The sequence below is a fragment of the Euphorbia lathyris genome, chromosome 1, assembly GCF_963576675.1.
Source record: "Euphorbia lathyris chromosome 1, ddEupLath1.1, whole genome shotgun sequence".
NCBI classification, from domain to species: Eukaryota; Viridiplantae; Streptophyta; class Magnoliopsida; order Malpighiales; family Euphorbiaceae; genus Euphorbia; species Euphorbia lathyris.
Window position 1 is genome coordinate 137,193,839 of NC_088910.1, and position 72,089 is coordinate 137,265,927.

At 35.7% G+C, this 72,089-nt stretch overlaps 2 protein-coding genes across 2 annotated transcripts; one reads left to right on the top strand and one right to left on the bottom strand.

Annotated features, from left to right (window-relative positions):
- Positions 1–16,087: 16,087 nt before the first annotated feature.
- Positions 16,088–31,592, top strand: LOC136211088 (proteasome subunit alpha type-2-A-like). The gene is made up of 12 exons (XM_066002612.1): positions 16,088–16,325; positions 17,469–17,515; positions 17,626–17,702; positions 18,060–18,124; positions 18,223–18,269; positions 18,616–18,691; positions 27,481–27,548; positions 27,795–27,864; positions 28,324–28,409; positions 29,043–29,105; positions 29,806–29,871; positions 31,295–31,592. Exons 2-12 carry the CDS (start codon positions 17,475–17,477, stop codon positions 31,341–31,343), a joined length of 708 nt encoding a protein of 235 aa, XP_065858684.1. The 5' UTR covers positions 16,088–16,325; positions 17,469–17,474; the 3' UTR covers positions 31,344–31,592.
- Positions 31,593–46,579: 14,987 nt separating this feature from the next.
- LOC136211089 (putative glucose-6-phosphate 1-epimerase) lies at positions 46,580–57,730 on the bottom strand. The gene is made up of 8 exons (XM_066002613.1): positions 57,381–57,730; positions 54,988–55,062; positions 53,830–53,886; positions 51,939–52,108; positions 50,792–50,926; positions 49,478–49,580; positions 48,412–48,511; positions 46,580–47,157 (listed from the first exon to the last, which is right to left on the bottom strand). The coding sequence occupies exons 1-8, from the start codon at positions 57,489–57,491 to the stop codon at positions 46,988–46,990; spliced, it is 921 nt and encodes a 306-aa protein (XP_065858685.1). The 5' UTR covers positions 57,492–57,730; the 3' UTR covers positions 46,580–46,987.
- Positions 57,731–72,089: the final 14,359 nt, after the last annotated feature.

Sequence of the window (72,089 nt, forward strand, 5' to 3'; positions counted from 1 at the left end):
CACGTCACCTGGAAAAAAGTAATACTCAATAAAAAAATAATAATATAATATAAATAATACTTAAATAAATTCTAAAATTTTATAAAATACCTCTTCCGTCGTCATACGATCCAGCTGCCCGCGAAAGGTATCTAGTCGGGCGGTCATCTTACCTGGTACCCCGACCTCCCATCTCAGTGCACGGGCATGGTCAGCTGGGATCAAATGAGCTCCTCTATGCGGCCGGAACACCGGAAAATACTCGTATATCCATGCCTGCAGTAGAGTCAAACATCCGCATATACCTGAACAGTCTCCCCTGCTCGCTATCCCCAGCTGCCGGTACAACATGGCTAGTGTAGCAGACCCCCATGATAGTCCAGATGCCCCGCTGACACCGCTGTAAACCTCAGCAAGATGGGCCGGCCTAATCCTATCTCCACTCTTGTCAACAAACAGAGTGGATCCAAGCATAAGCCACATCCACGCTGTGGCCCGAGTAGCGTCATCCCTACCCTCGGAGAGAAGCCCCTATACAGCCCCAACAAATACACCTCCACCTCCCCATAAATGACTAGTCGGCAATAGAAGCTCAGCCTGACTCACCCCAAACATCATCATGCACATGGCATGAAGCGAGTCAGTAGGGGGAAACTCGGACACCATCGGACCGTCGATCAGGATCCGAAGAATCTGCCACACATCATGCAGCTGGATAGTCATCTCCCCGAACGGCATGTGGAATGAGTTCGTATCAGGCTGCCACCGCTCCACGAACGCAGTCAACAGCGGAGTGTCGAGGTTCTTGAACATGGTATGTGGAAGGTGAGACAAACCAGTCCTCTCGATCATCTCCCTCAGCTGTAAAATGACACATATACAATTTATACAATTACTGAATGTTTTTTTATGTTTATAGTTAAAAATACAAATTACAATAAATGTTGACACACTATATTATGCTTACCTCGGGTGACGCATCAGAAAACCACTGACACAAATCTTTGCATGCTGATGATCTATTATAGCATGTCAGAAACGACTGAATCTCCCCTCCCAACATCCGTGAGGCAACATGTCCTAGAAAACTAAGAATCACGGAACCATCAACGAGACCACCATCAACCGGTGCAGTAACTACCCAGCTCTCGTCCTCACTAGCTTTGGGACGTTTGCTTATCCCTGAAAATTATAAAAATTATATTAATATTATACTAAAATTATACTAAAATTATAAATATACTAAAATTATACTAAAGTTATAAATATACTAAAGTTATACTAAAATTATAAATATACTAAAGTTATACTAAAATATACTAAAGTTATAAATATACTAAAGTTATATAAAGTTATACTAAAATATACTAAAATTATAAATATACTAAAGTTATACTAAAATTATAAATATACTAAAGTTATACTAAAATTATAAATATACTAAAATTATACTAAAGTTATACTAAAGTTATAAATATACTAAAGTTATACTAAAATATACTAAAATTATAAATATACTAAAATTATACTAAATTATACTAAAATTGTACTCAATGTATACTAAATTATACTAAAGTTATACTCAATTTATATAAAATTATAAATATACTAAAATTTTACTAAAGTTTTACTAAAATTATAAAATATACTAAAATTATAAATATACTAAAATTACTAAAGTTATAAATATAACTAAAATTATAAAAAATACCTGTACTCGCAAAACGACCTCCTACGCGCTGGGTCGGATGTCTCCCCGGGGTTGGCTGCTCATCGCTCTCCTCAACCTCGCGATCATGTGCAACTGCAGACTGTCACACTGCCCGGGCTGCCACATCCAGGTAGTCCTCAAAATCAGTCGCCCCCTCTGATCCATGAATATCGGGCTGATCCGCAATCGGCCCCCTCCTCACCTGCTCCGTCGCAGCCCCTCTCCGCCTACGACCAGATATATCTATACCACGCAATCTCGTATGCCGTGGTGTATCATCCTCGTCGTCCATATCTAGACGACGAGCAGATGACGGGATGAATTTCCCACCCCTAGTAGGCCGCTCCGTCTACAAAAAAAATTACACTAAATTAATAAAATTGTAAACAATGTAAATTATACTAAAATACTACTAAATTAATACAAATGATAATAATAAATTACACTAAATTAATAAAATTATAATAAATTATACTAAAATTGTACTCAATTTATGCTAAATTATACTAAAGTTATACTCAATTTATATAAAATTATACTAAAATAATACTAAATTAATACTAAATTAATACTAATTATAATAATAAATTACACTAAATTAATAAAATTATAATACATTATACTAAAATAAATAAATTACACTAAATTAATAAAATTATAATACATTGTACTAAAATAAATACTACTAAATTAATACTAAAATTTTAAATAATATTTTTTTATACAAAAACATCGTGGGGCGTAAGGGAATCACGTCCGAACCACTGGGCGGGCGTAAGGGAATCACGCCCGAACCACTAGGCGGGCGTATGAGCATCACGCCCTATCAGTGGTTCGGGCATATGAGTATCACGCCCTACCACTGGTTCAGGCATGTGGCTATCACGCCCGCACCACTGGTCGGGCGTGATACTCATACGCCCGAACCGCAGATCGGGCGTGATGTTCATACGCCCGACTGCGATTCCGGCGATTTTTTTCAATAAACCAACAGATTCAATTCGAGCTACAAATCAACGAAATAAAGCGGTAAATCTTACCATTTTATCTTTTCCTTTACGAATTCTGTCACCATCCATGATTCGGTTCAGTAATTTGTCCGGATTTGAGCAAAAATCGTATAGGGTTCTTGAGAGGTTTTAGGTTTTTTGAAATTTAGTGCAAAGGGTAGTATGTATATTCCAGGGGCTAGAAGTATAAATTTAGGGCTGGGTTTAGTAACCCACTAAATTAAAGGTATTTAGATGTCTTCAAAAGTGTAAATAAAAGTTCTATTCTTGTTGTTTTAAAATGGGTTTTCTAAAATGTCACGTTTTAAAACCTTAATCCGTTCCAACGACGGATTAAGCGAACCTTGTAATTAAAATCGTTTTCCTTATAAATAATAGAGTTTTGAATCGTTTTCCCAACTAAACGGTTTTGTACAAAAATAAATGGACTTGTATGCTTAATCACGTTTTTGGTTAAAACTTTTTGTTCAACGTTTTCACACGCTCGAGTCGTTCCAACGGCGATTCGAGTGAACATCATGAAAATTAACGGGGTTTTGAAACGTACTTAAATCGTTCCAACGACGATTAAGGTACGAACCATGTAAATAAACTCGTTTTTGGGGAGTGAGATTAGTGTAGATTTAATGTATAATACAAAGCATAAATCACGTTGTAAATAAATTAATTCTTCCTTCTATCTCCCTCTTTCTTCCATATACTCTAAATTCATGTAAATGGGTGATTCTTTACTAATATGGATTTCAATAATATATGCTCAAAACGGTTTTCAAAACGAGAAAGAAAAGGTTTCAAATGAATTTTAAACTTAAAGAAATATACGATTAGTCCGTTAGTGCCTAACATGCTAAGTAGGAGGCCGGTGGTTCATAACCGGGCGATGTCGGGGTGCCTAGTAGCCTTTCTCCGGAAAGGAGCTAGCCTTCTCGGCTCGTACCTAAGTTTCTCGAACCCTCACCGGTCTCCCGCAAGGGATCGGTGTTCATTTCCCATTCGTGGGTGGCGACTCTTCCATACTCCGAGCTCCGGCCCTACCGAGCAGCTTGATTTCGCGATTGGTTGCTTTCGGCGCCAATTACAACATCTGTCGTCAATGGTGTCCACCCCCCGGTCCGCCCGGGCGAGGCCGCGGCACCTACAATTGCTTTCTAGCTAATTTGGCAAGAAGGTCCATGCTTACATGACCAAGTCTCATATGCCATAGCCAGGAGTTATCCTCTTTAGATACTAAGCATATATTTTTTGAAAATTGTTTTTCTAAACTCAACATATATACGTTGTCAACACGAGGGGCAGTTAAAATCAAATTGTTTGTTTTTCCCTCGAGTATCCGACACTTAGTAGCATCAAATATAACCTGTCTACCGCTATCACAAAGCTGAGCTACGCTCAATAGGTTATATTTGAGACCCTTAACTAAGGAGACTGACTCAATGGTGGGGTTACCTCCGATAGTACCTGATCCTACTATCTTACCCTTCTTATTGTCTTCAAAGCTTACGTTTCCACCTCGTTTAAGCTCAAGTGTGATGAACTGAGTTTCATCACCAGTCATGTGCCTCGAGCATGCGCTGTCAATATACCAGAGTTTTGACTTCTCCACGCACCTCAGGCTCACCTGCATTTTGAATCATTCATCTTTAGGTACCCAATTCTTTTTGGGTCCTCGTTTGTTAGTATAGACAAGTGTAAAGTCATGTTTTAATTTGTGACGGCATACTTTTATGATGTGGCCTTGTTTACCACAGAAGTCACAATGAGTTACCCTTTTTGGGTGACTTTATTTTTGGTCAGCACCATTGTGCTGAGCATGCCAACATACCTTAGTGGTATGTCCTTTCTTTCCGCAGAAGTCACATTGGACAATCCGCTTATTATACCAACACACATCTGTTGTGTGTCCCCTTTTCCCACAACAGACACTTTGAGTGAACTGTCTATGCTGACTAGTACCTGAGTACTCAGCATGGGGCTTATTTTTGTTTGAGCCTTTTATTTGACTCTGTAGGGATGTGACATCCTTTCTCAGTTTCTTTGAATATGACTGGGCTTCCGAGACAACCTTATGCATGATTTCCATGTTACTATGCAGAGTTGAGTTGTCTTGGAGAAGATATCGAAGGTCACTGAGTTTGACCTCTTCAATCTCGTCAAACCGCCTGCTGAGTGCTTTTATTTTCTTATTACACTTTTTAGTCAGTGTATATAAGTCACTCAGGGCGTTAACCATTTCATTTTTAAGCATGTGTAAGGATGTTACCTCATTAGAGTATTCTTCTTGTTCAGATTCTTCAGAGAGGTCAGCATGCTCAAAATGAGTTTGGTCAGCAGCATCATCCGCTATGAAGCATATGTTTGCTGTTTCATTTGTATCAGCTTCAGATGAGGTTGACTCATCACTGTCACTCCATGTGGCCACCATTGCCTTTTTGCTTCCCTTCTTTTCTTTTCTCATATTAGGGCAGCTTGACTTAATGTGCCCAGTTTGATGGCACTTAAAGCATGTGACAGGCTTGGAGCTGTCCTTTTTGTATTTGTCAATGGACTCAGCTTTGTACCTATCACTTCTTCTGAATGGCCTCTTGCTGTTCTTTTCATTCTTTCTAAACTGCTTCTTCATCTTTCTTGTGAACATGGCCATTTCTGATGAGTCAGCTTCGGTTGAGTTAGCCTTCATGACAAGTGATTTATGTTTCTTGTCCTCTGACTTTTCTTTTGCTTCGAAATTCTTCATAGATATTTCGTGAGTCAGCAGAGATCCAATCAGCTCATCGTATTTGTACGTGGTCAGGTCCTGTGCCTCCTCCACAGCTGTTTTCTTAGCTTGCCAGCTTTTGGGCAGGCTTCTCAAGATTTTCTTCACCTGTTCTTCTTCAGTGAAGTTCTTGCCGAGTCTTTTTAGTTCATTTATAATGTTGGTGAATCTTGAGTTCATCTCCGAGATGTCTTCGTTTTCATTCATCTCGAATAGCTCGTACAGTCTCATGTGTTGGTTTACTTTGGACTCTTTGACTTTGCTTGTGCCTTCATAGGTCACCTCGAGCTTTTTCCAAATCTCCTGTGCTGACTCGCAACCTGATATTTTATTATACTCTGCAGCATCTAGAGCATAGTGAAGCATATTGATAGCCGAAGCGTTATTTTGTAATTTCTTAAGGTCATCTTCTGACCACTCAGTTTCACTTTTGACAACTTTCTCATTGTCAACAGTTTTATAAGGCACATATGGGCCTTGTACTATTGCAAGCCATGCACTCATGTTTGTGGCTTGAATAAAGTTTTTCATCCTATTCTTCCAAAATGTATAGTTTGATCCAAAGAATAGGGGAGGCCGACTAATTGATAATCCCTCGAGGAGTATCTGTGTTGTTTGGTTCCCGGGAAGGAAATGAGTGCTATTCTCAACCATTTATCGGGATCAGCTCAAGATTGTTAAATCTTTGAGAAGTGATCTATATAGCTCTGATACCACTTGTTGGTCCCGTGTGATTAGTTCCAAGTGGGGGGGGGGGGGGTTAGGAACTAATATAACTTTTTCTTTTTAATTGAGCTGACTTAATATAATTTCTTGAGTTTGTTAACTCAGCTTTAGTCAGCACAACCGATTGTAGCGTAAGACAGCTTCAGTCAGAAGTTGACTAGAGCTATTTTACATATGAGTTGGGAATTGACACTTTTGTGGTCAGCTTCCAACTCAGCACTCTTATTTACTCAGTGTCAGTTTAAACAATTTATATGCCGAGTAAATATGACAAGCAACACATACAGATATATATATATATATATATATTGAGAGAGAGTTAGAGATTACTCAGTACGACTTATCCTGGTTCGGCCTCTCCGCCTACGTCTAGTCCCCAGAATCCCTCCGGGCTTTTTAAATCCAATACTGAGCTCTTTAAAGGTAGAGCACAAACCGTTTACAAGGCAGTTGAATATGCAAGAGTACCGTCCTCTATTCGTCTACTCAACTCCTGCTAAGTGCTATAACCGAACACCTAGATTTCTCTACCACTAAGCACTCAACACCGAGTACTCAGCACAACACTCTCAATTTTACAATTGATACAAATTGTTCTTTTCGAATGAAGAACACTTTAGATGATTACAGAAAATCAATCTAACTTTTACACAAGAATAGAAATTTGGTGTAAGATCTCTTTTGATTTTTGTGTGCTTTGTATGTATGCTCTTTCTTTCTTGTTGTATTCGGCTTGTGATCCAAGAATGATTATGTCCTTTTATAGTTGAGGTCTGAAGCATAAATGATTTGAATCTTGGATTTTTCCGTTGATCCAAACGGCTCCTTTTTGAGACAAGGCTCTGGTTAGCTTCAGACTTGCAGGCCAATCCTGTCGTCTGTATTCCGCAGTCGTCAGGTTTGTCCTCTTCTCACAGATTTCGTCTTCTTGTGCCAGTTTGTCTTTTAGCAACAGAACAGTTGACCCATACATCTCGAAATTGGCTTTTGCGTAATTCCAAGGTTTCTATTATTGGTGCAGACAGTTGTCGGATCTTGTCTTTTAGCAAACGGAACATCCGCGCTGTCCTGGAGATCACTCAGCTTGTCTTTGATAGTCGTTATCTTCGATTGTTTGTTAATGCAAATACCGAGTTCTCTTTTTACTCAGCTTCCATGGTCAGCTTTTTCTGCAAGACATAGTTCTCAAGAAGACTTCTCTACTTTTGATACTTAGTTGCGTTCCACTCAGTTCATTGATTTGTTTGATCTTTAAGCTTCTGTTCTGAAGATCATCTATCACGCCGAGTTACACTCCACTCAGCTTGTGTTGTATCCTCATGCTGACTTCCTCCTGTCTTACTTTTTATTTCCATTTGTATTTATATTTATACTCAACATTGAACAAACACATTAGTACAATTAAATCAAAGCACTTAAATTTAATTGTCTCTTAATCATGGATTAACTTTAAATAATTTTGTCAAATCAAAATCATGTGGAAAGGTGTTTCAACATACTCTACTTGCGGGTATCGGGAACTACCGACCCTAATAAGATTGCACGTACTCTAAATAAAAGGGTAAGAAACAGGTATGAACTCAAATAATTTACCTGTGATAGGTATGAGATGGGTATGTACGGAAATACTCCTTCCAGTACCCGGTGCCCGTTATATTTGACTTTCATCCATTGACTTTAACCACTAAGTCAATTTATTTTTATTTATTAAGGTTGATTTAGAATTTTTTAATTTAAAATATTTGTTAAATTTGTAGATTGTTATAGAATAAGTCAATGTAATAAATGTAAGCATGGCTAAGTCAACTAAAGCATGCCTAAGTCAACTAAAGCATTATTAGAGGCTGCTGTGGGCTTACTATGTCTCCTTAATTGAAGGAGAACCTTGTATATATATGTGTATTGTTCTTAAGTAAAATATATCAATGTAGCATCTTACTCTACATGGTATCCCATGGATATCTCTCTATTTCCATGGTCTGTTACATGGTATTAGAGCCTAAGGTCTAAGGTTTCTGAATTCTGTTTTCTGGGTAGTATTTCCAGAGTTGTGTTTCTACAAGGGTTCAATATTTTCTGGGTAGTATTTCCCAGGGTTCAATATTTTCTGGGTAGTATTTCCCAGGGTTCCATTTCTGTCAAGAGCTTGGGTCTCTTGAATACTCACTGTTGGGACGTCATTCTATCTCACCACCTATGTGGTTTATCCTCTCTGCTTCCGATCAGCGTTTCCTCACATTCCGGCCACCCTGTGTCGTCGTCGCTGTAAACAAAGTCCTCCTTACATGATCAGAGCCTTGTTTCGGCTTCTCTCTTGGGTTTTTGGATTAAGATTCCAAAATTTGTTTCTGCCTTGTGAGCAGAATTCGTGGGTTTGTAATTTTGGGCTGTTTCTTTCAGCATTTCTGTCTGCCTTGTGAGCAGAGTCTGATTTCAACTCAACGGATTGTCGCTGTTCCTCTTCTGCTGTCGTCGCTTCTCTGTTTCCGACAAGGATTGTTGTTCTGTTGTCGTCTTGTCATCTACCTTTAGCCTATCCGTTTTGTTCTTCTAAGTTGCATCTTCCGGATTATGTTTTATATCCTGAAGTATCTTCAGTTTCTTATGTTTTATTTTGTTTTGAGTGGTATTGTGTTAAAGACTATGTTATCTCTATCTGTAGCAAGCTGAGCATGATTAAAATCCATGCTTCAGCCTGAGGGGGAGTGTTATAGAATAAGTCAATGTAATAAATGTAAGCATGGCTAAGTCAACTAAAGCATGCCTAAGTCAACTAAAGCATTATTAGAGGCTGCTGTGGGCTTACTATGTCTCCTTAATTGAAGGAGAACCTTGTATATATATGTGTATTGTTCTTAAGTAAAATATATCAATGTAGCATCTTACTCTACATGGTATCCCATGGATATCTCTCTATTTCCATGGTCTGTTACATAGATAAATTACTTATTGATGGTTTATTAAATTTATCTTTTATTAGATTTGTAATTTTTATTGATTCTTAACGGGTAAGGATAACCACAATTTAAATAAGACGGGTATGAGATTAATGAAGTATACACGTTAGGATAATAAAATTTATACATGTAATGAAAAAATAAATGGGTAAGCGTTTGAGATTGATACTACCTGCGGGTACCCTTTCTGTTACCATCCCTAACTACATTGTCCAGTCAACTTAAGTTGAGGTATTGTTTTTTCAAAAATGAAATATGGGATAAGGTATAAAAATACCCCTAATGTTTACAGTCAGGAGCAATTTTACCCTAACGTCTAACATGGTGCAATTTTACCCATATAACCTTGGCAGCCAAAAGCAATTTTACCCCTAACGTTGTCAAGTTGGGTTAATTTCAGACATTATTGTAAAACACAGATATTTTGGTCTTTATTCTGCACTAATTGCATATCAGTTCGTTTAAAAAAAGATTTCATATTTTCTGTGATTTAATAATAGAATTGAAGGTTTTTTTTTAATATAACGGAAGATTTATTGATCAGCAATGAGAGAGTTACAGATGCACATTGGGGGTTCAGATAGCCAAACCCGATTATTATCTGCAGATGCAACTGCATGAGCCAAAGAATGAGCAACACAATTAGCTGTTCTATGAATAAAACAAATAGACGAGTTAGGGATTTCCTTCAAAAGGGATTTGCAATCTTCAATAATGTAGTCAAGGGCCGAATTGCAGCTAGTTTCTCGCTGGATGGCATACACTAGCAATTGAGAATCCGATTCTACCTTTATATTTTGTTGACCCGTATCTTTCAGCCAACTCAAAGCTTCACGGCACGACATGGCTTCAACTAGAAAGGGGTCGAGACGACAACTTATTGGCCCGTTACCGGCAGCCTGGAAAGCACCCGTACTGTCCCTAAGAATAAAACCGAAGCCTGCACTGTTCCGCTCTGGGAATACTGCACCATCAACATTCAGTTTTAACCAGCCGACCTGCGGTTTACACCAAGTCTGTCTCCCAGGCGTGTTTGCTGCAACTGAAGAATTAATACAGATCTGTGCCGCTTTCCAACGAGTAAGATGTTGTGAAGCTGTAGCAAAAATACTCGAAGGAGAAGAATGTAGCCCCTTCCAGACCAGGCTATTCCGGTTCAGCCATATAAACCAACAGCAACATGCTATCAGCTCAATCAGATGGGGAAAATTTTAGAAAACTTTCTTCCAGAAATTACAAAAATCGGAACAGGTATCTATCAGATGATGCACAGGTGAAAGGTTCCATACCTCTCTAGCATGTCGACATGAGACTAAGGCGTGGAAGGCATCTTCCTCTCCTTGTAGGCACATTGGACAAAGAGTACTAACCTGCACCCTACGAGTTGCCAGCGCTGTCAAAGTCGGGAAACTAGAAGACATGACCCTCCAGATCAGATTTTTAATTTTTGGCGGGGTTTTGATGGACCAGATTGCCTTCCAATCATTACTTTCCATAGGTGAAGAGCTGTTACCCTGTAGTTATGAGACGCGGAGCCGGCCATATGCATTTTTGACAGTAAACGTACCTCGCACACCCCAATACCATTCCTAAGAATCCGGAACAGCGCGGATACTGAGAGGGATACTTAATATGAGATTCACGTCTCGCTCAACAAAAATACCACAGATCAGATTTGTATCCCAGCCTCCTGTCTCATCCCGAAGACTATCCACCATACTGCTTTCCAAATTCGGAATAACACAGCTCTCTACAAAAGGATTATCTGAATCAGGAAGCCACGGTTCATCCCATATGTGAATCTGATCCTCTGTTCCACCAACCCATCCAGCTCCTGAAGACAGTAAATTTTGTGCCGCATGAATACTTTTCCAAATGAAGCTGGGTCTGGCTCCTAGTTCAGCCTCAAGGAATGAGCAATTGGGAAAATACTTAGCTATATATACTTGGGATACCAATGAGTCTGGCTTTGTCAATAGCCGCCATCCCTGTTTTGCCAACAATGCTAAGTTAAAGAGATGTAGTTTGCAAAAGCCCAGCCCTCCTTCACTCTTCGAAACACATAATTTATCCCACGACTTCCAGTGAAGCCCTTTCTCCATCGGCCCTGACGAACCCCACCAGAAAGAATTCATCATTCGCTCTAAGTCTGCACAAAGCAATGGAGGTAATTGAAATAAGCCCATTGCATATGAGGGAAGAGCTTAGATTATTGATTTCAACAAAACTTCCTTACCGGCACACGACAATAGTTTTGACTTCCAGCTTGTTATTCTTGCTCTAACCTTGTCAGCAATATATTGAAAGACTTGAGTTTTGCTTCTTCCCACAAGTGAAGGAAGACCCAAGTATTTGTTTGTAGTTGATACCCCAGAAATCCCAAAAGTTGAGCATATAGCTGTCTGTAAATCAGCATTACCGTTTCTACTGAAGGAGATAGAAGACTTCAAGTAGTTGATCTTTTGTCCTGAGGCTGCCTCGTACTGAAGTAAAATTTGTTGTATCTGAAAGCTCTCATCCATAGTAGCTCTGAAGAAGAGATAGCTGTTATCAGAAAAAAAGAGATGAGAGATAGGTGGGGCTGACCTTGCTATTTTGCAACCATGTACTAGGTTCTGTGCTTCTGCTGCTGTTAATGATGTTGAGAGACCCTCGGCGCATATCAGAAAGAGATATGGAGAGATGGGATCCCCCTGTCTAAGTCCTTGTTGAGGGAAAATCGGGCCCAATATGTGATTGTCATGAATAATGTTGTATTTGGCTTTAGTCACACACTGCATAACAAGGGAAATCCACTTTTCTTCAAAACCCAATTTTTGCATCATCAATTTTAGAAACCCCCATTCGACGCGATCGTAAGCCTTTGCCATGTCAAGTTTTAGAGATGCATAACCTTGGCGCCCTCTGACTTTGTGGTGTAAATGGTGGTTCACTTCATATGCTAGCATCACGTTATCAGTTATCAACCTTCCCGGGATAAAAGCACTTTGAGCCGGAGAGATAATCAAGTCTAGTACCCCTTTAAGCCTATTAGCCACAACCTTTGCTAACACTTTGTATATCACATTACACAGTGCAATAGGCCTGAGATCGGATACTCTTTCAGGGACTGTTTTCTTCGGTATCAGTACAATATTTGTATTGTGAATGCTATCCGGAAAAATCCCCTCATTCAACCATAGGATGCATGATTTTACCACATCAGGCCCTACTAAACCCCAATAGTGTTGGTAGAAGCACGGGTTAAACCCATCCGGCCCCGGACTTTTGTCTGGGTGCATAGAGAAGACCGCTTTTTTAACCTCCTCCTCAGTGTAAGGTTGAAGCAGAGTAGCATTGATTTTAGGAGTAATTTTTTGATGAACATTATTCAGAATAGACTCCGAGACACAGCCAGAAGATGAAAAAATGTTAGAGAAATAATCAGTAATTACTGTTGACAAACCTGACTGCCAGTCAACCCAAGCACCTGAATCATCCTTTAACCTCGTGATTTTATTCTTTTTTCTTCTGGTGCTAGCAGTGGAGTGAAAGTATTTGGAGTTCAAATCCCCTGCCTGTAACCATAAAGCTTTGCTCCTTTGTTTCCAGTACTCTTCTTGTTGTAACAATAACTGATCCAGTCTTTCTCTAGCAGCCTGAAATGCTTTACACGAGAGCTCACCTGTTCTGTTCTTTAAACGGTTTACATCCCTTCGGCATTGTCGAACCTGAAAACTGAACTGATTTCTAATTTTAGTACCCCATTCGAACAAGATGTCACTGTAATTTTTCTGTTTATGTAACAGCTCACAACCACTAAACTGCTGCCAGGCCTTGCGCACTTGACTGTCACAATCCGCTTCTCTGATCCATGAATTCTCAAACCGGAACAGACGTGTAGAAGTTGTAGCCGATATCGAAGGTACCAAGATAAGAGCCGAGTGATCGCTGGTATGGGCATCCTCATTGCTTACAGATGCTGAATTAAATATTGAAAACCAGCCAACATTCGCCAGAACGCGATCTAATTTTTCTTCGATGCAGTTGGCTCCCCCACGACCTCTCTCCCATGTGTAAGGATATCCAGACATTTGAACTTCTGACAGACCACATTCTGCAATTGCTTCGCCAAAGCCCCTTAACAGAGCTGGTGGATGTCTATTCCCTCCACGCTTCTCAGCCTGAGACAGAAGATCATTGAAGTCACCAATGACAACCCAAGGAAGCACATTATTTGAACCAAGGTCCTTCAACATTTGCCAAGATTCAAGACGACAAGCCCTTTCCGGATAGCCATAGAAACCGGTTAATCGATACTCCGGTAAACCTAGTAATGTCACCTTAAAATCAATAAAGTTGGAAGAGTAGCGAAGCAGCTGAACTGAGTTAGCGGTTTTCCATAACAAAGCTAGTCCTCCACCATGGTTTATAGGCTCCACAAAGAACAAACATGTATATGCAAGTTTCTTTTTTAAACTCTCAATCTTCTGACGGCTACACTTTACCTCCATTAGAAAAATAAATTCGGGATGTGAGTTAGAAACAAGTTCTAAAAGCTGGCGAACTGTCTGGGCATTCCCGATTTCCCGATAATTCCAAGAGAGGGTGCTCATGTGTTTTTGCAGGCCGGATCACCACGGCCCGCTTCTGGTTCTGTTATGGTAGAATCCCCCTTTTCTTTCATAAGTTGTGAATCACATTCCATCTCCTGACTGCTTACATCCTTTGCCATTCTCTTTCTCTTAGGATCAATGAGGACAAATACATCATCTTCCGAGCCCTTTCCAGTATTACCCATCTGTGCTTCCTCATTCCCCTAAATGTTCTCCTTACCACCTGACTCCAAAATACTCTTTCCACCAGCGCTAAAACCCGGAGGGGGGGTCGTTGAGACAATCTTCGGAATACACCCAATTGGCTTTTCCAATTTTGATCCTTGGCTAGGGCCGGATTTATCAACATTAATCGCCTGTGGCAGCAGCTGTAGGGGTATGTGTAGTAGAAACTTTGATTGGGGTTGGCTTAAGGAGCGTCTGGTAGGAGCCCGTAGCTAAGAGCCATAAGCTCTCTCCACTTTTCCTGGGTCTGTCACTTGTAATAAAGCCTCACAAAATTTGTCAGCATGCCCAATGTGGCCACACACGAAACAAAAGGTTGGTAACCTCTCGTATTTGAAGCTTACCCAGAAGGTTGAACCACTAGGCATACTTATTTGCATCTTTCTTTTTAGGGGCTTAGTCACGTTGATTGAAACACGAATACGTAGATAGGACCTGGCAACACCAGTGAAATTGTTTGGGTCAGCTTCCACATACAATCCCACAAAATTCCCGATACTAGCAGCTACTTTTTCCGACATAAACCCGACCGGTAGATCATACACTTGCAACCAGAAATCAACATGAGATAAGCAGACATCCATAGGATTCTGTCCTTCCTCCAGGCTCTTTAGAATTAATAGCTGCTGTTCAAAGGTCCATGGCCCTCCCTGCACCACTCTATCCCTTTCCCAGGGGTGGTAAAATTCGAACCGGAACAAATTTGGACCCAAATCCTCAACAAAAAGTCCTTTTGACGGACTCCAAACATCAGCAAGCGTGGATTTCATATAGGAGCTTTTAATAGGGCGGGTTGAGAGAAAGGAACCTACCAGACACCACGAGTTAGGTCGCCGCTGCGATTCGACTACATCCGGTTGAATGATCAGACCTGAGTTTGCTTCCTCTTCTAGAGTAATTGCGGCGCTTCTGTCTGTTAATTCTTCCATGAGCAAAATTGTATCAAGATGGAAGATGGGGTATAGGTTTAAAGAAAAGAATGGGGGAATCGGTGGAAGTAGAGCAAGAATTGTGTTGGTTGTTTATGGCGGCGGCGGCGAAGGATTTTGGGAAGGGTTTCTCGTCAAAAGCGAGGTATTCTAATATTCTTAGATATTAGAATTGAAAGTTAATATTTATTAATTCGACGAAATATTTTGATTTTTTTTGTCCAACCCGTAAAATAGACAATATCTTTCTTATTTTTTTTAACTTATAATCATATGTTTATGATCTATCACTAATGAACGATAAAATGACTCATATTGAAGTGTAAATGACAAGATTCATGACCGAAAAGACAGTATGATAAATTATTTCTAAAATTGACCCAACTTGACAACGTTAGGGATAAAATTGCTCTTGGCTGCCAACGTTAAAGGTAAAATTTCACTATTTTAGATATTAGGGGTAAAATTGCTCCTGATTATAGACGTTAGGGGTATTTTTGCACTTTATCACATGAAATTTAGTAGACCTGGCAATTATCGTGTTCGAGTCGTGTTCGTGTCGTGTCATTTCGGGTTTGTGTCATAAAAGAGTAAACCCAAACCCAACCCAAAAACTTTCGTGTCAAAGTCGTGTTAACCTGTTCGGGTTAGTGTCGATTTCGTGTCGTGTTTTCGGGTTACATGTAATTTTGTTATGCATATATATTAATAATAACTCTTAAAAATATAAAAAGATATGGTACTGTTTTTAAACGTTTTATATCATTTTTAGATTAGTATGTTAACAATAATTATCGAAAAGTTCGATAATATCGTGTTAGAGGGTCATGTAATGTGTTTATAACAATTTAGGAAATTCAAATCAATATTTGCAATTAATAATTATAATTTTATTATCTTTATTAATAAAGTGACATAAAAACACGAGAGAATATAACAATAATTTTCAATATCCGTGTCAATTTCGTGTTTTCGGGTTGACACGAAAATGACACGAAAATTAACGTGTCATTTCGTGTCGTGTCAACTTTCGTGTCGTTTCATAAAACCCTAAACACTAATACTAAAAAAACATGTCGTGTTCGTGTCGTGTCATCGGGTCGTGTGTCGCTTTGCCGGGTCTAAAATTTAGGTATCAGAGTATAAAAGTGATAAAGTCCAGGTACTATGTATGTAATGTACCCTGTACATATAACATATCGTATATACTGTCTCCCTCTGCAAGAAACCTTGTTAAAACCTTCCATTTGATTTTCGATTTGATCTTATAGATTGTTGATTTCTCTGTGCTACTTCACATTTCCAACCCTAACTTCTGTATCTTTGTGCTCTTTCTTTCCTCTCGCTCTCGACGATCGACCACGCTCAACTCCGGCGCAAAATCGTCTTGCTCCTCCGGCGAAAATCGTCTTGCCGCTGACTACTGAGACTGACTGAGGTATATGATGAATCTATACTTATTTGCCTTTATTTCTCTGCTAATTCTTTATTTCTCTGCTAATTTTTTGGTATGAAGCAGAAAATTAATTTGGTCTGTAATTGCTGGAGTAACTGATTGAAATTAGTAATTTTATCTGTGTGTATGCTCTCTGAATAGATGTGTAAGATTAATTAGCTGTATATAAGATTAATTAATCTCTATAGATGTGTAAGATTAATTAGCTGCTATGTTGCACGGAAACTTATACGGAAACGGAATGTACGCCGGGAAAAGTTATTTCTAAAACAATATAGCTAGGAAATGGTAATGAAACGGAACCGGAGAAGCTAGGGACAAAGAGTTTCTGTGCAACATAGATCATCTGTATAGATGTGTAAGTATGCTCTGTGTGTAAGTAGGGGTGAGCAATTTTGATGTAGCTAAAACAAGATTAGTGGTAAGAGTTGAGAATGAGAAACAATATGTGTAAGTATGCGTTCTTGTCACTAATTAGCTTTAATCATTTTTGTCTATTAGTATTTGGCTACATTATCTTTTGTCAATTCAATGTTTAGTTCCTGTAAACCAGACATTTAGTTCCTGTTGTAGGGAGTAGTTGATAATCTGAAGAGAGTAGAGCCTTTCTTTGTATGATCAATTTGAAGTATGTGTAATAAAATGTTGTTGAAGAAGGATCCATCGGGACTCCTGCATTCTTGTCATTCTTGTTTGTAGGACAATGACCCCCTAAACGTCCTGCTAATGTGGGGTTCATTGTTGGATCTATGTCTTGAGTTGCACTGAAATTTCTAATTCTATTTTCAAATAGAATTACTACCTTTTTGAGCAGGAGCTACTTGTTTTCTTGAGGTAAATTATTGAATAATGTCAAAGGAAAGGATGTCAAAGTAAATTATTGAATAATGTCAAAGTAAATTATTGAGGTAAATACAATACAATACAACAATCACTTGGTTGTTTTCTAATTAATTATTGTGACATTAAAAAAGAATTTAGATTTTGTATTCCAAAGTGTTTAATTATTTTGACATTAAAAAGAATTTAGATTTTGTATTGCAAAGAGTTTAATATATTGTTGATTTCTCAGTAGATAGATTGATTGTTTTGCTTTTAATTTTTGGGATTTTTTGACTTCTTTAGCGCATAATGGGAGATAGTCAATACTCGTTTTCCCTTACCACTTTCAGGTGCAACCTCGAATCACATTCTTTACATTATGCGCATTTTTATTACTTAATTCGATTTTGCCTTGTTTTTTATTTTATGTTTTCCATTTCCTCTTTTACACGAACTGCAGTCCATCTGGGAAGCTTGTTCAGATTGAACATGCCCTAACAGCTGTTGGATCGGGCCAAACATCTTTAGGGATTAAAGGTGATTTTACGCTTTCTGTTTCCCTTTTCTATTTGACTTCAAATCTCTTAAAAATGAAGTTGGAAGTTGCTTTGATGTGAAAGATGATAAGATAAGTTGTATGGACTGCTGTCTTGTTGAACTTTGGTCTTAATATTCAAGCAATTTCATTGACTGATAATGCAGTTGGATTTTTTTTTAGTTAGACTTAGTTGTCATCTTTAATGTGACTTGATAATATGATCTAATAAATTATGAATGGGAGCTGTAATTATTGCATATTCACGGCAACTTGAGAAGAATCCAAATTTGTTCCTATTGTTGTAGTATGGGTCTCTTCTGTATTGTCTATGACTGATATATAGTCAATTGTTGCAGCTGCTAATGGTGTTGTCATTGCGACAGAGAAGAAACTGCCATCTATTTTAGTGGATGAAGCATCTGTAAGTGACTTTCTTCTTATTTTTCTCAGTGTTATGTGGTTTAATTTTTCACCATTGTGTTGCCGTCTTATCATCTTGGGGCATATTTTTGACGGCAGGTTCAAAAGATTCAGTCATTGACTCCAAACATTGGAGTTGTTTATAGGTATGTTTTGAGGGAGGGTGAGAAACTTGAAAAGGGTTTGCAGTGTTTACGTTTTGATTAGTTCAAGTACCCCCGATAAAATGAAAAATACCTTGATGCTTCTTGTTGAGTGGAATTTATGGAATTAAGCATAAAATTAATAGCTTATGTTTAGCAATCTTTTATAGGACCTTATTGGATATTTTGAGTGTGATGTGAACAAAATAGGACAAATTTGGGTTTGGTCATATGTTAGTCCCTATCTCAGCGTTGTTCTCTGCATGCCAGTGACTGATTTTCACTCCTGTTCACCTTGCTCTATGAGTTAGTTTTAATTTAGCCCTCCACTATTTTTTGTTTTGGGCAGTGGCATGGGTCCTGATTTCAGAGTGCTGGTTCGAAAAAGCAGGAAGCAAGCAGAGCAATATCACGGGTTGTACAAAGTACTCTTTCAACTTCCATCATTTATATTCAATCAATCAATTTTTATGTCTGCGTTTGATTATTTGTGATTTTGTGTATAATGTATTTATAACTTATTCTTTGTTTTCTTTTATTTCTAATATCTTAATGCCTACAATATATGTTATTGGCATCTATAGTTACAAAACTATTGCAAATTATATAAAGAGAATGGCTGGTTCTTTGGAGATTGTAATTAATCCAAGTATGTAGTATGTGGTCCAGAATCAGGGAACAAATGAAGGATCCTTCAGTTCTTACCCGTCTGTTGTTATATTGTGCTTAGCCAACTTGAAAGTTCAATGAGCCGCTTGCCCATAACCTCATATTTTTACCTATTTTACAATCTTAACTATCATTATAACTGCATGCAATCTCCATTCTTGTTCTCTTTTCTTTTCTATTTCTTTTTTGTTTTTCTTTCAAATGTTTCTTTTCTTTTCTATTTCTTTTTTGTTTTCTTTCAAATGTTTATGACACTGATCCAGACATACAGTTAATTTTGGAGTTCCTGAGTTAAACATTATGCTGTTCTTTTTCTCTCTCTTTTTTTGGTGTCCAAATCTTATTTTGTTAAGTGCCCATGTTTTTGTAGTCTATGTTTGTAAAAAATGAGAACTTTTTTTTTTTCCAGTTGGATGAGATGACCAAAAAAGATATTTGGACTTGTAATATGGATTTAGATATAGATTCGATATGGACTAAGATGGAGCATAGTATAAGAGAAGTACCGAAGGAAGTTCTAGGGGAATCTAAAGGTAGCATGCCACCGGGTAAGAACACATCTTGGTGGACAGAAGAAGTTCGACAAGCAGTAAAGAGTAAGCGAGAATCCTATAAAATATTGGGGAAATGTAGGAGTGACGAGAACTACGAAAAATACAAAGAGGCTAAAAGGGAAGTAAAGAAGGTCATACGAGATGCTAGAGCAAAGGTGAATCGGGATCTGTATACAAGATTGGATACGAAAGAAGGGGAAAGAGACATATATAGAATTGCTCGGATGAGAGATAGGAAGACGCGAGATCTCGGAAAAGTTAAATGTGTGAAGGATGTGGACCAGAAAGTCCTAGTTGGAGATAAGGATATCAAGGAACGATGGAGGTCCTATTTTGATGACTTATTTAATGGAGATCGCAGACAAGATGTTGGAGATATAAGTATCCATCATGATATGATAAATCATGAATGCCTGCGGAGAATTCAAAAGGGTGAAGTCAAAATGACATTAAGTAAGATGAAATTGAAGAAAGCAGTAGGACCTGATGGCATCCTGATAGAGAGAGAGGTGCTAACGTTTTAGATGGGAATGGGGGTGATGACAGACCCAAAATATGGCACGTGTACAGCAGGAGAGGCAAAGGCACAAGAGGACAAAAGTCTAATTAGTTAGACAATTCTGTTAGTACCTTTTGGGGTTTGGTGAGCTGGCAAGTAAAAAGGGAAAATAGGGTATTTAGCATACGTGTTTGGGGAAGAGTGGGTATTGAGAATTTTGGGTATCTTTTCTGTTAGGCTGCTTATAGCAGAGGCTCTGCCATTGTGGTAGAGAAGGGGGATTGAGCCTGGGCTCAGTTCATTTATCTTTCTATCTTTGTTCATGTTCTTTAATTCTCTGTTCAAGTATTTTATCAATTAGAAATCTCTACTTCTTCTCTTTGTGTGTATTAATTGGTCTCTGTGAATTAGTGCTAACCTGTTTGGCAAGCTTTCTTATATCCAATCTCTATCAAATTGGTCCGACCTGCCGGATCCGGTAATGGGGAAGCCTACTGATGGAGCTCTTCAGGCAAGGATAGAGAATCAAGAGGAGATGATGGAATCATTTGAAACCCAGCTGCACAATCTAAGTAACTCTATTTCTTCCATTCAGCAATCAGTATCAGCTGAACATCAACAGAATGTGGAGAGGGACGCCAGAATCCAGTCTGATTTAGGTGAAATGAGGGAGATTCTCACTGGGATAGTCAAGCAGCTTGGGAAACGCCCTCAGGGAGACATGGAAGCAGAGTCTAAAGATACAGGCATCAGTAAACCCACGATGACTCAGTTCCAGACCGGCGAGACCCCGAGCCGCAATAACAACCAACATAACAAACAGGGTCCTCATCAATTTTACAACCCAGGAGAGATGGGTTTCACATTCCGGCCTAACCATTTCAAGGATTCTAATTTTGCCCTGCAGAAAGTGAAGTTGCCGATATTTTCCGGTCACGACCCTCGTGGCTGGATTACTAAGGCGGAGTTGTATTTCAGTGTTAACGATACCCCGTCCCACCGACGATTGGCCCATGCGCAGATGTGTATGGAAGGACCAGCCATCCATTGGTTTTCCATCTTGCTGGATTCACAACCTAGCATTCACTGGGAGCAATTCAAATTGGAGTTAATGGGTCAATTTAGTAGTGTTGTCCTCTATAATGCTCAGGAGGAGTTAGCAGCGCTGCGGCAAACAGGTTCTATCTCTGAATATATTGATGCTTTTGAACTAATTGCTTCCCAGAGAGGATTTTCTAGGTCTGTTCATCAATGGGTTGCGGAAGGAGATAAAAGGATGGGTTTGAATCATGAGACCGACAACCAGGGTAGACGCGATGAGATTGGCTAGAGATGTGGAGTTTTCCAATCTCGTCCCGACGGTAGAGCCGCCGCAGAAGAGTGCGATACAGTTTCATCGGGATGTATATCGGGGAAATTCTGGTCATGCGCATTCTAGTACATGGTATTCTCAACCATGTGCTGTGAACTATTTGGATAAAAGAAATGGGTCTGACCCGAAAACCCACGGGGGATCCAACCCTAACCCTAAAAACCCAGATCGCCAAATTACACAGGGGCCACAAAGGACTTTCGATCGATCCCACACAGATCGATATATCGGCTCGCGCGAAATGGAGGAACGCCGCCGGCGCGGACTGTGTTTTAAATGTGGCCTTAAATACAGCCCTCAACATCGCTGTACGGAAGGTAGCCTGCGATTAATTGTCATGGAGGAGGAAGAAATTGATGGAGAAGAGTCTGAACTTTTTGTGGATGCGCAGGAACCGACAGTTGAGGAAGGGGAATGTCGTATGTTGGAATTTAATGGGTTAACAGGAGCTTCCACTTCTGCGCTCCAGACTATCAAATTCAAAGGAGAATTACAGGGCATTCCGATTTTGTTGATGGTTGATTCCGGGGCAACGCACAATTTTGTCTCTACCCGTCTGGTTCAAGCTTTGGGTTTGTCTTGCGTTCCTATGGCTCCGATCAACATCCAATTGGGTGACGGCCACAAGTTACTTGTCAATCGTAAGTGTAGCATAATGCATTTAACTGTGGCTGATATGCAGTTTTCAATCGAAGCACTCGTATTTGATTTGGGGAGTCTTGATATGGTACTGGGGATGGCTTGGTTAAGTTCATTGGGTGTAGTAGTTCATGATTGGACCTCTAAATGGATGCAGTTTAATTACGAAGGCAAAGCAGTGAAGTTGCAAGGTTTGAATGATCAACAACAAATTTTTGGGTCGCTACACATGTGGTTAGCAGGTTCCATGGCTCCGTCTTTCAAGGCTGAAACAGCTCTTTCACTGGGCATGACTAGCAGTCAGGAACAGGAGATGTCAACCTTGTTACAACAGTTTGAGGAAGTCTTCCGGACCCCTCAGGGCTTACCTCCACATCGTCTCCATGACCATGCCATCAATTTGACGCCAAGTGCAGTACCCGTGAGTGTTCGACCATACCGGTATCCCCATGTTCAGAAAACAGAAATCCAGACACAGGTGACTGAGATGTTGCAACAGGGCATCATTCGCCTTAGTCAAAGCGCCTACTCTAGCCCCGTGCTCCTAGTTAAGAAGAAAGATGCTTCGTGGCGCTTGTGTATCGATTACTGCGAGTTGAACAAAGTGACGGTTCCGGATAAATATCCTATCCCAATTGTAGAGGAGTTGTTGGATGAATTATGTGGTACTCGGTTTTTCACTAAGATCGATCTTAAATCCGGTTTTCACCAGATACGAATGAGGGAGGGGGACGAGGAGAAGACTGCGTTTCGGACCCACAACGGTCACTACGAGTTTCTGGTAATGCCGTTCGGACTGACTAATGCCCCGTCTACATTTCAAAGTGCAATGAACGAAATCTTCCGCCCTTGGCTGCGACAGTTCGTCTTAGTTTTTTTTGACGATATTCTGGTTTATTCCCCCACATGGGAGTTACATCTGCAACATGTTTCTCTGGTGTTACAAACTTTGGCACACCACGAATTTAAGGCTAATCGGAAGAAATGCTCTTTTGGTCAGCAAGAGATGTACTTAGGCCATGTGGTTTCCGAACGGGGTGTGGCTATGGATCCGAATAAGGTCAGTGCCGTTCAACAATGGCCGACTCCACAGAATGTGAAGGGAATTCGGGGTTTTTTGGGGCTGACGGGCTATTATCGAAAATTCATTAAAGACTACGGCATCATCGCCCGACCCCTTACTGATCTTACCAAAAAGGATAACTTCGGTTGGAACGAACATGCTCAATTGGCCTTCGACACTCTCAAATCCAAGCTTAGTACTGCCCCGGTCTTGGCTCTCCCTGATTTTTCTAAACAGTTCACTATCGATTGCGATGCATCGGGCATTGGAATTGGGGCCGTGTTAATGCAGTCTAAGCAGCCTATAGCCTATTTTAGCAAAGCTTTGTCGGAGCGCACACTGGCTAAGTCAACTTATGAGAAAGAGCTTATGGCCTTAGTGTTAGCTATCCAACATTGGCGACCCTACTTGCTAGGGCAGCGTTTCCTCGTACAGACTGATCATAAAAGTCTCCGCCACTTGCTCGAACAACGAATCACTACAGCTGATCAGCAAAATTGGCTAGCCAAATTGATGGGCTACCAATTCGATATACACTACAAACCGGGGCACACCAATGGGGCTGCTGACGCGCTATCTCGTCAGTTTGAGGGGGCTGACTGTATGACTTTAATTTCAAGTCCAATTTGGCCTGATGGGAAGCAATTATTAGAAGAAAGTCAGAGAGATGTTCGTCTACAATCTATTATTTCTGCTCTTCAGTCGGATCCTAACAGTAAACCGGGTTACCATGTAAAAAACGGAGTGTTATATCACAAGGGCAGATTGGTCATCTCCGCTTCATCTCACTGGATCCCGGTCCTCCTCAATGAATTTCACAGCACCCCAACAAGGGGACACTCCGGGTATTACCGTACTTACCGCCGCATCGCGGCTAGTCTCTATTGGGAGGGTATGGTCAAAACGATACAGCAGTTTGTCCAACAGTGTGACGCCTGCCAGCGGTATAAGACTTCCACGTTGGCTCCGGGTGGGTTGCTGCAGCCTTTACCCATTCCAGATGTTGTGTGGGCTGAGGTTTCCATGGATTTCGTTACCGGGTTGCCTAAATCGCGTGGTTTTGAGGCTGTGTTCGTAGTGGCGGACAGGCTGTCCAAATATAGTCATTTTGTCGCTCTCAAGCACCCCTATACGGCACGCACGATTGCTGAAATTTTTGTACGAGAGATTGTTCGTCTCCACGGGGTTCCTCATTCTATTGTAAGTGATCGCGATCCCCTCTTCATTAGTAAATTTTGGCAGGAGCTTTTTAAATTACAGGGCACAAGGCTACATTTTAGCTCTGCCTACCACCCTGAAACTGATGGCCAAACGGAGGTGATAAATAGATGCCTCGAGTCTTATTTACGCTGTTTCGCGGCGGAGCAACCCAAGTCGTGGTCCCATTGGTTAGCATGGGCAGAATATTGGTACAATACTACATACCATGTTTCCACGGGCACTACCCCTTTTGAGGTTGTTTATGGGCGCAACCTCCTACTGTTACTCAGTTTATCCCGGGCGAAATTAAAGTGGAAGCAGTGGCTCGGGAACTGCAGGATCGGGACGAAGCCTTACGCCAACTCAAACGCCATTTGTGGCATTCTCAACAACAGATGAAACTCTCGGCGGATAAGAAACGACGTTCAGTGGAGTTTACAGTGGGTGACTGGGTTTTCCTCAAGCTTCGCCCTCATTGCCAACAGTCTGTGGTTCGGCGTATCTGTCCTAAGCTCGCTCCTCGTTTTTACGGTCCGTATCAAATTGTGGCACGTGTCGGCAGCGTGGCATATCAGCTACAACTGCCTCCCTCTAGTAAAATTCACCCTGTTTTCCATGTCTCATTACTGAAACGTGCTGTGGGTCAACATCCTGTGGTTTCTTCGCTTCCCCCGGAATTGGAATTGGCCAGTCCTACCAGCCTGCTTCCTCATTCTATCTTGGCTAAACGTGTGGTACAGAAACATGGCGATACTATTACACAATGGCTTATCCAGTGGCAGAATCAGTCAGTTGACAGTGCTACTTGGGAGGATGCTTTTACCATCCAATCTGAATTTCCCACCATTAGTCTTGAGGACAAGACTGTTCTTCAAGACGGGGGTATTGATAGAGAGAGAGCTGCTAACGTTTTAGATGGGAATGGGGGTGATGACAGACCCAAAATATGGCACGTGTACAGCAGGAGAGGCAAAGGCACAAGAGGACAAAAGTCTAATTAGTTAGACAATTCTGTTAGTACCTTTTGGGGTTTGGTGAGCTGGCAAGTAAAAAGGGAAAATAGGGTATTTAGCATACGTGTTTGGGGAAGAGTGGGTATTGAGAATTTTGGGTATCTTTTCTGTTAGGCTGCTTATAGCAGAGGCTCTGCCATTGTGGTAGAGAAGGGGGATTGAGCCTGGGCTCAGTTCATTTATCTTTCTATCTTTGTTCATGTTCTTTAATTCTCTGTTCAAGTATTTTATCAATTAGAAATCTCTACTTCTTCTCTTTGTGTGTATTAATTGGTCTCTGTGAATTAGTGCTAACCTGTTTGGCAAGCTTTCTTATATCCAATCTCTATCAAATTGGTCCGACCTGCCGGATCCGGTAATGGGGAAGCCTACTGATGGAGCTCTTCAGGACAATGGTTGGGAGAAAGAGGAATCGAATGGTTGACGACGTTCTTCAACAAAATTTGGAGAAACAATAAGATGCTATTAGAATGGAGGAAAAGTATCTTAATCCCTTTGTATAAGAACAAAGGCGATGTCCAAGATTGTGCTAACTATCGGGGAATCAAATTAATGAGTCACACTATGAAAGTTTGGGAGCGAGTGATCGAACAAAGGCTAAGGAGGACGGTGAAGATCTCAGAAAACCAGTTTGGCTTTATGCCGGGAAGATCAACTATGGAAGCCATCCATCTAATGAGACAATTAATGGAGCACTATCGAAATAAGAAGAAAGATTTGCATATGGTTTTCATTGACTTGGAGAAAGCATATGATAAGGTACCAAGGGAAGTACTTTGGTGGGCCTTGATAAGGAAAGGCATTTCGCGGAAATATATTGACATCATAAAGGACATGTATGAGGGAGCATGCACGAGTGTACGTACTAGTGTTGGGAAGACTGAAGAGTTTCCTATTACGATTGGAGTGCATCAAGGTTCCGCACTAAGCCCATTTCTTTTTGCCATCGTTATGGATGAACTAACAAGTTCACTTCAAGATGGTATACCATGGTGCATGCTGTTTGCAGATGATATTGTGTTGGTTGATGAGACGAAAGAAGGAGTGGAGAGGAAGTTGGAACTATGGAGACAAACTCTAGAATCTAGAGGCTTTAAGTTGAGCCGAAGTAAGACAGAATATTTGGAGTGTAAGTTTAGCGACCATAGGAGTAGGGAGGCAGGGACAATCACCCTAGATGGGAGAGTTGTTCAGGCCTCGGATTGCTTCCGGTATTTAGGATCTATTATCCAAACGGATGGAGAAGTAGATGGAGATGTTGCTCATAGGATTAAAGCTGGTTGGTCGAAGTGGAAGAGTGCTACGGGTTTCCTTTGTGACCCCGGCATGCCTAATAGATTGAAGGGAAAATTCTACCGGACGGCAATTAGACCAGCATTGTTATATGGTACGGAGTGTTGGGCAGTGAAACACTGCCACATCCATAAGATGTCGGTGGCGGAGATGCGTATGTTGAGATGGATGTGTGGTCATACGAGAAAGGATCGGGTGAGTAATGAAATAATTAGGACAAAAGTAGGGGTCACATCTATTGAGAATAAAATGAGAGAAAACCGACTAAGGTGGTTTGGCCATGTGAGACGTAGAGCGCTTGATGCGCCGGTTAGGAGAACCGAAGAGTGGTGAGGGGTAGGGGAAGACCTAAGCAAAAACTTGAAGGAGGGTGATCGAGAGTGATATGAGTTTACTGGGAATTGAGGAAAATATGGTAGTGGATAGGACGGAGTGGAGGGAGCGAATTTGTGTCGCTGACACGACTTGATTTCACGGTTTTATATGATGGTTCATGTTAGCCGACCCCGAATCATTTCGGGACTAAGGCTCTGTTGTTGTTGTGGATAAATTCAATTCATTAATTTTTTTTTAATCAGCTTATGCTATTAGGCTGGCTTTCATAATAACACTATCATTTTTTAACTCTGATTTTGAGGATAATGAGCCCTTGAATTTTTGTCCCTTTTCATTTGCTCGCCTTAGTTTCTTTTTTACCTTATTTATCTCAATATTTACAGTTTACTGCTTTCCGTTTTTATTGACATTTTTTTTTCTTTCTCCTTTAAACATAATATCACCATCATATATTGCGTGTTTCAGTAGTGTTTGTTGCTTGCGATTCAGTATCTCATTATTTTTTTCTTCAGTTTTCTATTTTGGAAACCCTGCCATGCAATGTGATGCCATGATTTCATGTTTGTTGTTCTGCAGGAACCGATCCCTGTTACGCAACTTGTAAGGGAAACTGCTGCTGTCATGCAGGAGTTCACTCAATCTGGGTAATAATCACTTCTTTTATTACATGATTTTCCAATTCTTGGTAACAAAAAATTTACTGCTGTTAACTTTAATTTGATCTAATCCTGCTTTGAAGACAAATCTTAGAATCTTTTTCAGATACCTGGTTATGTTTGTGAAAAGCAAAAAGAGATTTATGGCAGACTGCCAACTTTTGTGTATTCTGCAAGTTAAAAGTTCTTTTATTTTTTTCGAAAAAAATATTGATGCTTCTTTTATTTTCTCAGTGGTGTTAGGCCTTTTGGTGTATCCCTGTTGGTTGCAGGGTATGATGACAAAGGTCCACAATTATATCAGGTATTTGCTCTCAGCATATTTGAGTTGTTCAAATTTTGGTTGTCATGTCATTTAACTTCAAGCTGGTATAGAGACTTGTTATGTGCACATGGTGGAATTCCCAGCATACATGATGCTTTGAAAATCATTCTGAGCCTATCTGTCAGAATTTGTTGGACTTGGAGGCTGTAATTAAGTCCCTATGATGTTTAATTGCCATTTACATAAAGAAACAACATAATACTTGGAGCAGGTTGTAATTGACTCTGGTTTAGACTTAATGAACCCGAGTAGGATGCTTTATTTGGAGAAGAATAAACGATTGGACCACTCTGCTTTAGAACTAGAAACGCCTGATTAAGGTCAAGCTATGGAAACTTCAAATTCTGTCATTTATTCTCTCTTATTGGACTTTGTGTACCTCAAACAACTGGAATTCTGATTTTTATCACTTCCGATATATATTATATTTTGCTGTAGGTGGATCCATCAGGTTCATATTTCTCCTGGAAAGCTTCAGCTATGGGGAAAAATGTTTCTAATGCAAAGACATTTCTTGAGAAGAGGTGAGATGATATACTTTAGCATATTTCTTGGGCCAACATTGCAATAGATGATGTTGATCCACTTTCCAAACAACTTTTGAATGTCATTTGTGATTTCAATGGAGCAAATATCTATTGTGATGGCATAGAGTTATTTGGACATTGTGCAAAAATACCCTTAACGTGTATCATCAGGAGCAATTTTACCCCTAATTTATAAAATGGTGCAATTTTACCCCTAACGTTGATAGCCAAGAACAATTTTACCCCTAACGTTGACAAGTTGGGTCAATTTTAGAAATAATTCATCAAATTGTGTTTTCGGTCATGAATCTTGTCACCTACACTTCATATGTGCCGTCTTTTGTATGAGTTGGACAAATACGATTCAAATATTTGGCTGAATTTATTAAATATTAGTCTCCAATTTTCTATTATTAAATCACAAAAAATATGACAGAATAAGGAACAAAATATCCGTGTTTTATAATAATGTTAAAATTGCATCATTTTAGACCTTAGGGGTAAAATTGTTCCTAGGGGTATTTTGCACCTTATCCCTAGAGTTATTAGTTTTCTATATTTTCACTTAGTTATGTGCACAGCTATAAAGTTTGAAGGAGTCCATGTTCATGTATTATTTATTAACCACAGGTATACAGATGATATGGAGCTCGATGATGCTGTTCATACTGCAATATTAACATTGAAAGAAGGGTAAGCATCTAATCTTTCTGATAATCCACCAGAGTCAGATCTTTTATTGTCTATTTCATAGAAACTTTGCATGAAGGTGCTATGGTTGACTGTTAGTATAGTAATCCTTTTTCTTCTTTCAATGGATGTCAGTTCATAGAATAGAATGGAGAAAAAAAATCCAGGAAGTCTGCTCGGTTTTGGACCTCCTTATTGGATAAATTACATCAATGGCCCCTGAACTATAGTGCTACTAACATTATGGCCCCTAAACTTCATTTCTTGACATAAATCTTTGAACTTTACTTTCTGTCACATTAAAGTCCAAATAAACAATAAATAATTCATTAAAAGATTAACGAAATGATGAGGAAAAGTAGGTATTTAAATTTGATCATAACTTTTTGGTGACATGGATAAAAAAGAGTCAATGATGTAATCAAAATTGTCCAAGTCATCATTTCGTTTATTTTTTTACGGCTTTTTGTTGATTTGGACTTTAATGTTACCGAATGTAAAGTTCAAGGATTTTTTATGTCAAGAACTGAAGTTTATAGCCAGAAGCTGAACAAGTAGTTCTATTTGCTTCATGTTTGTTAAGCATGTTAACAGCCTATGCTAAGTTCTCTACATAGGGATTGTGTTTGTGCGAGCGAACTGCAAAGTTTGGGTCTTTACCTGTTTATATAACAGTAGCCTCTCTTCCTGCATCTTATTGTAGGTTTGAAGGACAAATCTCAGGCAAAAACATTGAGATTGGCATAATCAACGCTGACAAAAAATTCAGGTGAGTTAGCACGGCATATATACTTTAATAACCGGCTTCCCCAATATCTCAGTAGTGTTTGAAAAGAAAAAAATGTTTAATTTCTTAGGGGTGTCAAAACCTAGGAAGCACCGAAACTTCTAGGAGGTTAACATATGAGTGTCGGACACTCCGGACACTCGGCCGACACTCCAAATAAGTGTCCTCTCTTTTTTTTCTTTTTTGAACACGAGGACACTTTGGGAGCACTTCTTTGGGAACACGGCGTCTGAGTTGATTAAGTAGAATAAGGTTTTTCTTAATGATTTTACAAAAAAGGAGAGTTGATAAAAGGGCGGCCCGGTGCATTAGGTGTCCCCGCTTAAGCGAGGGTCCGGGTAGGGGTCCCACCACAAGGGTGTACTAGGGGCAAGCCTTTCCCTGCCAAGATTTTGGCAAGAGGCCTCTCCTAAGACTCGAACCTGTGACCTCTCAGTCACATCAACCGCCCCTTTTTTTGGTAGTTTAAATAGTTTGAAGAATTAAATGTCTATTTTTTGATGAATTAATGAGTTATTATGGATGTTTTAGGGTTTATAATGATATAAATATAAATTTGGCATGTCCCTGTCGCACCAGTGTCTCATATTTTAAAATTGCCGTTTGCCGCACCCATACCCGTGGCGGTGCTTTCTAGGTCAAAACTGTTTATCATTGTCATAATTGTGTTATGTATCTATGTATTTCACATGATTATATACGGATATAAATGGCACAAAAATGATAATCGTGTTAAACGGGATGTTTCTGTTGTCATGTAAAAATTCAGGTGAGTCTGTCAATTTCATTCAGTTCCCCCTAAACAAACTAAGAACCAAAAAATAGACAATATTTCTCAATTATGTTTCACTTGATATGTTGGCTATTCTGTCCATTTTTGTCCTTCCATGCTGGAATGGCTTGATATATGACAATGTTTTCTGGCCTAGATGTGCTTATAGAATAAAGTGTTGATTAAATGTAACAAATATGATTGCTATTTTTACGCAACTTTGATTAAAAACGTATAGTATTCCTACAGAATTTTGGTCATTCACCGTTAGGTCTAGGCTTATTAAATCTAAGCCTCAGGATGTTTTGAATTTCCGCTACAGGATTTAAATAAGTTTAGATCTAACGGTGAATGACCCATTTAGTCATTCGGGGTCCATGCGAACATTACCCAGTATTATTCCTGTTATACTTTAATAACTGGCTTGCCCAATATCTCAATGTTCGAAAAGAAAAAAATATTTAATTTCTTAGGGGTGTCAAAACGGTTTATCACTATCATAATCGAGTTAGTATTTCACATGATTATATAGGGGATACAAATGGCACAAAAATGATAATCGTGTTAAACAGGTTGTTTCTGTTATCGTCCCTATAATTTCTTACGTATTGTTATTCGATTGTTCTATGGCAGGGTACTATCTCCAGCTGAAATTGATGATTACTTGGCTGAGGTGGAATAACTCATTCATGTTTTGCTGTAGCTTGAAAGAACTATCAACTTCGTTTTTCTCATGTTGGTAGTGAACTTTTAACTTGATTAAAGATCATACATTTAACTCGAGAGCTTAATTCGGGCTTAATCTGGAAAATTAAATGATTAGGGGTTTCACCTTTAAAATCGTGAAAGTTTAGATGTTTAATCATACGTTTTTCGGTTTAATGCGCATATGGTCACTCAATTATTGGTAATGTTTTATTATTCATAAGAAGTTTTATTTTATTTTAGGCTAAATGCATCAGAGCACCCTTGAACTTTTTCCAAAAGTTTGATTGACCTTTCAAAGTGTCTCGTTAGTCTCTTAAACTTGTTCAAAATAATCTATTGACCACTTGAATTTGTTTAAAATGATATATTGGTATTTTGAATACATTGATCAATTAGTTCCTTTTAACTTATTTAAAGTGGTATATTTCAATTTGTCTAAATTTGTTAAAAAAATTCAAAACAAATTCAAAACTTGGAAAAATAAAGGTTTAATTTGAGATTCTAAATTTTTGACGCAACGTTGACAAGTTGTCATAGGGCAAAGTGGTTGATATTAAGATATGTATTATCACCAAATGCATATTGTGGTTAAACAAGTGTTAAACCGGTATATTGCTTCCCCATTTCAGTATTCTTTTCCATGTTACTCTCATAAAAAAAAGTTACACTTTTATTATGTGGTTCTTTGACTTATAAAATATATTATTTTAATTAAGTGGGGATACTTTTTTATAAGAGGGACATGGTGAAATGAGACAACAAATTTTTTTCCCATTGCTTGTTATATGACTTTTTGTGAGAGGGATATTGAAAGGGATACTGAAATGGGAACAACAGATTTTTTTCCCCATTACTTGTTATATGACTAAAGCTCAAATGGCCCAAGTCAATGTTTATCGTCAGAAGAACTATCATAACAAGAACATGTACCTCCAGTGAAAGCAATGAGGTCTCGTACTATGATCTTGCATCCCAAAACTTCACGAACAAACTTGTAAATGGAATGTCAATCACTAGTCGAAGATCACGACTAGAGCTCAAGTGCTTGAAATGAATATTTCCTACCAATTGTCAAAACAAGAACATTTGCCTTGGATATTGTATTGTAATATGATTTTCCACCACAATAGTTCACTAACAAACTTGTAAACCGAATTACAATCACCGCTAAAAAATTCACGACTAGAGTTTATGTGTCCGAAGTGAATATTTATCATTAGTAGTTCATAACAAGAACATTTGCCTACAGCGAAATGGGAAACCGATATAAGGGTCTCGTAATATGATTTTCCGCTAGAGAAGTTTACTAAAGAACTGTTCTTTAGTTCTTTATAAAACGAATGGCAATCACCACAAACGCGAAGGTTCTTAAAGACTTTAATGGTTGAACACTCATGAGCGGTGATCAAGCCAAATTCTAGGGCTAGTCTTTCACTATGATTCCAAAGATTGTGCTCCTTTTGTTCTTGATCCGCGTCTTGCTAGGCATAACTTGTATCTGGGACATAACTTGCTTCTTTAATCATCCTCTTGAGTTCTTCCAACTTTCTGTATATCTGACTACTCCACGGATGGGACTAATTTCCCATTCTGAATGAACTGTTTTCGTTCTTCGACTTCACCCAACTGCAAGCCGGTTTCTTCTTTATCTTATTAGATCCATTCACCTCCTAAGAGTCTCTAAATCATCCCATACATTTGAATAAAGAACATAAGTAGAATCATCTGATAGGTCTATTTTGAAAATGTTTTTACAACTTTTCGCTCGAGTTCAAGATTGCCATGTGTTTTACCGACAGCCAATAAGCTTCGCCATACAAGGCCAGTTGGCCGGACTGACATTTGCTTGATGGAAGCTTCAACGAGTCGTCTTGATCGAGAAGATCAACAATGCATACACAATGATTTATCCCTATCAAAACGTCGAAACTCTTTCGTCATGAAAAAATATTAAGCTATTTTTTTTTTAATATTTTGGGATTAAAGCACTATTTTCCCTCTGACCTAATTAAAACGTTGAATTTTGACTCATGATCTATTATTTGATAATATTTGCCACTAGTTTATCTAAATTTTTGGTTTTTGTCTCATAATCTATTATTTGATAACATTTGTTCCATAACTTATCGAAGTTGTTGAAATATCAACCAGTAATGTATTATCAAATTTAATAGATCATGCGATAAATGTACGAAATAATAAATAATAGGTAGGAGAAAAAGAAAACATTTTGGATAGATGACAGAGCAAATGTTACCAAATTATAGGTTATAGGTTAAGAGAGAGGTAGTGTTTTAACCCCCTTATATTTTACTCCAAACATTAAATATATGTGCGTTTTTTTAGAATGAAAAACAACTATTGGTAGTTATTTTTGAATTCTGCCATCGTGAAAAAGGTCGTTTGTTTCCATTTTCGGATATCAAATTTGCTTAAAGTGATATATTCAAATTTAAATTATCATATTGAACAATTAAATTTGTTTAAAATAAATTGTCTCCAAAATCTACAATTTTTTTAAAAAAAATCTATTCTCTCTTCCCATCGCTTGTATTTTTTATTACTAATGTTGTCCTCTTATTAAAAAAAATTCTGGAACCGCCACTCATTAAACTAAACAAATATTATTTTATTTTATTATTTTTTGAAAGTAAACGTCATATTATATCTATATATAATATAAAACAGTAATGATGGAGCTGATGTGTCACTTCCTCCTTTTTTACTGATAAAAAATATAATATAAAATATAATATATTAACTTTAGTTATATTATTATATTTATTTGTAAAAAGATTATTTTATCCGTACTATATCTAAGAGTTCTACAGAATTTAAATCAATCACTAAAATCTCTCTAATTCTCTGCATATCTATATCTAAAAGTTCTACATAATTTAAATTAATCCCTAAAATCTCTCTAATTCTCTGCATATCTATATATTATATTATATAATATAAAACAGTAACGATGGAGCTGATGTGTCACTGCCTCATTTTTTACTGATAAAAAATATAATATATTAACTTTAGTTATATTATTATATTTATTTATAAAAAGATTATTTTATACGTACTATATCTAAGAATTCTACAGAATTTAAATTAATCCTTAAAATCTCTATAATTCTCTGCATATCTATATCTAAAAGTTCGACATAATTTAAATTAATCTCTAAAATCTCTCTAATTCTCTGCATATCTATATATAATATAAAACAGTAACGATGGAGCTGAAGTGTTACTTCATTATTTTTTACTGATAAAAAATATAATATAATATATAATATATTAATTTTAATTATATTATTATATTTATCTATAAAAAGATTATTTAAATTAAATGTGAAAATAAAATAATAATATTTAATTTATATAGCACCTTCATATCATTAATTGTAATTATTAAATTATATTTTTTGTTAATATTTATATATTAAGATGAATCTGTGCATTGCACGGGTCAAAAACTAGTGTATTTCTATAAAAATTCTTTTTTTTTTCATATTACATGTCATTTTATATGCTCACTACACGTCGAGTCATCATTTTTTCTGCTATAAAACGCGAGTTTACAGAAATTAATTAGAATAATGGACTTAGTATAGAATAAATAAATATTGAAATCAATAAATAAGGGATAACAATGTCTTTTTTCCAATATCTTTAATTTTTATACAACTCTCTAAAAAGACATGTAATATGAAACAGATGGAGTATTATTTAGAGGGTTAATTACTTTTTCTTCTTGAATTTCATCATTTTCAAAATTCTGGAATTCCAGTGTTCCAATAAATGCTGGAAAAATCTAGCATAAATACGGAAAAAATCCAGAATTATAATAGAAGAAGAAACGGAAATGGAAAGAAGAAACGGGGAGTATAGAAAATCGTGTATATTTTTTGACATATATCTTTATAAATATGTAAACCTCAACATTTCAACAACAATATCATGACTTAATATATCATTTGTCCTCTGAACTTGCTCAAAAAGTTTGATTGACCCCTAAACTTTCAAAGTGTCTCTATAGCTCCCTAAACTTGCATAAAATGTTCAATTAGCCCCCTAAACTTGCGTAAAATGTAATCAATTGATCAATCGGTGGCAAAAAAGTAAGTTAAATGCGAAAAATATATTGCATGCGTCTTAAAAAAAAGTAAAACAATCAAGATCAGGGGTATGCGGTTGTAGTATTAGAGAATACAAGTTTTACAATTAAGCAAGTAATAACTTTATTTTTAATCTATTCTTGAATTATGTGATAACATTCTAAGACACGTGGAATACATCTTCAGCATTTAACTTGCATTTTTACAATCGAGTGATCAATTGATTACATTTTACGCAAGTTCATGGGGCTTACTGAATATTTTATGCAGGTTTAGCGGGCTATTGAGACACTTTGAAAGTTCAGGGGGGCAATCAAGCTTTTTGGACAAGTTTAGGGGGGAAATGATGTATTAAGCCCAATATCATTGAAACAACACAAACAAATAAAATATAATGTTCACAAGTAATATAATTCACAAAAGTTATGAAACAATATCCTCAAAGTCTTAAACCATATTATGAAAACAAGTAGAGGACGTAATTAAATCAAAATATCTGAAAATAATAAACACAACTCACGAATAACCATACGATAATATTCAAAAGTGAATTATAATAAAGTAAAAAAATTAAAAAATGCTTTTGTTCATCGTCTCTAAGATGACATCCAGACGGTTAAAAATTACCTAGGGCTAAAAAAAAACATACATAGGGACTAATCGGAAAATATTGAAATAAATTCTCGATTTCGAAACTTTAGACACATGCCTACTTTTTTCTATTTCGTATAGTAAATTTTTTTTCCCAGAAACTCGGCCTTGTTTTTAAACAATACAATAATATATTGGATTAGAAATAAATTAATTAGGGCGAGCCTTGGCGCAAGTGTGACAGAGAGGTAAAATTTGTCAGGGGAAGAGTTGCTTCCAGTACAGCCTTGTGGTGGGATCCTTTTCTAGATCCACGTTTAAACGGGGACACATAGTGCACCGGTTTTTTTTTTTTTTTAATTAGAAAGAAATTAATTGAATTTTTTTAAGTAGAACATAGAATTAAAATAGATAATATGTAAGAAGATGTTGACTACTTACCATAATCCATTATTTAATTTTCATAATGCATATTTCAACAACACAAGGAAACAGCCATAGTGCAAGTCTCTTTCTCACCCAACCAATAAATAACTACAATCATAACCTCTCTTGTCTAATCAACTATAAATGATAATAGAAATATTAAATTTGATGTAGTGGTGAAAATGTATGAAACATTTAAACTGTAACTAAAAAAAAAAATAGAATTAGACAGATCTGAGATATATATTATCTTAGGATAGATTTTATTGCTATTAGTGATATTCTCTTATGATATAATAGATTACGTAAGTAGGGGTGTTTAAAAACCAAACTAAACTTAAAAAACCAACCGAACTGATGAATTTCGGTTTTTTCAATTCGGTTATTGGTCTATTAGATTCGGTTTCGGTTTTAAATATTAAAATATCGGTAATATCGGTTGGTTCGCTTTTTATGACAAAATAACCGAATTAACTGAACCGACCGAAATAGAGATTAATTAGATTTATAATTTAGGTAGAGGCTTTATATGACCGAGATTTTTCATTTTCCTCCGACCATCCAAAGAACATAACTATTTATATTTTTTTTTATCAATATTAAGTCTAATACATTAATATTGTTCTACTAAGAAAAATACATTAATACTATTCAAACCCTGTACTAATACTGATCAAATCAATAACATTAGTATAAATTATGATTGTAATGCGAATTGTGGTTGTAGAAGATTGGAATTGAACTATTTATATTTTTAAAATTTGAATCACTTTGATTTGACATTTTTTTTATAATTACATTTTAATAACATTTAATTTTTAATTTTTAAACTTTACATAAATTTTATGTTGTATGCTACTCAACTTGCGTAACTATTTTTTAAATTTTAGATTAAACTAAATTAATTAAAACTTATAAAATTATAAACATTAATTTATTTTTTATTTTAACTAGTTAGTATGTGTTAAAACCGAAAACCGAACCGAATCGACCGAAATAATCGGTTCGGTTTACCAATGTTATTCGGTTAGACTCGGTTCTCATTTTAGGTGTTATTCGGTTTTGGTTATTTCGGTTCGGTTTGGTTTTCAGACCGAACCAATCGATGAACACCCCTATACATAAGTGAACTCTTACTGTGGGTAAGCTTTATCACCGGATAGAGAAGAAGAACAATTCGAACAAATAAAGAGCAAAATAATTTGAGAGAGTAGATTCTGGATTCGTTTTTTTAGTGTAAGAAAAACTGATAGTTTGATTCCATATAAATAGAACTAGAACCGATACTATTTTTCAAGAAAATAGATGAATGTTTAGGAACAGATGAAAGAAGTTGTCTGTTGGAATTAAAAGTTAATTAATATATTAATTCCTATTTATGAAAAGAACTTAGTTCCTCAAAGTATTTTAAGGATAAAAAATAAAGGACCAAAGCAAAAGTAGACCGATCAAAGAGTTCCATTTTGGTGTAGTATTTCGTCGTTATTGACAATTGTCTCCTAAGATATAAAAGATGATGTAAGCAAACTTTTACCGTGTATATGACGCTATCAACGAATGGAGAAGACAAACAGTTCGAACAAAGAGAAAAAAAGATTCCAAAGAGTAGATTCTGGATTCGTTTTTTGTAGTGTAAGAAAAAAAATGGCAGTTTGATTCTGTATAAATAGAACTAGAATGGACACGACTATTCACGAATAGAGACGAATGTTTAGGAACAAATAAAGGGACAATGTGGCATTCACATAGCTCACGTCATACGGATGTGCCCCTAACTTGGTGGTACTTCGACTACATCACTTGCGCATGAGCGCCTCTAGTAATTGGCTAAATGCTTGTAAAAGCCTTTTACTTATAAACTAGTGAAAATTCTCTTTTCTTTTCCACACGAGATGAAGAAGCTTAATTTCCTTTTATATTATTCAAAACAATTTCAAGTGGTTCAATTTCAGCATCAATTTCTCATTTATCACTTGTTTGTTTTGAACTTATAATATACCGTTAAAAAGATTTCATGGTATAGAACACGTTGACGTATTTTAAATTATTCTAAACTCCATTTATCCGTTATACATTTAAATCTCAAGTTGACAAAAATAACAAACCTTAGTACAAAATTTCCAACACTATTCTTTGAAAACTTCATTCTATAGTTTTGGTGCATACAAATTTAACAAAACTGTTATTTATTTTTTTTTAATTTTAATTTTTTTTGTATAAAACTACATCCAAAGTTAATAGTTATGAGCAATTTTATCTCTAAAGTTTACATCAAAGAAAAAATTTACCATAATATTAACAAGTTGGGTCAATTTGAGAAATAATTCATCAAATTGTCTCCTCAAACATAAATTAAGTTATCTACACTTCATATATCTGTCATTTGATATCTACTTAGCAGCATTGATTTATATAATTCCCCATTGCGAATATTTGTCTCTTTTGAAGAAGTTTTTGTTCGTCACACATGCTTTAGAGCGTCATATAGTTAGTGTGCCGCGCTTGATAAAGAAGAATGAAGAGCTTACAAAAGGAATGAAAATGTAATGGAACGACTCAAATCAAAGAAAGTTTCACCAACTATTCTTAATTAGTAGAGAAGGTATTCAACATGGAGCCGCGAAAGCCGACTTACAAATCATAACCATATCAAATAGACATGAATTTTTTTAACAAAAAGATTTAAAAATTATATTGTATTTTGTACAACTTTGACCGCCAACGTTAAGGGTAAAATTGTATAATTTTAAATGTTAAAAGTAAAATTGTTCATAGCTGTTGACGTTATGTGTATTTTTTACACTTTAGTGTATTTTTTACACTTTATCTCTAAAATTGGAGATTAATATATTTTTTAATTTTACTAAATATTTAAATAAATTTATATTGTCTGAGACTCCTGTACTAAAATATGGTATAATTAATAGGGTCCTGATATTTACAGCTCTAAGGGCTGTAAATAAGAACCCACTAATTACTATTATTAGTGTTAATTTTGTTTTTTAAGATAATTGTATAATAAAATTTATTGATACTTTATTAAATACTTAAAAAAATTAGTAAAGTAATTATATTTCCAATGCAAATAAATGCTTTAGAATTAAGATTTTGATTTTATTTTATTGAAAACATATGGTGAATTAATGCTTATGTACAACCCTTAGGGTTGTATATATCATTTGCCTAATTAATAATACAAAAATACATAATTTCATGTATTTCATTTATTCAAGGAAAAAAGTAGGATCTTAAACGACGTCGGATCGAGTGGAGGAGAATACATCCTCCGTCTCTGTTCCCCGTCCTCGATAGTCAAACGGAGAAAAATCGCCGTCCGTCCCCGCCCCGTAAATCGAAAAACAGAGACAATAAATCTAGGTTGTTCAACCAAAAATCGAAGCATAGATCTACCAGATCAGACTTGAAAAGCACAAGATTTCAAGAAAAATAGCAAAAATATAGTGTTATAAATGTTTAGTTGACGGCGCCGGCGAAGTCTCGTGAGATTGAGAAGAGAGTTGGTGTCGGCGGCACAGAAATGGATGAAATTACAATTATATTAGTTTAATAAATATTAATTTGAGAAACTTAACAACAAATCAGAGTGGCGCAGCGGAAGCGTGGTGGGCCCATAACCCACAGGTCACAGGATCGAAACCTGTCTCTGATAAAGAGTGGCTTCCCAAAATATTTTTGCACAAACTTCAGATTAATCCCTGTACTTTTTATACATTTATACATTTGGCCATCGTACTTTCTGTTTTTCTCAACTTTTAACGATTCCAACTTTTTTCCCACAGCTTCTTCTCAATTTTTTTTTTTGTACAAGCTTCATATTAATACATTTAGTTCACACATTTGGCCATTATACTTTTTGTTTTTCCAATTTTTTCCCAACAACTTCAGTTTACTCCCTATACTTTTATGTTTACAAATTTTGTCATTGCATTTTAGTTTTTCTCAAATTTTAAACAATTCCAATATTTTTTCCAATGACATTTAGTTTTATATGTTTACACATTTGGCCATTATACTTTTTGTTTTTCCAAATTTTTTCCAACAGCTTCAGTTTACTCCCTATACTTTTTGTCATTGCATTTTAGTTTTTCTCAAATTTTAAACAATTCCAATATATTTTCCAATAAGTTGGTGCTGATTTTTGCAGTTCAGTCCCTATATCTTTATGTTTACACATTTGGCACTGTACCTTTTGTTTTCTCAAATTTTTAATAATTTCATTTGTTTTTCTACAGCTTTAGCCGAGGTTGTAAAAAACGCTACACGCTAGTCGGACAGACAGGACCCTTAAGGATTAATTGGGAATTAGTCGAGGATTAATCCAATTTGTATTTGTATTTTTTTATTTGTTAATTAATAAATTATATAAATTCAATTGAAAAATTTATTATACTATCTAAAAATAATAATATAAAAAATATTTAATATAGGAAAATAAATATATTTGTAACATATATCTTTAAAAATATACACAAATCAACATTTCAACAATAATACATCGAAACATTTTTCGTAAAAAAAATAACTTCCATCTTCATCCCTCTTCTTCTCTTCTCTCTCTGTATGTCAAAGTCCCTGTTTTGTTGATCTACTACAAGGAGGATAAAGGAAGTTTGTCTTTCCTCCTTCTACCGGGTTAGGTTTCTGTAATTTTTTTTATTATTGTTTTTTTTGTTTTATCTGTATCATATATTTTATCGGATCTTCTTTATCCGTTTGAATTTGTACCTGCTCTCTATTATTCTATCCTTTATACCTTTCTCGGATTTAGCAAGAGCGGAAATGGTTTATCTTATCCGTGGATCAATAAATCTGCGTAGTTGCAGAGGCTTTTCTACATATTTCCATTTACGAAAAGTATATGGTACATTGTTGTTTGATGTTTTTTATACCTTTTATGGTTTTATTTGCTCTTTGTAGTCTTTTTAATTCCTCCGTGGATCTTGTATTGGCTTTAACCATTACTTGTATGAAGCTTAATTCTTTGTATTTTGCTTGTTGTACTCCTTCTATCATGTAGTGAATATACAAGCATTTTTCTCAAAAAAAAAAAAAAAACAATAATACATCGAAACAACTCAAAAGTGAATTATAATAAAGTAAAAAAAATTACAATAAAAAACACTTTTGTTCATCATCGTTTAGGTGGCGTCTAAGCGGCAGTCTAGGCGGCTAAAAATCGCCATAGTGATCAAAAAACGCTTAGAGGGACTAATTGGCAATGTTATCAGAACTGGATCAGATATCAAACCAGATTTATAGTTGGGTTATGGGGCACTTGTTCGGACCGGATAACTCGGATTGAAAAAAATTAATTTGAAAAAACTATAGTACAGTGGCCAAACGTGCCCTTAGTTATTCTCAAATTTCAATAAATTCTAATTCATACAAAAATTTACACATTTGACTATTGTACTTTAGTTTTTCTCAAATTCCAATTCTTTTTAAATTTTACACATTTGACCATTGTACTATAGTTTTTTACAATTAATTTTTTTTTCCATTTGTTTTCTCAACTCTCAAAACTTTTCAATCTAGTCTCTATATTTTAATTTCTACACATTTTGATCATTATACTTTGGTTTTTATTCAAAATTTAACAATTCATTAATGGTTCAATTAACATGTAACAACTTTTTCCCTTATGTTTTGGCAAACTTTTCAATTTAGTCTCCATATTTTAAATTTTACACTTTTGAACATTGTACTTTAGTTTTGAAAAAAAAAACATAAATAAACCCCTGAATTTTACATGTTTTAAGGATCAAACCCCTCCATATTGAGTCATTGATCATTGATTCTATTATGAATTATACCTTTATTTAACTTTTTCGTCGAATTTGGGCTGCATACATGATTAGGGTGATTCGCCATGTTGACATGGACAAATAAAAATAAGAGTTTCTTGACTAGGAGAGATAAAAAGTAAAAAGTAAAAAGAAATTATAGAAATTAATTTCCAGTAGATTCTTCCAAGCTCAATCCTCTCCTCTGTAATTTCACGATTTCAAGCATAGAATTGCCAAATTGATATTCTCCTCCAACACCAAAATCTATTTCCAACAGGTTCTTCCAAACTCGATTTTCAGCTTAGAAAAACCTACTGGAAATCGATTTCTGTAATTTCTTTTTACTTTTTACTCTTTCTCCTTTAGTCAAGAAACTTATTTTTTTATTTGTCCACATGAAAGTAAAAATATCCACGTCAGCAGACTGAATCCCTTAGCAACGCTTGTCGTCCAAACTCGATGGAAAAGTTAAATAAGGGTTGAATCCATAACAAAATCAATGATCAAAGGCTCAGTGTGGAAAAATAATTGATCAGAGGTTTGGTCCTTAAAACATGTGAAATTCAGAGGCTTTTATGCCTTTTACCTTTAGTTTTTCTCAATTTTAACATGATTGAGCGCCAATTTGGGTCAGCCATTAGTTGATAGATGTTTGCCGTTGCAATTAGTTGTTATTTGTTTGTTATTAGCTGATTAAATTACTAATGGTTGATAAAATTATGATGAGTTGTTGTTGTTTGTATGTAAAATGTTTAGTACTGACATGTTTTAAATTAAGGGTTAATTACAAATAATTACCATGTGGTTTGACCGATTTGCGATGTGGTACCTGTGGTATTTTTTTTACAAACAGGTCCTCGTGGTTGATACCGTTAGCAAAATCAAGGAAACGGCAGTTTGACTGTTAAATCGCAGGGGTATTTTCGGAAACAAATTTTTTTGACTTTTTTGTTGACTTTTCTCTCTCCTCCTCCTCTCTTTTTCTTCCTCTTAGGTATCGATTTTCTTTCTCTCTTTTCCTTTCTTCTTCTCTCTTCTCTATCCATTTCACCATGTTCACTTCTCCTTCATCTTCTTCTTCCTTTCTTCTCTTCTTCCCCATTTCTTTTTTCTTCTTCTTCTTCCCCATTTCTTCTTCTTCCTTTCTCTTCTTCTTCTCTTCCTTTCTTCTCTTCTTCCCCATCTTCTTCTTTTTTTTTATTCTGTAAATTCCAGAATTCTAGAATTACAGAATTCTGGAATTTTCAAAATTCCAGAATTCTGAAATTCTGGAAATTCTAGAATTCTGGAATTTACCAGAAATTTTAAAAAAATAGAGAGGAGAAGAAGAAGAAAAGAGGAGGAAGAAGAAGAAGAAAAGAAAAGAAAAGGAGAAGAAGAAAAGAAAGAAGAAGAGAGGAGGAAGAAGAAGAAAAGAAAAGAAAAGAAAGGAGAAGAAGAGATCAATGGAGAAGAGATCGATAGAGAAGAGAGAATGAGAGAGAGAATGAATAAATTTAAAAAAATTAAAAATTCTAATTTCCTAAAATACCCCTATGCCACATCAGCAATTTAACAGAATTTCTGCCGTCTCCTTTATTTGTGTAACGGTGTCAACCACGAGGACCTGTTTGCAAAAAAAAATACCACAGGTACCACATCGCAAATCGGCCAAACCACATGTTAGTTATTTATAATTAACCCTTAAATTAATTATAAAAAAATAATACATAAATTAATAAAAATAACGTAAATAACTAAATAAAATTTTATTGAATGGATACAAACCTTGTTCTACCAACAATAATATTATAGAGATAAGAATAGCGTTAAAAAGAAACGTGTTTTGTAGAAATGAAAAGGATAATTTTATCACAATTAAATGAAGAGTAAATAAAAAAATCTGTTGTGACTAGACTTTTTGTCAATTACATGACTGTGTTTATTTTGTCCAAACAGAGACTGTGTTTCTTTTCTTCTTTTTTTTTTTTGCAAATAGAAGATGGCTGAAGTTTTTCGCTTTGCAAAGGACAATATTTTTTAGATTGATATTGTTAAAATGACCTTTGATGATATTAAATTGAAATTTTTTTAAAATGGATGATATTTTAAGAAACTTTAATCCAACTTTTAATCTTGGGATCATTTATGTACTGTTTGGTGAGGAGAAAGAAAGTGGATATTTAAAGAGGGAAACTCAAAAAAATGAAGATTTTGGAAAATAAAAAATTTGGCTTCATAATAAATGTGGTACTAAACGACTTTAATTCTTGAAATTTTCTATTTTGAGGTCATTATTACCGGTTTTTTTTAATAGTGTCGAACTAAAAAATCTCAATTTTTACCAAAACGAAAATTTTAGTTCCTGTTTTAAAAAAAAACCACAAACATGTAATGTAATTGACAAAAAAAAATGTAACCATATTAGTTTTTTTTTTTGGAATTTATCCTTGAATAAATATAAATAAATATTAATGAAAAGCTAATTTTTATATATAAAAAAGCTAATTTTTTTTATTAATCTAATCAAATGCTATATTTTCTATAGTTTGGAGTGAAACATTAAAAACTGAAGATATAACGTTAATGGTTAAGGTGCAAAAATACCCCTAACGTTTTGAGCCAGGAGCAATTTTACCCTTAACGTCTAAAATGGTGCAATTTTACTCCTAACATTGGAAGCCAAGAGCAATTTGACCCCTAACGTTGATAACTTGGGTCAATTTCAGACACTATTATAAAACGCAGATATTTTTGTTCATTATTCTGCACCAATTGCATAATAATTCGTTCTAAAAAGAGGATTTCATGTTTTTTATAATTTAATAATAGAATTTGAGATTAATATTTATAAATTCGGTAGATTTTTTGAATTTTTTTTGTCTAATCCGTATAAAAAGACAGTATATTTTTTATTTTTTTTATTTTTTTCACATCCTAACGAATGTTTGTGATTTGTTACTGATAAAATGACACACATATGAAGTGTAGATAACAAGATTCATGATCGAGAAGACAGTTTGATGAATCTAGCGTTTGATTAGTTTTATATAACCGCAACGTTTAGCATTTTTTTCTGAAAACTGTAACATTTTAGAGCTTTTCACGAAATATTTTTTTTTTAGTTTTTTTTTTATATAAATAACTGTTTGTAGTTATTTGTTATTGAGAAAATTATCCTCAATGGTGAATACAAGATTGCTCGGTTGGGGGGCCGATTTTACACGTGGTGTGTAATTTTTTTTGTTTTTGCTAAATCGGTGTCTAATAGAAAAAATTCGGATTTAGAGAAGACCTAATAAGTAAAAAAAATTAGAAATTTAGATTTAAGAAAGGCCTAACAGGCCAAAAAATTAGAAATTTTGATTTAATGAGGGCCTAACAAGCCAAAAAATTAAAATTTTGGATTTAGAGAGGACTTAACGGGACCTGGGTCAATTTTGGGGTATTAATATAGCACCCGAGCTAAATTTCTTGGAAACAAGGGGACTAGAATCACCACAACCTTAAATTTTGTGGGGACTGGGAGGTAAAACTACTCGTGGCCATGGTGGTTCCGGCGGCCGGAGGGGCCTGAGCCTTCCCGGGCCCCCTGTCTCCACCCCTGATTATTGTTCTTATATTCATAAAATATATTTCTTCTTTAACATTATTTCTATTTCTATTACATCATTACTGAAAGAACAAGTTCAATAAATTTTTATTTTTATTTTTTTTATTTAGATTTTTTTATAAAATTATGTAATATATTTTTTTTATTTATAATTTGTTTGTTGATTAATTTAAAATATGTCCATATTAGGGCAAATTATTAGAAGCACCCGGTTCTCCATGTCAAATGGAGGATCTTCCATACATATTTTGACACGTGTAATATGGACCCACACATATTATAAGAGGCCCCGCTATTTTAATTATTACGTGGGGTCACAATACACGTGTCCTAATGTGAATTTGAGGTCCTCCGAGTGGTATGGAAGTCCCTGTGCTTAATATAAGAACTCACATATTAGACATGTTAAATACTAACTGCAACAGTTTAATATAATTTTATCAAATACTAATAATGAAACAGCTAATAACAAACAATTAATCAATAACAACAAACAACTTACTGCCATCGCAAACAAATAACAACAGCAACTATTAGTTAACAACTGAATCAAAAAAGACAGAAGTATTAAAAGTTGGTCATTTTAATAATCTAATTAATATTGCATTAGTCTTAATAAAAAAACCCTTAAACGATATATAAAAAAACGAAAATATAGGAATAAAATCAAAAGACCATTAAATAATAAATAAATATTACATGTACAATTTTTATTAGCAAAATGAGTTTCTTATACATAAAATAACATTACCTATTTGGAGAGAAAAACTAAAACAAATTATCTCCATTTTTAACTACATAATCACCGTTATAGCTGACCAATCTCGAACCAATTAATTAAATATACTTACTAAAAATGTTCGATTAATAATAAAATAATTAGCAAAATAAAAAATTTATTGGGTTATTAATTTTTTTTCCGAAAAAAAACTCCAATGTTCAATAAGCAGTAGAGTTCACCTGACCCTGAATAATCAAATAAATTTAGTAATTCATCGTTAGATCTAGACTTATTATAATCTTATGATGAAATCCAGATCTAAAGATGGATTTATTTTGACCATTCAAGGTCCAGATAAACGCTTCTGGTTCAACAAGAAGGAATAACGGAGAGATGTAATCTACCGGTCCATTCTTCACCGGGCTTGAGAGTAATTGGTGTTTCAATTGCTGCCCCATCAACACAAAGCATTTGTTTATATTCTTCATCCCCAAAATCTACCATTGCTTTTGATTTCTTCTCCCATGGATTCCATACCACTGTTTATATTTTAAAAAAAAATTTGTGAAAAAAGCTGTGTTTACATGTAAAGCAGAAATTTTCACATGCACCTTAATGAATAAATGAATTTGCTCATTCACCGTTAGATATAGGCTTATTAAATCTAAGCCTCAAGATGTTTTGAATCTCCACCTTAGGATTCTAATAAGCCTAGATCTAACTGTGAATGAGCAAATTCTAAATGCTCATTAAGGTGCATGTGATCAAGACTGGTAAAAAACATCCCTAACTTCTGAATTATAGCGCTACTATGTAAAGGAGAGAAAATCGAGGTAAAAAGCACTCATGGTCTGAAATATGGGCATTATATTGTCATTAAATTTTAAAGGTGTAATACACCATCCGTCCGATGAATTCGGCTAAAAAACTTAATTGACTCTCTGAAATAAACCCCTCTCCCCCCCCCTCCTTTTATTGGATGGATTTCACAAAAAATGATATGAGAAATGGGTTGCCTGGGACTTGAATTTTCAAAGTATGTCGATAGCCTCATGAATTTGCTTAAAATATCCGAATAACCCTTTCAATTTTTTTAAAATGTAATATATTAATCACTCGGTTGCAAAGATATAAAATGCATATAAAAGGCGTGTTGCACGCGCTTTGAAAAAGTCAAATGACCAAGATTTGGGATATGTGGTTATAATATCAGAGAGAGCAGATTTTACAGTTGAGCAAGTAAGAACTTCATTTTTAATATGTTTTAATCTATTCTGTGAATTATATAATAACATTTCAAGACGCGTGCAACACATATTCCGCATGTAATTTGCTTTTTTTTTTTTTGCAACTGAGTGATTAATTGATTATATTTTAAGCAAGTTGAGGGGTCTATCAGGATATTTTAAACAAGTGGAGGGGACTATCAGAACACTTTGAAAATTCAGGAAAAAAATCAATCAGATAATGTATTAAAATGGTGAAAAAAATGAAGTTTTTTAGAATGATATTAATGAAATGATGAACTCGAATTAAGTATTCGATCATAATTTAGAATGATATGAATAAAAAAGGGATCAAACTTATCGGGATTATCATAATTTAAATAGTAAAACCCTTTTTAAAATGAACTTTTGTTGATTTAGACTTCAATGTTACGATAGTATAAAGTTTTAAAAAATTTACGTCAAAAACTGAAGTTTAGAGACCAAAATATTAATAACACTATAATTTAGGGATCCTGAACGTAATTTATTCATACGATGAGAATGGATTAGTTGAGAGAAGCTTACCGACATCTGGAAGTCCTTCTTTTCGAATAAAAAATGTTCGTTTCCTTTCGTGATCGTAAATAGCAACAACGTTTCGGGAACTAAGATATACGCGATCTACCTGTAAAAAGTTTTATATCATGTATAAGCAAATTGGGGTGACGGAAATGTCGTTTTGAACAAGTTAAAATGACGGAAATGTCATTTCAAGTAAATTGAGGTGACAAAATTGTTTATAGTGATGAAAAAGTTATTTTGAAAGTTTAGGAAGTCATTAAATGTTCGAGTACAAGTTGGAAGTACTAGGTACGTATTAGCCATTACACATCTAATTTTTACGACCTAATACATCCCTAGACCCCGAACTTATCATAAAAATTTAATGATTCCTCCAACTTTGAAAATGATCAATTAGTCATTTGAAGTTGTTTAAAGTGACGTGATTAACTTTTTGAGTTCAACACGACAGAGAAAAGTGAAGATTTGAACAAGTTGGATTGCATATCACTTTAAGCAAGTTCAAGTGATCAATTGGTAACTTTAAGCAAGTTTAAGCGGCGAATGGATCGGTTAAAGCAAGTTAAAAAATTAAAGATTAAAGCACTATTTGGTCCTTGAAGTATCCAAGATATTGGATTTTGACCCATGATCTATTATTTGGTAACATTTGTCTTATAATCTATCCAAAATGTTAGTCTTTACCATATCACCTATCAAAATTGATGAAATCTCAACCGATGTGGATTGAGATTTCATTAATTTGGATAAGTCAAGGAGCAAATGTACTAAATAATAGGTCAATAGGTAAAAGTAAGAATTCTGGTTAAATTATAGGTAAATGTTGGCAAGTAATAGACCAGACGCCAAAAACTAATATTTTAGATAAACCAGAGCCAAATAGTACCATAAGCCGAAAATTAACTGGTCATTTTCAAAGTTATCGAGACATTCTATGGTGATATGAGATAAACTAATTTTGAACCACTCTTATACGGTGATATGTCAATCATCATTATGTTGACGTATCAACGTTTAAATAGTCCACAACCAGTTTAGTCCCAAATATACTAAAAAGTTTCCAATTTACCTCAGATTCGAATGTTAAGGTATCTCCTTGTTCAGTGAAGCGTTCCCTTTGACAAAGGTTGTCTAGATAGTCTAGAGTCTCCAATCCTTCTACTCTTACTTCACTATAAACACCAATCAATCACATTAGCAAAGTTTCAATAATACTGGATAGTAGCGTTCATATGAATCCTGAAATGTCCTAATAAATTTGGTTTGTCACTATTAGATTTTGTCAAAATCTAACAGTGACAAACCAAATTTATTTGATCATTCTGGGTCCATGCGAACATTACTGTTGTAATCTAATATATTCATAACTCCGTACTTATCCAGAAAAATTCAATGACTCTTCTAACCTTAAAAATCATTGATTGATCCTCTAAACTTATTCAAAATGACATAATTAACCTTTTAAATTTTACGTACAAAAAGCAAAGTAAGTCCACATCATTTTAAACAAATTAAAGGGCCAATAAATAAGTTTTAGCAATTTTAAGGAGTTGATTGGATTATTTAAAGTTAAAGGACAGTTGAATTTTGGTTTAGTGCATCTCTAGCCATGTATTTATCTAGAAAGTCAACTGTTTGAACTTACTTTAAGTGATCTATTAGTTGCTAAACTCGTTTACAATTAGACATGTTCATAGATTGGGTTCGACCGGACGGAGCCATGCCTAATCGGGATTTACAATAAGTTACTTTATCAAAGCCCATCCTAGTCGATATTATATTTATATCGGGCTCGGACGAGACTGGATTGGACCTAGATAAAAAAAATTGATTTCGGAACCCAGCTCAACCCGCTCAACTAATATATATGTACATTAAAAATAATTTTAAACTATAAATATTAATAATAAAAATATAAAAAATTAAAATTTTAGTTAATTGATTAAATAAAACTCAATAAAGATAATTTATGTAAAAAAAATATTTAATAAAATAATAAAAATCAAACAAAGGTAACAAAAACATATATAAAATGTATATAATATAACGGCAGACCAAATCAGGTCAAGTTGAGCTCGAGCTTTTGAGACAAATATCAAACCCAACCCATTCTATGTATGGATTTGAACGGATTCTGACTGGACTAGACCAATTCTCAAATATATTATATATATATACAAGCCTAAGTCAAGAGAAGCGGGCTGGGTGGCTCATTGGGCTCATGCACATGTCTACTTATAATGATCTATTGGTTTTCTAAATTTATTTAAAGTGTATGCATTTCAATTTATCCAAAATCGCTCATTGATTCACACATTAATTTTAAAAGTCGATGTCAATTTAAGCAAATTCACGGGATTATTAAAAATAGTTGTTAACATACCTTATGTCCGAAATGGAGAAATATGTATGGTAAGCAATGGAGAAACTAAAAGGCTTGGAGTTGATATTTCTGATCCGTGATAACAAAGTTAAGTTCCCATCTGTTGTTAGAGATATTCTGAGACGAAACTCGAAACTGAAAAGATCACATCGAAAATAAGTGAACGGAAAATTTTAGATTATTCAACAGGAAAATTTAGTAAGAAAAATAAATTATGTGATTTGACCGATTTGTAAAAACAGTATTTGTGGTTTAAAAGTTTATAAACAGGTACAATTTATAAACTCAATCATTCCGTCAAAATTGTTGTCGTGATTATTTACTCCAAAAGAGAGCGGTTTATAGAAATTAAGATTCCGTTTGTTTGCCGAAAAAATATTGTGTAGGAATTTTTTTTCATGATTTTCGGGTTTTTTCACTTAGGAAAATAAGTCAACAAAAAATTTTAGATTAGTTGAGGAAAAATTATAAAGAAAGCGGAGCTTTTGGAACCCTGCTCCACTCATTTTTACTCTTTTAAAAATAGTAAAATATTTTATTTTTCAACGTAAAATTTTTCAAACCCAAAATTTTCCAAAACACAAAATTTTCCAAAAACAAACAAGGTCTAAAAAACTAACTTTGCAAATGAACTAATGACTTAATACATCTTAAAAAAAGTCAGCCCTTTCTACTTTGAAAAAGTTTTATTTACTTTGTGAATTTGCTTAAAATGACTAATTAACTTTCTAAAAGTTACTTATTATCCCCTAAACTTTTATAAAATGATCTATTAGCCCACTGAACTTGTTTAAAGTGTCACATTTCAACTTTTCCAAAGTCTCTCTTTAATCCATCACGTAAATTGTAAGGGATTAATATGTCACTTTAAACAAGTCCAGAGACTAAATTGACCATTTTAAAAAGTATAGGAGGAAAATTGGCTTTTTTTTTACAAGTACAGGGTTAAGAATGTATTAAACTTTAACTTAATCACAAGTATTATTTGACCAAAAAATCGACTCACACATCTTTTAACTGCAATTTTCAAGAAAACATATACTCCCGTTTGCAAACCTTAAACTACGAAGACTATCTTTATAAATCGGTCAAACCACGAAATTTATTTTTATATTTTTAACTGAGTTTTATGTGAAAATATACATACCAATGAGGCCAAATCTTCAAATCTTCATCAGAGGGCTTAAGAAGCAAGTCAACAAAAGTTTTGGAAATGAAATCATTAGGATTCTGCAATTCTGGTGGATTCCTATCAATCACCCATATTTTCTTCCTTGCAAATCCATGTTGTTGCTCTAGCACCCCTCTATTTCCAAACTTTTCAATTTACACCCCCAAAACATCTTAATTAGCAATATATATTTGATAAGACGTGACGATTCGTGTAAATAGATCGTTCTCGTATGCTAATTATAGAATGGATAAAGTGCAAAAATACTTTTAATATTGACAACTAACAGCAATTTTATCTTTAAAGTCTAAAATAGTGCAGTTTTACTCCTAATATTGACAACTAAGAGCAATTTTACTTATAATGTTGACAGATTGGGTCATTTGAGAAATAATTTATGGTTTTTCAGTCACGAATCTTGACATCTATTCTTTATATGTGCGTCATTTTTATCACTCATTAGATAGACCACAAACACATAAACAGACGTGAAAAAAAAAATTATACTGTATTTTGTATGAGTTGAAAAAAAAAATCCAAATATTTCATTGAATTTAAAAATATCAATCTCCAATTTAATGACTAGTCATAAAATTTGTAAATTTTTTTAGAGCTAACTGATATGAAACTAGTAAAGAATAAGAAATAAAATAACTGTGTTTTATAATAATACCTAAAATTGACTAACTTACCAATATTAGGGGTAAAATTGCACTGTTTTTAAACGTTAGGATAAAATTACTACTAGCTATTAACGTTGTGGACATTTTTACACCTTATCTCAATATCGAATTAGTGGTAAATGAATCATCATAACATAACTTAAAATATTTTGTGTCAATCCAATTGTGTTGTTTTGTGTTCGTGGATCATATGTAATTTTAATAGTGACATTTAATATAAAAGAAGAGATAAAATGTAAAAATACCTCTAACGTTAATAGTATGGAGTAATTTTACCTGTAATATCTAAAAATGGTAAAATTTTACTCCTAACGTTACCAATCAAAATCAATTTTACCATAATGTTAGCAAGTTTAGTCAATTGCAAGACATCATTAAAAAATACAAATTTTTTGTTCCTGTATTCTGCATTAATCTCATATCCGTTGGTTGTAAAAAAATTGATTTTTTTTTTATAATTTGATAATGGAATTGAAGATTAATATATTTTTTTTAAATTTGACAATATATTTGGCTTTTAATTTTTTTTTTATCCAATTCATATAAAACACAATATAATATATTTATTTATTTCATGTGTATACATATGTTTGTAATCTGTTATTGATGAGTGATAATATAACACACATGTGCAATATAGATACAAGATTTATGACTAAAAAAGACAGTTTAACGAATTATTTCTCAAATTGACACACGAGTAAAATTGCTCTTAATTGTCAATATTAAAGCTAAAATTGCATAATTTTAGATGTTAGAAATAAAATTTCTCACAGTTTTCAATATTAGGGGTATTTTACACTTTATCACGTAAAAAAACATAGTGATACTTGTATTTATGTCATTCCTAATCATAAATATTACGTAAATTCATGTAATACGTTCACAAGTTACGAATTAGAGATTACACCTAAAAATATGAGAGATTCAAATCGTGTTTGCACATCACTTATAATTTTATTATCTCTAACATATAAAATATAAAAAGATATAATAATTATTTTAAATTTTCATTTTGTTTTTCGCGTAATTAAGTCAAACTCCAATTTAACCTACACAAATTATAAATCAACCCGAATATGATTCTCTATTAATTTTTTTATCGAATTATATTATATTCTTGAGTCGCGTATATAATTGTCACCTCTATCTCGGACCGATAAGTATAAATATATATTTCATACCTGGGGAAAACATATAGGAATTCCTCCTCGAATTGGATGTGGAGGCTTGAAAATTGCCTATTAAAGGTGAAAAAATCACAAGATTAAGCACAATAAAAGTGAAGGAAAGAATTGTAGTATAATTTATATATTTAAGGAGTATCCGTCCAATCCGTCCGGATCTGTGTCCTTTGAACTAGGTTTGGATAAGGAAATTTGACTTTGGGTCCAATCCGATCTAGGTCCGCTTAAATCCGCTTATTTTTTTTTTGGCAGACTTGAGATTGATAAAAATAACACGAGTCTGTTCGGCCTGATCCTTCCTATTAATATTAACTAGTGAATTTTATATATTTATATATTAAATATTTATTTTAAATATAAATTCTATTTTTTATAATTAAAAATCATGTATGTTTTTTCAAGGATTTTACTATTCACTGTCCCAAATTACTTATCACCGCCCCCTCTTGGCTCTCTCCCGAGCCAAAAATTGGATTTATGAAAAATGGACCGGAGAACGTCAAGGAAATCGAATAACTACAATTCCTATTTACACTAATTGAAATTCGTCTCCAAAAAGTAATCGATGTAATCAATATATATAAAAAAATTCATCCAAAATATACTAAACCGGTGATTCACACCATTCTATCTAGGTAGAAACGGATGAAAATGGCAAAAGTGTCCAAGAGGGAGCGGTGACAAGTAATTTGGAAGCGGTAAATAGCAATCCACTTTTTAAAATGGGTTTATAGGGGTTGGGGTTTGACTTTTAAATTCGAGCCTAGCCCAACTCAAACCCGTCTAAATTGACAACGGACTGGACTGATTATTTCTATATTATAGCCTGTGAGGTCCGACCCGAGCTCGGTTCATGAACAAGTATAATATAGTATATTCTATCAAATTAAGGATGAAAATGACTCTTATAGTATATCCATAAAAACAATTTAGTCCAAATTATGACTTAAATATCAATTTAATCCTCAAATTAGTAATGTTTAATAAATTAACTCAAATTTTTTAAACTATAAATATTAAAATTGACTTAAGTCACAATAATTTATCGAATAATACTGACTTAATATCTAAGTTAATACCTAAGATTTCATTTGAGTTAAATTGGTTATATTTCACAACTTTAGGGGTCATTTTGAAGTTTAATTTGTACTGTACCTTACTGCTAGTGAATAGTAATTCTTCTCCTTGATCAGTCTTCCATGACAGAACTTGTCCTCCATACAAGCTAACCTGGATTCAATATCACATATTAAAATTGCAATTTTAATCACAAAAAATTCTGTTTTCTTGGTTTATTCATTCCTAAGTCCAGAATAGAACTATTGTTTTCAATTTTACACATAGTGATTTTCGAATTTGTTTTTCTCGTAACCAAACAACCCCTAGATAGCAGAAATCAAGAATTAAAAGGAGCTTTTGTGTGGTAAATAGGAAAATTCAGGAGCTTTTATGTTTGGTTTTAAAGTTTATAAGCCATTAAAAAATAATAGAAAAATAGGGTCATAATTAGTTCAAATCGAAGTTTAGGTATTAATTTAGTTCTGAAGTTGATAATATTTGACAAAACAAATTTTCAAGTATCCTGTGGTTTGGCCGATTTGCGATGTGATACCTGTGGTATTTTTTTTTTTTTTGCAAACGCAACCATGTGGTTTGCAAAATTTTGCATTTGAGTTCACTTTGTCAGAATTTGATCGATAACGACTTCGAAATGAAAATTTTCAAGAGTTAAATGATATTTTAAACAACTTTAACTCTTCAACTTTTTAGGTTTGAGGTCATTTAGGTGTTGTTTTTTTTTATGAGAAAGAAAGATAATGTTTAGAGAGAGAAAACTCCAAAAATGATGATTTTGAAAAATTAAGAATATGGTTCCATAGTAAATATGATACCAAAACAAGTTTAATTCTTGAAAATTTTCATTTTCAGATCGTTATCGGCCAAATTTGGCAAAGTAAAAAACATGTAAAATTTTACAATCATAGATTTGTGTTCGCAAAAAAAATACCAAAGTACCACATCGTAAATCGGCCAAACGTACTTTTTTTGTAATTAAACCTCGATTATATTGAGGTTAATTTATTAAATATTACCAATTTCAAAGCTGACCTAAACATCGATTTGGGCAACTGAACATGACCTAAACTTCGATTTGAAGTTCAGAGGCCATTAAAAAATAACTGAGAAGTTGAGGGCCATAAACAGGACAAGGTAAAAAATGAATTAAAAGTCAATTTCGCATTTAAAGTTCGCATACGTTCAGGTTCATTTAGCTAAAATCGAAGTTTAAATATCAAATTAGCGTTTACAATATTTGTCAAATAATTGAAATCGATTGCATTTAGATTAATTTATCAAATATTGCCAATTTCAAAAATAAATTCATACCTAAATTTCAATTTGTACTAAATTGAAACTGTATGCAAACTTTAGGGCCAAATTTACTTTTAATTCAGAAAAAAAGAACTAGAAATGTTGGAGAAAACACATAAACAGAACAAGACAGAAAAACAGAGGAAGAAGAGAAATTGCAATTTAATTACAAAATTTCAGCATCTAATTTTATTTTCTTGGTTTTTTCATTCGTTAGTCCTCAAATGTTCAAGAAACACAAAAATTAACCACAAAACTTTGATACTATATTGCACGGACACTCCTCTTTAACCGTATCTCTGCTTTCCATTCATATCCGTATCTGTTTTTGTTTCAAAACTATTTTATAAAGGTTATATTTTAAAAATGGTCTTAATGCTTCTCCAGCCCCCTTAACTTATCCAAATTGGTCATTTTACCCCTCCAACTCATCGAGTGTCCTATTTACCCCCTTAACTCCATAAAAATGGTATTTCTCACCCCCTTAACTTGTCCAAATTTGTCATTTTACCCCCTTTCAACTCATCGAATATCCTATTTACCCCCTTAACTTCATAAAAGTGGTATTTCTCACCACTTATGATCCTATTTACCCTCTTAACTCCATAAAAATGGTATTTCTTATCCCTTTATAGTAGTAAAAAAAAGTTGAAAAGAGAAAGAACGAATAAAAAATACAAATAACAAGAACATTAATATGAACAAGTTAAATACATTATATGTAGGGATAATGTACCAAAATAGACCTATGATTTTTGGGAAAGTATCAATTTAGGTTCCACTTACAAAATAGCATAAATATAGGTTTAACCTTTAAAAAAAGTTATCAATTTAGGCTTCGATAACGGATTGTAAGGGGTGAAAAATACCACTTTTATGGAGTTAAGGGGGTAAATAGAACATTCTATGAGTTGGTGGAATAAATGGACAAGTTGAAAGGGTGAGAAATAGCACTTTTATGGAGTTAATGGAGTAAATAGAACATTCGATGAGTTGAGGGGATAAAATGACCAATTTAGACAAGTTAAGGGCGCTAGGGAAACATTAGGACTTAAAAATAACATTTTCCGTGTCCGTGCAAGATATTATGAGCATATAATTCTGTTTTCTTGATTTGAACAAAACACAAAAACAGAACAAGAAAGAAAAACAGAGGAAACAGAGAAATTCCATACCCGAACCGAAGCTCCGCGAGCATTCCGAAGCGAAACGAGCTCAATTCCGTGCCGATCTTTGGTAATTTCAATAGCTCCTGTATAATCAGTGTCTCCCCCAGAATGATTCATAGTGAAAACAACAAAATACTCTGTTTTCTCTCTGTTTTTTGAACCCAAATCTCTGAATTTAAATAAATAGAGTAGAGAATCTAAAAGTATCCCCTAAACTCAGCAGATTTCTTGTGACAAATCTTATTAATCCCGTGAATGAAAAAATTATAAAAAATGAAATTGGATTAGAAAAAAAATATACCCAAATGAAAAAATGGTATAAAAAGGGGAAAAAATGGGAGAAAAATAGTTGGAAAAGTCCGTTTTTAGAAGAAACATTAATGAAATATTAATAGTTTATTTTTGGCTAAAAGGAGAGGCAAGAGTCAAGAGTCAAGATTGTATCACAACTTGTTCAACAAAGAAGAAAGAAAAGGGTTTAATTGCTATTTGATCCTGGTTTATCCAAAATGTTCCTGTTTGGCTCCTGATTTATTTTTTGTAACATTTGGTCTCGATTTATTCAAAATGTTTATTTTTATCTTGGGCGGAGATAGAAGGAACTTGGCAACGGGCAGGGGCGGATGTAGGAGGTCAAAGGGGGCATTTGCCCCCCTTCATCCCATTTAAAAAAAAAAAATTATTTTTAAGTCCAAAGGAAGAGTTAAGTTACAAAAATAACCCTAATGTTTTGGGTCATGAGCAATTTTACCCCTAACGTCTAAAATGGTATAATTTTATCCCTAATGTTGGAAGCCAATAGCAGTTTTAATCCTAACGTTGATAAATTGGATTAATTTGAAAAATAATTCATCAAATTGTCATCTCGGTCATGAATTTTGTCATCTACACTTCACACAATGCGTTATTTTATCAGTAACAAATCACAAGCATATGTTGGGATGTGAAAAAAATAAAAAAAATATTAAAAATATATTGTCTTTTGTACGAATTAGACAAAAAAAATTCAAAAAATTCACCGAATTTATAAATATTAATCTCCAATTTTATTATTAAATTACAAAAAAACATTATATCTTTTTTAGAATTGCTCTTGGCTACAAACATTAGGGGTAAAATTGCACCATTTTAGATATTAGGAGTAAAATTGCTCCTGACCCAAAACGTTAGGGATATTTGATGCGTAACAACCCGAGAATCCCGGAAATGGATGATTACGAGTCGGAAACATTAAAATTTATATTTTTTTATCAAAAAAATCATGAAATAATGCATGATAATTGAACGATTTTGCATTTTTCGTCACCAAAAATTAAACAATTTTGCATTTTTGTCTAAATTTTTTTTATGTAGAGTTTTGCCCCCCGCTCCCTCAAATCCTGGATTCGCCACTGGCAACGGGGTAGAGATTTTCCGAAAACCACGGGGTCAGAACCAATAGGGACGGGGGATCATCGAATTATTTGAAGGTGGGAGTAGGTGCGGGTGAACTTTTGCACCCGAATGCTAAATTTGAGTGGGGTGGGGGTACTACCTCCGAACTGTGGGGATATCCGAAAAATCTCCATGGAGTCCCCATAAATCCACGAAATTATATATATATGAGGGGTGAATGTAGGCATGAGGTGTGTAGGAGAGTAATCATTTTTTTAAATTTTCTTTTGTGAGCACTTAATCTTATTTTTATAGTTCAAATCTAGTTTAATTTTGAAAAGTTTTGTAGTGGCACGTAAAAATTAGTTTTGGATCACTCAGATGATAACGTGTATATATACAAACACAAAAAAATTTGAGCAACTTCAATTTAATAATTTTTTTTTACATATACACGTGTAAATTGGTCCTCCAGCGGACTAATGTATTCGCCATTGCCCTTTACATATCTAAAATTAGTGAATATTCAACTATTTTCCCAATTTTGGATAGATTAAGAGGTAAAATCTAACATTTTGGATAGGTTAGACATCAAATATTTCCAAATAATTGTTGGAAATTTTAGGAAAAAATAACATTTTACATGTTAATTTTTTTTTATCATTTTTGTGGCTTATACACACAAGGTTAAAATGAAGTTTTCCATAGTCATATGCTATTATATGAGTGCTTTTTAACGGTATATTACACGCTCAAAAAGATCGAGTATTGAATGAGATATTTATGTTCAAAGGTAACCACTTGAGATGTACATCTAATTGAATTGCAACATGTCAAATATAAATTAATTATCAAATTAATTCTATGTTGAATTGCATTCAAATTAGAATTAATATACTTAATTCAACGGTTACGAATCTGTACATTTAATTGAGTTGTAAAAGTTAAATACAAATTAATTATCAAATTAATTTTGTGTTGAACTGCATTCAAATTAGAATTAACATAATTAATTCAATGGCTACGAACTCAAATTGTTATGAGTCTGTGTTCTTTTGTCCATTACACATCACAAAATATTTTCTGAAAATTTTCTTCTAAGCAGTCCGTTTTTTTGCTACTGTTCTTTTACTTTTGGTGATACCTTCGCATAGGGCCAGAGTTCGCCTTAGTAATCCATTGTACATTGGGAGACGGTCATCAAATCAGGGCAATTTGCCTTAAGGGAACTGGTAGTTCAGGTCTCGGGTTAACCTTCACTTTACGGTTTGATTTCGTTTCTGTTTTCTTTATTTATTTTATTGTTGTGTTTTCCATTTCCATTTTAGTTTTCTAAATAGATAATTGGCCTAAACCATACATAACCCCCTGAACTTGTCACTTTTAGTTATTTTGCCCCATGAACTTACGGGACGACCTATTTGCCCGCTCAACTTTTTAAAAGTGGTATTAGCAACCCCAAATTTTCATTATAATGGAAACAAAATGAATTCCAACATTAGTACAAGTGTTCATGGAAGTATTAAAACCAACCTGCATATATGTAACCTCATTTGCAGCTTGTTTTAGTAGTGCACAACCCTTTTTATTATGACATTGGTGCTTGCAATGACAATATGTCATAATAGTTTCCGTTATGATGAAAACAGAGGGTTGCTAATACTACTTTAAAATAGTTGAAGGGGCAAATGAGTCGTTCCGTAAGTTCAGGGAGCAAAATGACTAAAAGTGACAAGTTCAGGGGGCTGCGAATGGTTTAGGCCTAAATAATTATATTCTGTAATCACTATTAATAGAATTATCTATTTTTATCTTGCTCGCGGTTTATTAATTACTACAATTTTTACATTTTGACTTATTATTTAGTAACATTAGTTCCATGATATATCCAAAATTAGCAATATTTTAAAAACTGGATCAGAAATCAAACCAAATTAATAATTGAGTCAAGGGTCAATGTGTTCAACCGATTGATTCGGATTGGTTAAACCAGATGATGTCATAAATAATATATATAAAATAAAAGGCCGGCAGAAAGCAGGTACTGACAGCCACCAAATTAGACCCTGAGAAGTTTAATTTAATTTAAATTATAAATCAGACTTTTTTTTTTGTATATTTAAATTTTAAATACTAAATAAACTTTGATTATATTATAAAGATAAATTAACATTTAAATATAATCTTTTACAAGGCCGGGCTATTACAGATAATATCCTTGTTATCTTTATATATTCATTTAAAATGAGCGGTTTTGACCAACTTTAGCGGTTTTGACCACTGAAACCGCTGATTGGAGTGTTTGGTGGAGAGAGATTTGAGAGAGAGTTTTGAGATGAAAACGCTAATTTAGAAAAAGCTCCTTTTATGAGCTTTTTCAATTAGCGTTTTGCAATATTAAAATGGGTTAATTACAAAAAACTACCCTGTGGTTTGGACTTTTTGTGATATGGTACCTGTGGTATTTTTTGTTACAAACACAACCCTATGGTTGTCATCGTTAGACAAATAAAGGAGACGGTCAAAATTCTGTTAAAAAGATGATGTGGCACAGGGGCAATTTGGGAAATTCGATTTTTTTATTTTTAGTTTTTAGTTTTTTCTTTCTCTCTCCTTCTTCATCGTGTTCTTCTTCTCCTCCTTCATTTTCTTCTTCTTCTCTTCCCTTTTCTTCTTCTCCTCCTTCATTTTCTTCTTCTCCTTCTTCCTCCTCTCTTCTTTTCTTCTTCCTATTTTTTTCTTTTTAGTTTTTTTCGTCTAATTTTTTATTTCTGGAAATTCCAGAAATCTGGAATTTCCAGAATCGGAAAATTCCAAATTTATGGAATTTCCACAAATCTAAAAAAAATTAGAAGAAAAACAGAAGAAGAAAAAAATAGAAAGAAGAAGAAGAAGAAGAAGAAGAAGAAGAAAAGGGAGGAGGAGGAGGAGGAGGAGGAGAAGAAAAAAAGGGAGAAGAAGAAGAAAAGGGAGAAAGAAAAAACTAAAAAATAAAATTAAAATTAAAATAAAAAAATCAAATTTTCCAAATTTGATGCGGACATCCTAACTGGGCTCAATAATAACACGCGCCTTGGCGGATCTCATCTCGGCGTATCCACAGAGGTTGTATCTAAGAGGGCGGATCCCCTGGACACGCGAGCGGGGCGGATCTAGGCGTACGCCATGAGGCGTACCAACAACTACACTGGGCGAATCTCAAGATTACTTCCTGCCGAAGGAATTCACCAACAACCTCTGACGCTCCGTACCTGCACCTCTGTACCTGTTGTCTAGGCGCATTACCTATTCTACCCTTTTATTGTTAACCATATTGTAACCCTAATAGGGATAGCCCCTGTCCTTCTATTTACCTTTTGGAGGTTGTATTTAAACCCTCATTTTGTAAGGATAGGGCAACTTTATCAATCAACTATCATTTCTCTTTGAGATTAAGGTTTATACCTTTGTTATCGGGATTCACTCCTTCTAGTCTAGCTAGAGAAGAAGATCTTTGTTGGTTTACGATTAAAACCCCCATTTATCGCTTTCAATCTGTATCAGTTGGTATCAGAGTCAATCGTTTCCTGACCCGAAACTTCTTTTGGCAATGGTTCAACCCCGACAACCGCAAGATTCCATGAAAACCAGTGACCGGAGATATGAGGAGCTGAGAGAGCACCTCGCGGAACAAATCCAGGCCAGCCTTGAGCGGCAAAAACAAAATGACCAACGATTCCAGGAGCTAACCGCTTCCCTGGAAAACCTCAGATTGGAGATCCGTGCAGTGGTCAGGCCAGCCGCCGGGGAGTCCGACCAGAGGAGGGAAGGAGTCCTTGAACCACGACCCCAAAGGCAACCCACGCCACCTCGACTGCCATTGACAAATGTCCAACTTCCACAAATGGGTCCTAGGGATCCTGAGGTAAGAAGACCCAACTTTGTCCTTGTGCATAACGCTGATAGCGATAGTGATGATTTTGAGGATCTTGGGAATAATGGTGCCTTTAGAAATATGAGGGATGTTGGTCTGATTGATAACAGGCGTGTGGGTATGGCTAGGGCAGAACCAGACCTAGGAAACTTTGATAGAGATGACGCCTTTAAGCTAAAAATAGATTTACCATCTTTTGGTGGCGAGCTGGATATAGAGGGATTCTTAGATTGGTTATCGGAAGTTGAACGTTTCTTTGAGTATGCTGGGATTCCTGATGAGAGGAAAGTAAGGCTGGTGGCGTATCGCCTGAAGGGTGGCGCATCAGTTTGGTGGGATCAGATGAGGGAAGAAAGAAGAAGAGGGGGCAGAGATCCGATTAGATCTTGGCTACGGATGAAGGCGATGCTGAGGGAGCGGTTCTTACCGCCGGACTACGAACAGTATATCTACAGCTCCTACAGAGGATGCTCTCAAGGGACCCGAAGTGTCCATGAGTATACTTCTGAGTTCTTAAGGCTTTCGGCGAGAGCCAACCTGTCTGAAACTGAAAGCCAAAAGACCTCTAGGTATCTAGAAGGGTTGAGATACAATATCCAGGATCGTATTGGCACACAAATGGTGGTTAGAGTACAAGATGCTAGGAATTTAGCCCTCAAGGCTGAGTCCCAACTGACCGGGAGATCCAGGAGATCCGCCACTACTGAGTATATGCCTGGAGGAAGAGATAACGTGAAGTCTTACGACAAAGGCAAGCAGGTGGCGAGTGCCAGTGGGGCCAAGGTTAACAGTGTGGGAAAGGGATCCGTTGGAGATACTAGACCATACAAAGAAGCACCTATACCACCCAAGAGCAACAATCCGTATGCAAGGCCAGCACCTTTCAAATGTTTTCGGTGCAATGAGCCAGGACATAGATCCAATGAGTGTCCTAGAAGGAAGAGCGCCAACATGGTGGAGAGGTACGAAGATGACTATGACGACGAGGATGAAGTATTTTGTGAACCCTTGGGAGAAGATGATGAGGTGGCGGGTGAAGAGAGGTACGCCATTCATGTGGTACGGCGTTTGTTAGTCTCCAGCCGGATAGAGGGCGATCAAAGGCACCGACTATTCAGAACCCGCTGTCTTGTGAAGGACGGGCGATGTAATGTGATAATAGATAGTGGGAGCCAAGAGAACATTGTGAGTAGCAGCGCCGTTCAGAAGTTCGGGTTGTTGGTAGAGGCGCACCTTGATCCCTACAGGGTGGGATGGATCAAGAACGTGGGCGAGTTGAGGGTGACCCAGAGATGCAAGGTACAGATTGAGATTGGTAACTATCATGATAAGTCTGTTGTGATGTGGTCGATATGGACGCATGCCACCTATTGTTGGGCCGACCCTGGCAGTTTGATAACAACGCCACCCACGCCGGAAGAGAGAACACTTACAGATTTGTGAAGAATGGGGTGAAGTTTGTCCTTACACCAATGGTGAGAGAGCCAAAGGCCGACGAGAAGTCTACCTTGGTAGTCTGTCCTACACACAAATCGTTTGTCAGCGAATGTGAAGAGAGCCAAATGGTATACGTGGTAATGGTTAAGGCGAATCACGAATCCGCCCAAAGGGACGAAAGGGAAATGCCGAGTGAAGTGACCCGCCTACTTGGCGAGTATCAAGATCTGTTCCCCGACGAACTGCCGAGTGGGTTACCACCTTTGAGGGACATCCAACATCATATCGATCTTGTGCCCGGGGCTAGTTTACCAAGCCTCCCACATTATCGAATGAGCCCAAAGGAGAATGATGTCATGAGACAAAAAGTGGAGGAACTCATCGAGATGGGATACGTTAGGGAGAGTATGAGTCCTTGCGCTGTTCCAGCTTTACTTACACCGAAGAAGGATGGGTCTTGGCGGATGTGTGTTGACAGTAGGGCTATTAACAAGATCACCATCAAGTATAAGTTCCCGATTCCAAGGTTGGAGGACATGTTGGACCAACTTGGCGGATCTCGAGTCTTCTCTAAAATTGATCTCAGGAGTGGGTATCATCAGATACGAATCCAATCTGGGGATGAGTGGAAGACTGCCTTCAAGACAAGAGATGGATTGTATGAATGGTTAGTTATGCCCTTTGGGATGACCAACGCCCCTAGTACTTTTATGAGACTGATGAATCAGGTGCTTCGCCCAGTAATTGGGAAGTTCGTAGTTGTGTATTTTGACGACATTTTGATCCACAGCCAGACCTTGGCGGAACATAAAGAGCACTTGCAGACCGTGTTTGACCTGTTAAGGAAACACCAACTATACGCCAACACCAAGAAGTGTGACTTTGTCATGGAGAGCTTAGTTTTCCTTGGATTCGTGGTCAGTGGGAATGGAATCCAAGTTGATGGGGAGAAGGTAAGAGCCATCCGAGAATGGCCTACCCCGAGGAACGTGGGGGATATCAGGAGTTTTCATGGGCTAGCAACGTTCTATCACCGATTCATTAAGAACTTCAGTTCCATAGTGGCCCCGTTGACAGAATGTTTGAAGAAAGGAAAAAGGTTCGAGTGGGCGGACGCCCAAGAAGAGAGCTTCGCCTTGATCAAGGAAAAGCTTAGTACAGCGCCAGTGCTGGCGTATCCTGATTTTGACAAATTGTTTGAAGTTGAGTGTGATGCCAGTGGAATTGGGATTGGTGGTGTCTTGATGCAAGAAAAGAGGCCCATTGCCTACTTCAGTGAGAAGCTCTGTGAGGCACGCTACAAATGCTGGCTTACAGCTGCCCTTGCCTGTACCAGAAACCATATGGCAGGATCTGTCCATGGATTTTGTCCTAGGGTTACCCAGAACTCAGAGAGGCATGGATTCCATCTTTGTGGTTGTTGACCGGTTTTCGAAAATGGCACACTTCATACCATGCCGTAAGACTAACGACGCCTCAGCGACTGCCAAGCTATTCTTCAAAGAGGTTGTCAGATTACATGGTGTACCAAAGAGCATTGTCTCAGACCGTGACACAAAGTTCCTGAGTCACTTCTGGCGGACCTTGTGGGCTCTTTTTGATACTTCTCTGAAGTTTAGTACCACCGCCCACCCTCAGACAGACGGACAGACATAAGTGGTCAATCGGACTCTGGGAAACTTACTGCGCAGCAAATGTAAGGATAAGCCCAGGATGTGGGACGTGGTTTTAGCACAAGCTGAGTTCGCCTACAATGGATCTGTACACTCGGGAACTGGGAAGTCACCCTTTGAGGTGGTATACACTAAGATCCCGAATCATGTCCTTGATATAGCCCATTTCCCCAAAGGAAACGTGACTGCAAACCAGCTAGCCAAAGACTATGTCCAGATGCACCAAGAGGTGAAGGAGACTCTTGAGGAGAGAAGCCAGAAACTAAAGGCTAAGGCGGATGAGCACCGCAGGGACCTACAGTTCGAAGTGGGAGATGAGGTTATGGTACACTTGGGAAAAGAGAGACTCGCCAATGCCACAAGCAGCAAGCTTCGACCGAGAAAGTACGGGCCATATAAGATCACCAAGAAGGTCAATGCCAATGCCTATCACATAGCTTTGCCAAATTGGCTTGGTAAAGTCTCACGAGCGTTCAATGTTCGTGACCTTAGCCCGTGGAAGTCAGATGGCCCTTTGGAGAACAACACCGACAAGCCAGTGCTGAATTCTTTTAAAGAAGGAGAGAATGATGCGGACATCCTAACCGGGCTCAATAATAACACGCGCCTTGGCGGATCTCATCTCGGTGTATCCACAGAGGTTGTATCTAAGAGGGCGGATCCCCTGGACACGCGAGCGGGGCGGATCTAGGCGTACGCCATGAGGCGTACCAACAACTACACTGGGCGGATCTCAAGATTACTTCCTGCCGAAGGAATTCACCAACAACCTCTAACGCTCCGTACCTGCACCTCTGTACCTGTTGTCTAGGCGCATTACCTATTCTACCCTTTTATTGTTAACCATATTGTAACCCTAATAGGGATAGCCCCTGTCCTTCTATTTACCTTTTGGAGGTTGTATTTAAACCCTCATTTTGTAAGGATAGGGCAACTTTATCAATCAACTATCATTTCTCTTTGAGATTAAGGTTTATACCTTTGTTATCGGGATTCACTCCTTCTAGTCTAGCTAGAGAAGAAGATCTTTGTTGGTTTACGATTAAAACCCCCATTTATCGCTTTCAATCTGTATCAAAATTGCCCCTGTGCCACATCATCTTTTTAACAGAATTTTGACCGTCTCCTTTATTTGTCTAACGGTGACAACCACAGGGTTGTGTTTGTAACAAAAAATACCACAGGTACCACATCGTAAAAAGTCCAAACCACAAGATAGTTTTTTGTAATTAACCCTATTAAAATTAATGGACTTCTTTAACCCTAATTATTTTATGTATATTTTTATGTATTAAAAAAAGAAATGCCCTTATTCATCTTTTTGCACAAACCGCTATTATCAATCAGCTAATTTTTACCAAACAGGTCTACACAAACCGCTAGTCAAATCAGCTAATGTAATAAGCTAACAACTAACAGCTAATGTAATCAGCTAACAGCTAACAGCTAATTCCCAAACAGGGCCAATACATTCATTTTAGACGTTAGAAGTAATCATTTTAGCCACATCCCTAAATTTCTTATTCACATTCCTTCTCATACTACGAATGATCTAGAATGCAACATGGACATTATCCGTAATAGTTCGACCTTGTAAAAAAGCGAATTGAGTATCCCTAACGTTGATTACTTCTAACGTCTAAAATGATGTAATTTTACACCCAACATTGGCAACCAAGAATAATTTTACCCCTAATATTGTCAAGTTGGGCCAATTTAAGAAGTAATTCATCAAACTCTCTTCTCGACCATGAATCTTATCATTTACACTTCACATATGAGTTATTTTATCACTAATTAATAACATATCATAAACATATGATTAGACGTGATTTAAAAAAAAATATATATTGCCTATTGGACGAGTTGGACAAAATAGATTCAAACTATTTCGTCAAATTTATAAATATTAAATCATATAAAATATAATTTTTTTTTTAAACAAACTGATATGCAATTGGTTCGGAATGAAAGACAAAATATTTGTGTTTTATAATAATGTTTCAATTGTCCAAACTTACCAACATTATGGGTAAAATTACTATTGGCTACCAATGTTAGGGATAAAATTGCACAATTTTAGATGTTAAGAATAAAATTGCTCTTGGCAGTAAATGTTAGGGGTATTTCTACACCTTATCTCTAATTAATATAACATAAGCTTAATATGTCCAATTATAATTAATCGAGGACTCATTTATGTCAAATTGAATTATTAGGGACTCAATCAATAAAAATAAAAAGGGTAAAGTTCAAATAAAACCCCTGTGGTTTCACTAATTTTCAGATAAAGGACTGTGGTTTACTTTTTGTCAAAACGAGGACTGAGGTTTTCAATTTTAGCAAAATAAGGACTTTTTCTATTGATACTATTAAAATCACCCTTAACAACTTCAAAAATGACATTTTAAGAACTACTAATATTCTAAGCAACTTTAATTCTTCAACTTTTTTATTTCGAGATTATTTAGATGATGTTTGGTAAAGAGAGATAAAGTTAATGTTTAGAGAGAGAAGTTCTAAAAAAGATGATTTTCTAAAATAAAAAATGTAGTTCCATAGAAAATATGACATTGAACAACTTTAATTCTTGAAAATTGTCATTTTCAGGTCGTTAAAGATAGTTTTAATAGCATTATTAAAAGTGTGAAATCTCAGTCCTCGTTTTGACAAAAAGTAAACCACAGTCCTTTATCTGAAAATTAGTGAAACCACATGAGTTTTATTTGAACTTTCCCCAAATAAAAAAGATCAAGGACTTGAAGGTTTTTTTTGTAAAGGAGGAAGTTTATCCAAAATTTGGTATTGAAGGAATAGACTTAGGATATGAGAGATTGAATGAGTCCAAATAATTATAATTAAAGAAAGAATTAGTTAAATAATTTATACCCACTTGTTTTCATAAAGAAATGAGAATTAGACTTGGCTTGACTGCATTTTTCTTATGGGGAGCAAGTAATCAAACATGTTAATAACCTGAATTAATACATCATTTGCCCTCGAACTTGTCTAAACTGCTTGATCGGCTCCCTGAACTTTCAAAACATCCTAATAGCCCTTTAAACTTACATAAAATATTTAGTCAGTCCCTTAAACTTGTATAAAATGTAATCAATTGATCACTCGATTGCAAAAAAAAAAAAAAAATTAATTGCGGAAGATATATTCCACGCATCTTAGAATGTTATTACATAACTCAAAAATAGATTAAAAATGAAATTATTACTTGTTCAACTATAAAACTTGTATTCGCTAATATTAAAACTGTATACCCCTGATTTTGGTCATTTTACTTTTTTTGAAGATGCATTCAATACATTTTCCTCATTTAACTTGTTTTTTTACAACCGAGTGATCAATTGATTACATTTTACGCATGTTCAGGGGGCTAACTGAACATTTTATGCAAATTGATGGGGCTATTTGGGACTATTTGAAAGTTCAGAGGGCCAATCAAGCTTTTTAGACAAGTTGAAGGGGCAAATGATGTATTAAGCCCTAAATTAACTTACAAAATAACTGGTTAACGCGGTTGATCCGGTCCGAAGTGGGTGGCACTGGATAGAAGGCTAAAGCAATGAGCGGTCCTACGAGATGACGACAGAGATAGGAATAAATTGAATCTCATATCAAAAATGAAAAGAGAGTGACTGGAGCTTATTATTAAAGTGAGAATAAATACATGTAGACGCGTTTTAAAGTCGCGAGATCCAATGTATTGTATTTGGACGGAAGCGGACAATACTTACATTGTATTGGACCAGATTGTTACAATTGGTATCAAAGCCGAGTCTTCACGTAGGATGTGTAATTCGGGGATGAACTAGACAAAAGTTGGTGGGCTTATAACGACCACGGATGACGCTGAGATAGAAGGCCAAAGCAAGGAGCGACCGTAAGGGATAACGATGGTAGTAGGAATGAACTGAATCTCATATCGAAAATGGAGAGAGAGTGATTGTGGCTTATTAGTAAAATGTGAATCTAATACATGTAGACTCTTTTCAAAGCCATGACACACAACATGTTGGATTTAGGTCAAAACATGTTCAGGGGGCTAACTGAACATTTTACGCATGTTCAGGGGGCTAACTGAACATTTTATGCAAATTGATGGGGCTATTTGGGACTATTTGAAAGTTCAGAGGGCCAATCAAGCTTTTTAGACAAGTTGAAGGGGCAAATGATGTATTAAGCCCTAAATTAACTTACAAAATAACTGGTTAACGCGGTTGATCCGGTCCGAAGTGGGAGGCGCTGGATAGAAGGCTAAAGCAATGAGCGGTCCTACGAGATGACGACAGAGATAGGAATAAATTGAATCTCATATAAAAAATGAAAAGAGAGTGACTGGAGCTTATTAGTAAAGTGAGAATAAATACATGTAGACGCGTTTTAAAGTCGCGAGATCCAATATATTGTATTTGGACGGAAGCGGACAATACTTACATTGTATTGGACCAGATTGTTACAATTGGTATCAAAGCCGAGTCTTCACGTAGGATGTGTAATTCGGGGATGAACTAGACAAAAGTTGGTGGGCTTATAACGACCACGGATGACACTGAGATAGAAGGCCAAAGCAAGGAGCGACCGTAAGGGATAACGATGGTAGTAGGAATGAACTGAATCTCATATCGAAAATGGAGAGAGAGTGATTGTGGCTTATTAGTAAAATGTGAATCTAATACATGTAGACTCTTTTCAAAGCCATGACACACAACATGTTGGATTTAGGTCAAAACAGACAATATCTACATGGTATTGGACCATATTGTTACAATTGGTAATAGAGTCAATCTTCACGTAGGATATGTGGTTCAGGGACGAACTAGATAGAAGCTGGTGGGTTTATAACGACTTGGTTCGGAGTGGATGACGCTGGGATAGAAGCCTAAGCAAGGAGCTACTCTATGACATGGTAGCAAGAATGAACTGAATCTCACATCAGAAAGAGAGCGAGAGTGACTAGGGTTATTAGTAAAGTGGGAATTCAATACATGCAGACACGTTTTAAAGTCGTGAGACCTAATGTGTTGGATTTGGGTCAAAGCGATAATATTTACATGGTGTTGGACTAGATTGTTACAATTGGTATTAGAGTCGAGTCTTCACGTAGGATGTGTGGTTCAGAGACAAACGAGACAAAAGTTGGTGGGCTTATAACGACCAGGTTCAAAGCGAGTGGCATTGGGATAGAAGGCCAAAGCAAGGAGCGACCATAAGGGATGACGATAGTAGCATGAATGAACTGAATCTTACATCAGAAATGGAGCGAGAGTGATTGAAGCTTATTAGTAAAGGGAGAATCAATACATGCAGATACGTTTTAAAGCTGTGAGACCCAACATGTTTGATTTGGACGAAAGCCGACAATACATGGTATTGGACCAGATTGTTACAATTGGTATCAGAGTCAAGTCTTCATGTAGGATTTGTGGTTCGGAGACGAACTAGATAAAAGTTGGTGGGCTTATAACGACCAGGTTCAAAGCGAGTGACATTGGGATAGAAGGCCAAAGCAAGGAGCGACCATTAGGGATGACGATGGTAGCAGGAATGAACTGAATCTCACATCAGAAATGGAGCGAGAGTGCCTATGGCTTATTAGTAAAGTGAGAATCCAATACATGCAGATACATTTTAAAGCCGTGAGGCCCAACATGTTGGATTTGGGTCAAGCGGACAATATCTACATGAGATTGAACCAGATTGTTACAATTGGTATCAGAACCGACTCTTCACGTAGGATGTGCGGTTCGGGGATAAACTAGACAGAAGTTGGTGAGCATATAACGACCCAGTCCGGAATGAGTTGCGCTAGAATAGAAGATCTGAGCAACGAGCAACCCTAAGGGATGACGATAGTAGCATGAACTAAATCTCACATCAAAAATATAGAGAGAGGGATGGTAGCTTATTAGTAAAATGAGAATCAATACATGCAGCAGACGCGTTTTAAAACCGTGAAGCCACTGTATTGGATTTGTGTTAAATTGGACAATATCTACGTGATATTGGACCATCTTGTTACACGTTAAGTCGATTAAGTTAGAGAATTACTACCGAAATAACAACCAATTAAGAATTGAAATACATGTTTGTAATATATTAGTAAGAGAATTTAACTACATCCTCTGTCATATCCTTCCTCCTCACACCGATTCGCTTTCCTTGTTTTTTTATTTGTTTGTTTAATTTTATTTTAGTTGGAGTTCATATATTTTACCGGATCACTTTATTCTTATAAACTGTATTTCATTTATACCTTTTTCGAATTTAGTAAGAGAGGAAACTGTTGATCTTATTCGTAGATCA

What these genes read in the sequence shown, in the direction of transcription:
- LOC136211089 (XM_066002613.1), bottom strand. Translation starts at nt 57,491, where the DNA reads ATGAATCATTCTGGGGGAGACACTGATTATACAGGAGCTATTGAAATT. An exon ending in TACTATTCACTAGCAGTAAG is followed by an intron (nt 53,887 to 54,987) that starts GTACAGTACAAA and finishes CACCTTTAATAG; the next exon opens with GCAATTTTCAAGCCTCCACA. An exon ending in TTCCTATATGTTTTCCCCAG is followed by an intron (nt 52,109 to 53,829) that starts GTATGAAATATA and finishes TAAATTGAAAAG; the next exon opens with TTTGGAAATAGAGGGGTGCT.
- LOC136211088 (XM_066002612.1), top strand. Translation starts at nt 17,475, where the DNA reads ATGGGAGATAGTCAATACTCGTTTTCCCTTACCACTTTCAG. An exon ending in AACATTGGAGTTGTTTATAG is followed by an intron (nt 18,270 to 18,615) that starts GTATGTTTTGAG and finishes TGTTTTGGGCAG; the next exon opens with TGGCATGGGTCCTGATTTCA. An exon ending in AACGCTGACAAAAAATTCAG is followed by an intron (nt 29,872 to 31,294) that starts GTGAGTTAGCAC and finishes GTTCTATGGCAG; the next exon opens with GGTACTATCTCCAGCTGAAA.